Source organism: Somniosus microcephalus, unplaced genomic scaffold, assembly GCF_052327205.1.
Source record: "Somniosus microcephalus isolate GS21.2 unplaced genomic scaffold, FLI_Smic_1.0 unresolved_chr9, whole genome shotgun sequence".
Taxonomy (NCBI): domain Eukaryota; kingdom Metazoa; phylum Chordata; class Chondrichthyes; order Squaliformes; family Somniosidae; genus Somniosus; species Somniosus microcephalus.
Genome location: NW_028225187.1, coordinates 9,716,113 through 9,787,775, shown reverse-complemented (window position 1 = coordinate 9,787,775; position 71,663 = coordinate 9,716,113). Strand labels below are relative to the sequence as shown.

Genomic DNA, 71,663 nt, shown 5'->3' with positions numbered 1-71,663 from the left:
TATTAATCATAGTCTCTATTATTCCATTGCTTCTACCGCGTGACATTTTTACGCTTCTCCCCATATCCCGCAGTTAATCATGTTTGTTGCTTGCTTGACTTATTCCAACTCCTCTATCACCTTGGCCTTCTTCTTATCTACTCTTGTAGCCTGGAGCCACAGTCGTCCATTGTCTCTGCCAGATGGTGCGGCTCAGTAACATGTTTTCATAAGATGACAGTTCTTGTTCAATCGGCCTACTTGTCCAAACCATCACTGCAATGCACAGATTCTGACCTTGTAACCTGCTCATGTTACTTCTGCAGGGCAAGCATATGTGTAATTAGTTCCACCAGACTTTGATGTAAGCCATTTTGTCTTTTAGAGAACCATGTTGTCGCTTCACAAACAAGCGAAGTAACGTGACAGTCGCTGAAGGAAAACGCAATTCTTATGTATGTTATCTTTTATGCGTGCTATCCTGCCTGGCCGAATAGGCAACCTCCCCAATCTTCCCACAAGCCAAACTCTGCAGCTGGCTTCGCAGTTTAATTTCCCATCATCTCGGTATTTGTCTTTAGAGTTTAGGTGGATAAATACATAATACAGACCTATCTACCATTTAACTCAGGGTATGAAGTAATTCACGACGTCCACCCTGTACACTGGTGATACATTTTACATATTCTTACATAAACTAAAGTATGATATTAATTTGGTGACTGCACACTTCTCAAAAAGTCCTGCCCAGGTGTGCTTTTGGACGTAATATTCAAACCACAACATCCAAGATAATACTCCTTCATTTTCGTTAAAGTTTGGAGCTGTTATTTATTTCGCCCTCTCCTTCTTGGACTCGGCCTTTATTGGAGGTGAGAAGTCTCCAATTTCCTTACAGCATACTCCCCCTTTCTATGATACCTGTAAGAGATTGAGGTCTGTATGATTAGAACAGTGATCCTTCAGCGACTGTCACATTGATTCCATGTAACTTGATATCTGCTAAACCCGCTATCAAATTGAATACAACTGACACGTGAGTGTGTTCCTTTTTCCTGAATCCTGCTTCGTTGCGTTGGATTGTTGATGGTTAAAGCAGTCTAGCTCCTACCCCAAAGCTCGTTCATGATTGAGCTTTTGATGGTTGTGGTACGACTTTAGTCGCGTTTCGACATCCTTGGTTTTCAAGCAGCAACAAGATTAGGTCATAATTGCAAAATACTGTGGATGCTGGAAATCTGAAATAACAACAGAAAATGCTGGAAAAACTCAGCAGGCCAGGCAGCATCCGTGGAGAGAGATACAGAGTTAACGTTTCAGGTCTGGGACCCTTCATCAGAACTAGAAAAAGCTGGAGATGTAACAGGTATTAAGCAGGTGCAGAGGCGGGGGGGGTGGTTAGGAGGGGAGGACCGAATAGAATGAACATCCTGTACTTTTGTAAGAGGCAGGAAAGATAAAATGTTGCAAATGGGAATGGCAAACATCATACTGCATGAAAAATGGGGGCAGGGATAATTATCTGAAATTGTTGAACTCAATGTTGAGTCCGGAAGGCTGCAAAGTGACCAATCGAAAGATGGGGTGCTGTTCCTCGAGCTTACATTGAGCTTCATTGGAACAATGCAATAGCCCGAGGACAGAGAGATCAGAGTGGGAGTGAAGCGGTGAATTAAAGTGACAGGTGACCGGAAGCTCAGGGTCACCCATACAGACTGAATGGAGGTGTTCTGCAAAGCGGTCGACCAATCTGCGTTTGGTCTCCCCAATGTAGAGGAGACCGCATCGTGAGCAGCGAATACATTATATTAAATTGCAAGAAATACAAGTAAATCGCTGTTTCACCTGGAAGGGGTGTTTGGGGCCCTGCACAGTGGGAAGGGAGGACGTAAAAGGGCATGTGTTGCATCTCCTGTGCTTGCATGGGAATGTGCCAGGTGAAGAAGCAGGGCTGTTGGGGGTGATTGAGGACTGGACCAGGGTGTCACGGACGGAGCGGTCCCTTTGGAATGCTGAAAGTGGAGGTGAGGGGAAGATGTGTTTGGTAGTGGGATCACGTTGGAGGTGGCGGAAATGGTGGAGGATGATCCGTTGAATGTGGAGGCTGGTGGGGTGAAAGGTGAGGACAAGGGGAACTCTATCGTGGTTCTGGGAGGGAGGGGCAGGGGTGAGAGCAAAAGTGCGGGAAATAGAATGGACATGGTCAAGGGCCATGTCAACCACGGTAGAGGGGAATCCTCGGTTGAGGAAAAAGGAAGACATGTCTGGCAGCCACAGTATATTGCTATTCTTTGTCCATTAAGACATTAGCTACATAACTGGCACCACAATTCATTGTATCATTCAATGTATGAAGTGTTTGGAGATATGTCGAAATAAAAGAGGCTGTATGAATGCAAATTAAAGAAAGTATTGTATTGTGGACCAAGACTTGTCCACCTCTTTCTTGATTTTCCGTGTATATGTTTCTATCCTTCCCCCAACAACAAGTTACATTTATATAGCGCATTTAACGTAGTAAAATGCCCCAAGGAGTTTAACAAGAGCGATTTCAATAAAACAATTTATAACACCGAGTCACAGAAGGAGATATCAGGACAGATGTCCAAAAGCTTGGTGAAAGAGGATGGTTTTAAGAAGCAGAGAGTGCTAGAGATGCAGAGAAGTTTAGGGTGGGTATTCCAATAATTAGGTTCAAGGCAGCTGTCTTTCTGTCGTTCCTTCCTTCTTTCTTTCTTACCTCCCTTTTTTCTTTCTTTCTTTCTTTCTCTCTTTCTCTCACTTTCTGCTACTTTCTCTCTATCCATTTGCTCTTCATGGATGTCGCTGTCTTTTTCTGACTCTACATGTTTCAATCTCTGCTTCTTTGTGCATTTATTAGCTTGTCACGTTATTGTGCCTCTGCCCCTTCTTATTTCTATCTTTACTTCTGCTCCTTTTTGCTATTCAGCTACTGTCTGTCGCTTTTGGTATTTTCTCTGCCTTCCTCTGTCATTCAGTCCGCGGGTGAACAGCAGCTTTTGATATTTTCTCTGCCTTCCTCTGTCATTCTGTCCGCGGGTTAACAGCAGCTTTTGGGATTTTCTCGGCCTTCCTCTGTCATTCTGTCCGCGGGTTAACAGCAGCTTTCTCAGTTGAAGTCCAGCTGAGCTATTTAGCGCCGCCCTTTGGAGAAACAATTCATGTGTCGTCTGCAAAGGTGACCCGCCTCAATAGGTGGGATTTTCAATAAAATCTGACATCAAAATGAGATATAAATCATCTCGGGGCTCGGTGCTGCTAATGTCAAATGGACTGTCTGTCAAGTGTGTAGTGCATGAGATGGGGGATGAAATGTGCTGCAGTTCTGGTGCTGCAAACCCTTCAGCTCTTTCTATGATTTAACTAATTTAACAATTAGTTTGAGTGGGTATTTCAGCGTGTTCTTCAGCTCCTCTCTGAACTTAGTCTGGGTCACAGCGTAAATACACGTGTTGGTGCTGGAACTGAGAACCTGAAGCATTGCTGCTGTGTGGTCTGTGATATAAAGAGGGTCAGTGGCGGAGGAAGGACTAATATCTGTCATTCGCTGATAGATGACAAATACAACCTGGTCACCCATAACAATATAAAACTGCCGGTTATACTGAAGAGTATAACGATGGATTTCTTTCGGTTCTCCATCTCTGGGTCCTTGTGATTCTCTCCAGCGCTGCAGCCCCGGAGTCCCCTGCGGACTCTACTGGCCGCTAAAATACGTCTGACCGTCAGAACATTGAGCATCAAAATCAGAAAGAACGGGATACAAGGGGTTAAAATTCGGTGAAACAAATCAAACGCGGCCCACGAGGGGGAAGTGTCGAAGCTCGCTTTAGTGACACAATGCCAGGGAACATTATCAATTATATAGACAGGTTCATATGTAAAGTACCAGGGGACAGACTCTAAAAAACCCAGCACACTCACTGTTCCGATAACCACAGTCGCCGTTTTCTCGGTGCAATATTTTGTTTTCAGCTTCTCCCAACAAATGGCCACAAATCGATCAAAGGTGAAAGCGACTGTGAGCCAGACAGAAACCTCTGTGGTTGCAAACACCAGGAAGGTAATGAGTCTACACACGGGAGTAATGAAGAGGAATGAACCTGTTAAATAACTCCAACCAATCTGCCTCAATATGGGATCAGTGATGACGACCAGGAGATCGGCCACGGCCATTCCCACCAGGTAGCGAGTGATACATTTGGAGAGACCCCACTTTCCTCGGGACAGGATCACAATCGCCACCAGGTTAAGTGTAAGAGAAATGAAAGGAAGCAGAGAAATTACTGATCAGATTCGAGACAAATTAGCAGTTTGACAGGATCTGAGCTGAAAAATGGCCACCTCCGCCAGGATGTGCCATCATCAAAATGGCAGTTGTGGGTGGGGCTGGGTACCATATGAAAAATGGCCACCACTACCAGGAGGTGACATTATCAATTTGGTCGCTGTGGGGCGGGGAGTGGGGTTCGGGCCTATTGGCCACATGAATAATGATCACTGCCGTCAGGAAGTGACAACAGCAAAATGGCCACAGTTAGGGGCAGGGCTGGTGATCTCTTCAACATAAGAACATAAGAAGTAAAAGCAGGAGTAGGTCTTACGGCCCTCGAGCCTGCTCCGCCATTCATTAACATCACGGCTGATCATTGAAGTCAAGTCCACTTTCCCGCCCGATCTCCATATCCCTTGATTCCCCTAGCGGCCAAAAATCTATCTATCTCAGCCTGGAATATACTCATAAACTCAGCATTCAAAACCCGCTGTGGCAGAGAATTCCAAAGATTCACCACCCTCTGAGTGTAGAAATTCCTCCTCATCTCAGTCTTAAATGGCCGACCCCTTATCCTGAGAATATGCGCCCTGGTTTTAGACACTCCAGCCAGGGGGAACCAACCTCTCAGCATCTACCCTGTCAATCCCCTTCAGAATTTTGTATGTTTCAATGCGATCACCTCTCATTCATCTAAACTCCAGAGAGTATCGGCCCATTCTACACAATCTCCTCATAGGACAGCCCTCTCATCCCAGGAATCAATCTAGTGAACATTCGTTGCACCGCCTCCAAGGAAAGTATATCATTCCTTAGATAAGGAGTCCAGAAGTGTGCACAGTACTCCAGGTGTGGTCTCACCAAGGCCCTGTACAATTGTAGCAAGACTTCCTTACTCCTATACTCCAACCCCCTTGCAATAAAGGACAATATGCCATTACCCTTCCTTATAGCTTGCTCTACCTGTGTGCTAGCTTTCTGTGTTTCTTGCACGAGGAGACCCAAATCTCTCTGAACACCAACACTGGAAAGTTTCTCACCATTTAAAAATATTCTGTTTTTCTATGCTTGCTACCAAAGTGGAAAAACCTCACATTTCCTGACATTATACTCCAACTCCCACCTTACGGCCGACTCACTTTGTCTATCTATATCCCTTGCAGATTCTTTGTATTCTCCTCACAGCTTACTGTCCCACCTAGCTTTGTACCTTCAGAAAACTTGGGTACATTGCACTCGGTCCCTGCATCTAGGCTTCTTTCAATAGGTTGGTGTTCCTACAGATCACCCAAGTCTTCACCTGATCACCTACATTGATCTGCAGTGCATACAATAAGCAGAACCGAATATCTCTTCCAGAAAGAGCTGACAATAATTTAAGTTCCTTCTGCTGTAATTATAAAGTCCAGCGTTAGATGACGCGATTGTTCAATTAACAGAACACCAAAATCACCGCTGCTAATTATAATCTCCATAAGGGCTCCTGATTCCAACAGGTACAGTGCAAACTGTTACAATATAAGCTCAAAACATTTCATTTTGCACTGAAGTCCAGTGTCACCAAGTGAATCCACCCACACTGAAGTAGAGAAGGAGATGTGAAAGCGCCAGCAACAAATGTAATTCAGTCGCCAGACCTCTGAAGCGGCGTCAGATACACACACAGTGAAATAATATTTTACAACAGTGATAATCAATCACACATTTAAATCCAAGATAATCTGAACCATGTTACTGGGAGGGAGGACACCGAGACCGTGAGCTGTCTCATTTTCAATCAATTAAAGCACATTTATGAAAAAATATTCGAGGACAAGTGAGTGCCACAACATAAATTGGACAACAGCTCCTGATGGTCTGATACCTGCTCTGAGCCCAGACTCCTGATAAACCTGATTCCAGTACATTCAGTACAGAAAATGATCCAGTAACAATGTCAGGGTGGATCCACAACGACTATTACAGATATAATAAAACTCCTGCAAGACCACAAGGGCAGAGACTGAGGACATCCCAACAAGCACCTGCTGGAACAGAACAGCCGGCTGTGGAAAACATTCACCGAGTTAAACATTTCCAAGCTCTACAGCACAATTAACAGACATTTATGCTATTGACAGCTGAGATACCCGCTTACCAGTAACTCCAACAGCTGCAATAACAGGAAAGTAAATGTCTTGTATCTGAAAGATTACTGGATTGCCCATTTCTGTGAGAAGCAGCGACTTCTGTTGAAGTGGAACCCAAAGCTCCGGCAGGCACTCTGAGCTGATCCATTCCATTGGGCCCTGATTTATACTGGGGATAAGTCTCCACTGACACTGACAGGTTATACCTCTGAGCATTGCTCTTAGTTCCAGTCACTTGAACAAACACATTACATCAGGACCTTTGACACCGATGTAAATCATGTGTTGAATAAAACACAAATATCTCAAAGTTCAGGACATTATCTTAATCAGAGCTCTTTCGGGAATAAGACTGAAAGCTGGGCTCATACAGGACCGATCCAACGATAATGAACGGCTTCATTTACAGTTTTCATGTATTTGTATCGACCATGATAACACCTGCCAATTGAGTTATACATTTTACCGATTTCTCCGCAGTGTACATTGAATCAAGGAACAGAAACAGCCACGTTTCTCTCTGTCCCTGCAGTTTCCCCGTTGAAATGTGTTGCTTTCTCTGAGACAGGGACAGTTAAAGGGCATGTTTCAGGATAGGATCCCAGAAATTACCGTGGGTGATATTAGGGGGCGATCATTGAACGTGCCCCATTGACATTCCTCTCTCCGCTATTTTACTGCAGATGTTTACCTGTTTATTCTACATAGGTTAACGGTTCCAGTAACATTAGAACTGTCCCACCTCCTGACTCCATTCATCCAGTTCACTCAGGCAGGTCACCCAACCTCCACCTTCCAACAATGTCAACTGATCCTAAACTCTGCTGTCCATGTGCAGCCCTCCCCAAGTTCCTTTCGCCCATCACCTTCGCCCTCACTGAGCCTCCGTGTCTCTCAATCCGCCAAAGTATTAAATTAAAAATTCTTACCCTTGGTTTATATCCCTCCATGGCCTCACCCCTCGCCCTCTCCACCCTCTGCTCCAACATTGCAGTAAACCAACCTGTGATCTCTCCACGCCTCTGTCACTGGCCTCTTTCGGTGGGACTGCCCTCACTTGGTTCCAGTCTTACTGATCTGATGGCAGCCAGAGCATCTCCAGCAATGACTTCTCTTCCCACACCAGCACCGTTCTTTCTCGAGTCTCTGAACTTTCCATTCTTGTCCCTCCTCTTCCTCATCTACATGCTGCCCTTTGTGATATCATCTACAGACATGGGGTCAGCTTCCACATGTCTGCTGACAACACCCAGCTCCAGCTCCCCACCATCTCTCTCCACCCTCCACTACTCCACATGTCTGCTGACAGCACCCAGCTCCAGCTCTCCACCATCTCTCTCCACCCTCCACTACTCCACATGTCTGCTGACAACACCCAGCTCCAGCTCTCCACCATCTCTCTCCACCCTCCACTACTCCACATGTCTGCTGACAACACCCAGCTCCAGCTCTCCACTATCTCTCCCCACCCTCCACTACTCCACATGTCTGCTGACAACACCCAGCTCCAGCTCTCCACTATCTCTCTCCACCCTCCACTACTCCACATGTCTGCTGACAACACCCAGCTCCAGCTCTCCACTATCTCTCTCCATCCTCCACTACTCCACATGTCTGCTGACAACACCCAGCTCCAGCTCTCCACCATCTCTCTCCACCATCCACTACTCCACATGTCTGCTGACAACACCCAGCTCCAGCTCTCCACCATCTCTCCCCTCCCTCCACTACTCCACATGTCCGCTGATATCACCCAGCTCCAGTTCTCCACCATCTCTCTCCACCATCCACTACTCCACATGTCTGCTGACAACACCCAGCTCCAGCTCTCCACCATCTCTCTCCACCCTCCACTACTCCACATGTCTGCTGACAACAACCAGCTCCAGCTCTCCACCATCTCTCTCCACCCTTCACTACTCCACATGTCTGCTGACAACACCCAGCTCCAGCTCTCCGACATCTGTCACCACCCTCCACTACAGCACATGTCTGCTGACAATACCCAGCTCCAGCTCTCCACCCTCTCTCTCCACCCTCCACTACTCCACATTTCTGCTGACAACACCCAGCTCCAGCTCTCCACCATCTCCCTCCATCCTCCACTACTCCACATGTCTGCTGACAACACCCAGCTCCAGCTCTCCACCATCTCTCTCCACCCTCCACTACTCCACATGTCTGCTGACAACGCCCAGCTCCAGCTCTCCACCATCTCTATCCATCCTACACTACTCCACATGTCTGCTGACAACACCCAGCTCCAGCTCTCCACCATCTCTCTCCAACCTCCACTACTCCACATGTCTGCTGACAACACCCAGCTCCAGCTCTCCACCATCTCTCTCCACCCTCCACTACTCCACATGTCTGCTGACAACATTCAGCTCCAGCTCTCCACCATCTCTCTCCACCCTCCACTACTCCACATGTCTGCTGACATCACCCAGCTCCAGCTCTCCACCATCTCTCTCCACCCTCCACAACTCCACATGTCTGCTGAGAACACCCAGCTCCAGCTCTCCACCATCTCTCTCCATCCTACACTACTCCACATGTCTGCTGACAAACACCCAGCTCCAGCTCTCTACCATCTCCCTCCATCCTCCATTACTCCACATGTCTGCTGACAACACCCAGCTCCAGCTCTCCACCATCTCCCTCCATCCTCCATTACTCCACATGTCTGCTGACAACACCCAGCTCCAGCTCTCCACCATCTCTCGCCACCCTCCACTACTCCACATGTCTGCTGACAACACCCAGCTCCAGCTCTCCACCATCTCTCTCCACCCTCCACTACTCCACATGTCTGCTGACAACACCCAGCTCCAGCTCTCCACCATCGCTCTCCACCCTCCACTACTCCACATGTCTGCTGACAACACCCAGATCCAGCTCTCCACCATCTCTCTCCACCCTCCATACTCCCCATGTCTGCTGACAACACCCAGCTCCAGCTCTCCACCATCGCTCTCCACCATACACTACTCCACATGTCTGCTGACAACACCCAGCTTCAGCTCTCCACCATCTCTCTCCACCCTCCACTACTCCACATGTCTGCTGACAACACCCAGCTCCAGCTCTCCACCATCTCTCTCCACCCTCCACTACTCCACATGTCTGCTGACAACACCCAGCTCCAGCTCTCCACCATCTCTCTCCACCCTCCACTACTCCACATGTCTGCTGACAACACCCAGCTCCAGCTCTCCACCATCTCTCTCCACCCTTCACTACTCCACATGTCTGCTGACAACACCCAGCTCCAGCTCTCCACCATCTCTCTCCACCCTCCACTACTCCACATGTCTGCTGACAACACCCAGCTCCAGCTCTCCACCATCTTTCCCCACCCTCCACTACTCCACATGTCTGCTGGCGACACCCAGCTCCAGCTCTCCACCATCTCTCTCCACCCTCCACTACTCCACATGTCTGCTGACAACACCCAGCTCCAGCTCTCCACCATCTCTCTCCACCCTCCACTACTCCACATGTCTGCTGACAACACCCAGCTCCAGCTCTCCACCATCTCTCTCCACCCTCCACTACTCCACATGTCTGCTGACAACACCCAGCTCCAGCTCTCCACCATCTCTCTCCACCCTCCACTACTCCGCATGTCTGCTGACAACACCCAGCTCCAGCTCTCCACCATCTCTCTCCATGCTCCACTGCTCCACCTGTCTGCTGACAACACCCAGCTCCAGCTCTCCACCATCACTCTCCACCCTCCACTACTCCACATGTCTGCTGACAACACCCAGCTCCAGCTCTCCACCATCTCTCTCCACCCTTCACTCCCTCTGCATTATCAGACTCTTTTGCAGGGTCTGCTATTTTCTCCAATTAAACATTGGAAAGACCAAAGCCATTATCTTTGGCTACAACACAATCTCCATACGCAGGTCACCGATTCCATCCGCCTTTCTCGCTGTTATCTCAGGCTGCATATTACGTTTGTGACCTCTGATCCCTATACGTAACTGACATGACAATCCTGCCTCATACCCTCTCCATCATATCTGGCCGTTCTTCCACCACCATAATATCGCCGGCCTCTCTCATTACCTTTGCCCATCTGGCCCTCAAACCCTGAATCAGGCATTTACCAGCTGCAGACACAAGGTCCTCTCCTCCAATCAGTCGCCGCTTCATTCCTCTTGCATTGACCATTTGGTGGGACTTCCGCTTCTCGTATCCATGTTTACCTATCTGATTGGAGCCAGAGAATCTCCAGCAATGGCTTCTCTCCCCTCCCCCACCCTCCGAAGCACTATTCCCTGTGAAGAATCCCAAGGATCTATCCTAGCCCTCATTTATTCCTCTTCTACATGCCTCCCGTTGAAGCTTCCAGCGGCAGATATGGCACCAGCTCTTACATATACGTTAATGACACCAGATTCACCTGTCTGTTCCTTTCTGTCTGATTGTGTCTCCGTCTATCTGTCTGTGTCTCCGTCGAGGTTTTTTTCTTTGTTTCCATCTCTCTCTGTCTCTCTACTGCTGCCTGTCTCTCTGTTTTTTTCCCTGTCTGTATCTCTATCTGACTCTCTCTGTCTCTCTCTTTGTCACTCTCTCTCTGTCCTCACTTTCTCTCTCTCTGTCCTTCTGTGTCTGTATCTCTCCTTCTCCATCTACATCTGTCTCTGTCTCCGGATGCCTGTCTCGGTGTGTCTGTCTCTGGATGCATGTTTCCATGAGTCTGTCTCTTTATGTCTGACACTCTATGTCTCTTTGTTGTCTTTGTATGTCAGTCTCTGTCTGTCCACCATAGTTTGTCTGTCTCTGTCTATCTATCTCCGTCTGTTTTTTTTCTCTGTCTCATTTTGTCTGTCTGTCTCTGTCTGTTATAGTTTGTCTGTATGTCTCTGTCTCATTCAATCTGTTTTTCAATTACACTCTCTGCCTCTCTCCCTCTGTCTCTATCTCTGTTTGTATGTCACTGTATGTCTGTTCATGTCTACCTGCTCTGTCTCTGTTTTTCTCTGTGTCCGTCTCACCCTGTCTGTCCCTCTGTCTCACCCTGTCTGTCTCTCTCTCTGTCTCACCCTGTCTGTCTCTCTCTCTATCTCAACCTGTCTGTCTGTCTCTCTGTCTCACCCTGTCTGTCTCTCTCCCTGTCGCACTCTGTCTCTCTCCCTGTCTCACCCTGTCTCACCCTTTCTCACCCTGTCTCTCTCTGTGTCTTTCTGTCTCTCGCTGTGTCTCTCTGTGTCTCTCTCTGCCTCTTTCTGCCTCTCTCTGTCTCTCTCTGCCTCTCTCTGCCGCTCTATCTCTCTGGCTCTGGATTTCTGGCTCTCTGGCTCTGTCTCTCTGTCTATGTTTCTCTGGCTCTATCTCTCTGTCTCTCTGTCTTTGGCATTGTTTGTCTCCGACTGTCTCTATCCCTATATTCATCTATCTGTGTTTGTATATCGGTCTCTGTCTGTCTGACGTTGGCTGACTGTCTGTTTCTGTCTCTGTCTCCTGCCCCTCTTCTTCCCATCTTCTGCCCATCTGCTGTCGCTCGCTGTCTCTCTCTGACATTCTCTGGCCCTCTCTGGCCCTCGATGGCCCTCGATGGCCCTCGCGGGCCCTCTCTGGCCCTCTCTAACTCTCTCTGGCTCTCTGACTCTCTCTCTGACTCTCTCTCCCTGTCTCACTCTCTGTCTCTCTCTCTCTGTCTCTCTCTCTCACTTTCTGTTGCTGACTGTGCCTCTGTCTGTCTTCGTCATTGTCTTGTCTGTAGGTCTTTGTCTGACTGTCTCTGACTCTCTGTCTACCTATGTCTGACACAGTCAGTCAGAGGATTTTTCTCCCTGGGTCTCTGTATATCCGATGTCTGTCTGTCTCTCTGCCTGCCTGTCTCTCTCTATGTCTGTCTATTTCCATCTGTATGTCTGTCTGATTATCGCTCTTTCTCTCTCTGCTGCCTCTGTCTCTGTGAGACTGTTTCTATCAGTCTCTTCTGTCTGAGTCTGACTCAATTTGTCTCTGTATGACTGTCTCTGTATGTCCTTGTCTGTCTGTCACACTCTGCATGTTCTGTCATTGTCAGTCTCAGTATTGCGTGTATGCCTCTGTCACTATCTGCCAGTCTGTCTCTATCTCTCTGTATATTTCTGTCTGATCTCCCTCTCAATGTCAACCTCTGACTGTTTCTCGGTCTGTCTCACTCTGTTTTTCTGTGTCTCTGTCTGCCCCTCCCTTTAAATCGCTGTTTGCCTCTCAGTCTGTCTTCCACACTTTGTGTGTCTGTCTTCCATCTGTGTGCCTATGTGTCTCTCTATGTCTGTCTCTCTCTCTCAGGCTGCTTCTTTCACTCTGTTTGTGTTTGTCTCTAAGTGTGTCTGTTTCAGTTTCTGTCTGTCAGTCTGTAGGTTTCTAACTGTGTCTGTCTCTGTCTGTCAGCCTGATTTTGTATGACTGTCTGCCTGTCTCTCTGTCTGTTTGTTTATCTCTGTCTCCCTGTATCTGTCTCTCTATATCTGTGTCTCTGTGTCTCTGTTTTTCTCTGTTTCTCTCTGTCTCTCTGTCTCTGTCTGTCTCTGGCTGTCTGTGTCTCTGTGCCTGTCTCTGTCTGTATGTCTCTCTGTCTCTCCATCTCTCTGCCTCTGCATGTCTCTGCCTGCCTGTCTCTCTGTCTGCCTGTCTCTCTGTCTGTCTGCCTGTCTCTCTCTCTCTGCCTGTCTCTCTTTCTGCCTCTCTGTCTGCCTGTCTTACTAGCTCTCTGTCTCTGTCTTTCTTTGTCTCTCTTTCTTTCTCTCTGTCTGTATATCTCTGTCTGCCTGCCTCTGTCTGTCTGTTTGTCTGTCTGTATGTCGCTGTCTCTCTGTCTGCCTGTCTCTCTCTCTGTTTCTGTGTTTCTGTATTTCTGAGCCTCTGTGACTATGTGAATCTGTCTTTGTTTGTCTCTGACTGTCTGTCTGTCGGACTGTTGTCTGTCTCTGTAAGTTTGCCTCTTACACTTTGATTGTATCTGTCTCTAAGTTTGTGTGTCTGTCTCTGTCTACATGTCTGTCTCTCTCTCTCCTTTTCTCTCTCTCCATCTCTCTCTCTCCATCTCTCTCTCTGACCACCTCTCTCTCTCTCCATCTCTCTCTCTCTCTCTGTCTGTCTCTCTCTCTCTCTCAGTCTTCTCTGTCTCTCTCTGTCTCTCTCTGTTTCTCTCTGTCTCTCTCTTTCAGTCTCTCTGTCTGTCTCTGTCTATCTCTGTCTCTCTTCCTGTATCTCTCTATCTATCAGTCTCCTTCTCTCTGTCTCTGCCTTTGTGTATCTTCATGCCTGTCTCTGTCTGTCTCTGAAAGTCTGTCGGTCTCTGTATGTCAGCCTCTTCTTCTCTGGCTGCCACTTTCACTTGTTTGTACCGGTCCCTAGATTTGTCTGTCTCTGTCTGTGTCTCTCTATCTCTCTGTCTCTCTGTTTCTGCCTCTCTGTCTTGCTGTCTCTGTCTCTCTGTCTCTCTTCTGGCTATCGGCTGGCCATTTTCTGACGCTCTCTGGCTGTCACTCTCTTTCACTCTCTGTCACTCTCTGTCACTCTCTGTCACTCTCTGTCTCCCTCTGTCTCCCTCTGTCGCGGTCTCTTTGTCCCTCTGGCTATCTGTCTCTGTCTCCTTCTCTCTGTCACTGTCTTTGTGTCACTGCATGCCTGTCATAGAAGCATAGAAACATAGAGGATAGGAGCAGGAGTGGGCCATTCGGCTCTTCGAGTCTGCTCCGCCATTCATTGAGATCATGGCTAATCATCCAAATTCAGTACCCTGTCCCTGCCTTCTCCCCATATCCCTTGATCCCTTTAGCCTCAAGAAATATATCCAAATCTATCTTGAATATATTTAATGAACTGGCCTCCACCGCCCTCTGTGGCAGAGAATTCCACAGGTTCACGACTCCCTGGGTGAAGAAATTCCTCCTCATTTCTGTCCTAAATGGCTTAACCCTTATCCTTAGACTATGACCCCCGGTGTGGAGATGCCGGAGTTGGACTTGGGTGGACAAATGTAAGAATTCACACAACACCAGGTTATAGTCCAACAGATTTATTTGAAATCACAAGCTTTCGGAGCACTGCTCCTTCGTCAGGTGAAGTGGAGAGATGCATAAAAACACAGCTTACACAACACGGAGAACCTTTACACAACAGGAAACACATTACTCAATATGGGATATCTTTACAAAGCAGACAACATCTCTAAACAACAGGGAAAACCTTTACACAACAGGGAACATCTTTAAACAAAAGGGAACAACTTTATATAACAGGGAACATCTTTACACAACCGGGAATTTCTTTACACAGCAGAAAGCACCTTCATGCAAGTCCCTCTTCATCTCAGTCCCCGTTTCCCTGTCTGCCTACCTCACTCTCTGTTTCTCTCGCAGTCTCGGTTTTCCCTCAGTCTCTGTCTCTCCCTCGTGTTATTCGGTCTGTCTGTCTGTCTCTCTCTCTCTGGTTTCTTCAGTGTCTTTCTCAGTCCCTCCCATTGTGTGGCCAGAAAGACCCTTGCTGGTTTGCTGTGTGTCATTTTGTGACTGTCCCATTGTCGGTGGAGTAATACTGAGTGTCCTTGTGACATTATGCAGCCATGTGAGCCTGCCAACACGGTGTGGCGGGGTCCGGGTCTCTGGGCTGTTTGACGGCTATGCTATATCTTACAACACAGCCTGGATGCTGAAATTTGTCTCGCTAACACACAGCACCGTGAGGCATCGGAACTTAAACACCAGCCGGGATCCTGCACCAGTCGACAGCCGAGCGGCACCGCGGAAGCGTGCTGGGCCCATAACCCAGAAGTCGATGGATCGAAATCCATCCTCTGCTATTTGCATTCTTATTTACACCAACAATAAAAACCTCTATTGCTACACACAATCAAATCACACTTTACTTACACCAACTTCCTGCTTGCAATACACAACAGGGATAAATTATTAATTAAATTTACAATGGGTGTGTTCCAACAAAGATCTATTTATTAGTGTTGCCCTGTGAACAGGTAGCTTCTTCTGATCTAGTGGGTTGCATCAGAAGAGAGTTGACGATCACGAATTTAATTTCCTTTTGTTTCCCCTTTTACTTACAAGACCAAGCCACTTTTCAATCACCAGTCACTAGTTTCAGATTCCGCAGAGTAGTGATGTGGTAGCGTGGCCGTGGTCTAATGCACTGGATTAAACGTCTAGTTTTTTCGGGATGCGAGGGTGCGAGTCCCACCGCTGCCCGATTTTGCAGCATTCGCAAATTTCGTCACTTGGACAACAGCCGTAAACCGTGCAGGTGTGTCGGTTTTGTTCAGTATTATGTCACCTTTTCCTTCAGTTGTTATTGGCAGACAGATCTGATTGCAGAATTTCCTCTGGTCCATAATTGGCCTGAACACCGTCCCGAACACTACAAACACCGCCACTCAATCAACTGAATTCAGCTCGTTCACTCACTCGTCTCCACACCTGCTGCCTCTCACTTATTCAGATATGCACCACTTTTACAATTTTGTTATTTCCATTTTTTGCAATCTGTCGACCGCGCCCCCCATTGCTGTCAATCTCGCACCCACCATCTCTCCGTCATTTCCCCGTTCGCCCTTCCAATCTTGCCGGTTCAACAGCCCCTCCCATTTGCTCCTGTGCTCCAATCCGATTAATGTAACACGAGTATCTTTTGTTCAATCTAACCTATCCAGACAGTGAAAGTTACATTAAGACATGGTTCAGAGAAGATCCATTCTGTAAAAAAAAGGGTGGGTGGGATCTGGACTCTGACTTCAGGATGTGAGTCAGATGTGTTTTTCATACCATTAGTCTGAGGAAGTTGTGATTCGCTGGGCAAACTTTTCCTATTGTTCTCTCCTCTTATAATTGTGATACATTTCAGGCTCAATGCGTCAGGTTTTATTGATCACACTTTACGCTTTACTTACAGCAACTTCCTTCTTCAGTAAACACAAGAACCTTCCACACAACTTTCAAATAACTTTATTCGCGACAATATTAGCTGCAAATGCTGCAAACTTGGAGCAGCCTTGGCCTTCCCCTTTCTCTCAACGCATTCCTGCAGCGCCGCCTCTCCAGCACCAGATGGTGCTCTTGGCCTTTACACAACAAGGAATACCTTCACACAAGACGGAACACCGTTGCACAACACGGAGAACCTTTACACAACAGGAAACACATTACTCAATATCGGACATCTTTACAAAGCAGACAACATCTCTAAACAACAGGGAAAACCTTTACACAACAGAGAACATCTTTACGCAACAGTGAACAACTTTATATAACGGGGAACATCTTTACACAACAGGGAATTTCTTTACACAGCAGAAAGCACCTTCATGCAAGTCTATCTCCTCATCTCAGTCCCCGTTTCCCTGTCTGTCTACAAACCCTCTCTGTTTCTCTCGAAGTCTCGGATTTCCCTCAGTCTCTGTCTCTCCCTTGTGTTATTCGGTCTGTCTCTCTCTCTCTCTCTCTCTCTTGTTTATTCAGTGTATTTCTCTATCCCTCCCTTTGTGTGGTGAGAAAGACCCTTGCTAGTTTTCTGTGTGTCATTTTGTGTCTGTCCCATTGTCGGTGGAGTAATACTGAGTGTCCTTGTGAAATTACGCAGCCATGTGAGCCTGCCAACACGGGTGCTGCGGGGTCCGGGTCTCTGGGCTGTTTGACGGCCATGCTGTAGCTTTCAACATCGCCTGGATGCTGAAATTTGTCTCGCTAACAGACAGCACCGTGGGGCATCGGAAGCTAAGCACCAGCCGGCATTCTGCACCAGCCGATAGCAGAGTGGCGCAGCGGAAGCGTGCTGGGCTCGTAACGCAGAGTATTCGATGGATCAAAACCATCCTCTACGATCAGCATTCTTATTTACACCAACAATAAAAACCTCTTTTGCTACACACAATCAAATCGCACTGATTTTTACACATTTTACTTACAACAACTTCCTGCTTGCAATACACAACAGGGATAAATTATTAATTAAATTTACAAAGGGTGTTTTCCAACAAAGATCTATTTATCAGTGTTGCCCTGTGAACAGGTAGCTTCTTCTGATCTAGTGGGTTGCATCAGAAGAGAGTTTGCCGATCACGAATTTAATTTCCTTTTGTGTCCCCTTTTACTTAGAAGACCAAGCCATATTTCAATCACCAGTCACTAGTTTCAGATTCCACTGAGCATTGCTGTGGTAGCGTGGCCGAGCGGTCTAAGGTGCTGGATTAAAGCTCCAGTTTTTTCGGGGTGCGAGAATTCGAAACCCACCGCTGCCAGATATTGCGGAATTCGTAAATTTCGTCGCTTGCCCAACAGCCGTAAACCGTGACAGGCATGGCGGTTTTGTTCAGTATTATGTGACCTTTTCCTTCAGTTGTTATTGGCAGACAGATCTGATTGCAGAATTTCATCTGGTCCATAATTGCCCTGCTGTCAATGTCGCACCCACCATCTCTCCGTCGTTTCCCAGTTCGCTCTTCCAAACCTGCCGGTTGAACAGCAGCTCCCATTGGCTTCTGTGCTCCAATCAGATTAATATAACACGAAGATGTTTTTTCAATTTTGTACATTAAAAAAAGAACATGGGGGGATCTGGACTCTGTGTTCAGGATGTTAGTCGGATGTGTTTTTCATGCCATTAGTCTGAGGAATTTGTGATGAGGAGGGCAAATATTCCCTACTATTCTCTCCTCTTATAATTATGATAAATTTCAGGCTCAATGCGTATGGTTGCTTTACTTACAACAACTTACTTCTTGCAATAAACACAAGAACCTGCAACACAACTTTCAAATCAGCTTATTCACACCAACATAAGCTGCAAATGATGCAAACTTGCAGCAGCCTTGGACTGTCCCTTTCTCTCAACGCATTCCTGCAGCGCCGCCTCTCCAGCACCAGATGGTGCTCTTGGCCTTTACACAACAGGGAATACCTTCACACAAGACGGAACACCGTTACACAACACGGAGAACCTTTACACAACAGGAAACACATTACTCAATATCGGACATCTTTACAAAGCAGACAAAATCTCTAAACAACAGGGAAAATCTTTACACAACAGAGAGCATCTTTACACAACAGGGAACAACTTTATATAATAGGGAACATCTTTACACAACCGGGAATTTCTTTACACAGCAGAAAGCACCTTCATGCAAGTCTCTCTCTTCATCTCAGTCTCCGTTTCCCTGTCTGTCTACAAACCCTCTCTGTTTCTCTCGCAGTCTCTGTTTTCCCTCCATCTCTGTCTCTCCCTCGTGTTATTCGGTCTGTCTGTCTCTCTCTCTATCTCTCTCTCTGGTTTCTTCATTGTCTTTCTCTGTCCCTCCCTTTGTGTGGCCAGAAAGACACTTGCTAGTTTGCTGTGTGTCACTCTGTGTCTGTCCCATTGTCGGTGGAGTAATACTGAGTGTCCTTGTGACATTATGCAGCCATGTGAGCCTGCCAACACGGGTGCTGCGGGGTCCCGGTCTCTGGGCTGTTTGAAGGCCATGCTGCAGCTTTGAACACAGCTTGGATGCTGAAATTTGTCTCGCTAACAGACAGCACCGTGCGGCATCTGAAACTAAACACCAGCCGGCAGTTTGCACCGGCCGACAGCAAAGCGGCGCAGCGGAAGCGTGCTGGGTCTATAACTCTAGCGGTCGATGACTCGAAACCATCTTCTACTATTTGCATTCTTACTTATACCAACAATAAAAAGCTCCATTGCTGCCCACAATCACATCGCACTTAATTTTTTACCACTGTTTACAATTGACTTACTCCAACGTCCTGCTTGTAATACACAACAGGGATAAATTATGAATTCAATTTACAATAGGTGTGTTTCACAAACATCTATTTATTAGTGTTGCCATGCGAACACGTAGCTTCTTCTGATCCAGTGGGTTGCATCAGAAGTGAGTTTGCCGTCCCGGAATATAATTTCCTTTTGTTTCCACTTTTTATTTTACAAAACCAAGCCACCTTTCAATCACCAGTTACGTGTTTCAGAAATCGCGGTGTGCTGTGGTAGCGGGGCTGAGCGGTCAACGGCGCTGGATTTATTCTCCAATTTCGCCGCGAGCTTGAAGTTCGAATCCCACCGCTGCCACATGTTGCAGCGCTCGTAAATTGCGTCGTAAACAGTGCAGGCTGGCTGGTTTTGTTCACTATCATATCACTTTTTCCTTCAGTTGTTATTGACAGGCAGATACGGTTTGCAGAATTTCGTCTGGTACATAATTGGCCGGAAACCAGCATTGGAAACTGCAACCATCGTTACCCAACCAACTGAATTCAGACCGTTCACTCACATCTCTCACTAATTGCTGCCTCTCACTTATTCAGATATACAGCACTTTTACATTTGTGTTTCTGCCATTTCTTGCAATCTATCGATCGCGCCCCCCATTGCTGTCACTCTCGCACCCACCATCTCTCCGTCGTTTCCCCGTTCGCCGTTCCAAACTTGCCGGTTCAACAGCATCTCCCATTTGCTCCTGTGCTCCAATCCAATTAATGTAACACGAGTATCTTTTGTTCAACCTAACCTATCCAGACAGCGAAAGTTACATTAATACATTGTTAAGAGAAGATCCATTCTGTAATGCAAAAAAAAACTTGGAGGTGATCTGGACTCTATGTTCAGGATGAGAGTCAGATGTGCTTTTCATACCATTAGTCTGAGGAAATGTGATTCGGAGGGCAAATATTTCCTATTATTCCCTCCTCTTATAATTATGGTAAATTTCAGGCTCATTGCGGCAGGTATTTTTATCGCACTTTCCGCTTCACTTACAGCAACTTCCTTCTTGCAATAAACACAAGAACCTGCAACAAAACTTTCAAAACACTTTTCTCGCACCAACATAAGCTGCAAATGCTGCAAACTTGGTGCAGCCTTGGCCTTCCCCTTTCTCTCAACGCATTCCTGCAGCGCCGCCTCTCCAGCACCAGATGGTGGCCTTGGCCTTCACACAACAAGGAATACCTTCACACAAGACGGAACACCATTGCACAACACGGAGATCCTTTACACAACAGGAAACACATTACTCAATATCGGACATCTTTACAAAGCAGAGAACATCTCTAAACAACAGGGAAGACCTTTACACAACAGAGAACATCTTCACACAATAGGGAACATCTTTACACAACAGGGAACATCTTTACCCTGCAGAAAGCTCCTTCATGCAAGTCTCTCTCTCTCTCTTCATCTCAGTCTCCGTTGTCCTGTCTGTCCACAAACCCTCTCTGTTTCTGTCGCTTGCTCGGTTTTCCCTCCGTCTCTATCTCTCCCTCGCTTTATTAGGCCTGTCTCTCTCTCTCTGGTTTCTTCAGTGTCTTTCTCTGTCCCTCCCTTTGTGTGGCCAGAAAGACCCTTGCTAGTTTTCTGTGTGGCATTCTGTGTCTGTCCCATTGTGGGTGGAGTAATACTGAGTGTCCTTGTGACATTGTTCAGCCATGTGAGCTTCCCAGCACGGGTGTTGCGGGGCCCGGGTCTCTGGGCTGTTTGAGGGCCATGCTGCAGTTTTCAACACAGCCTGGATGCTGAAATTGGTCTCGCTAACACACAGCACCCTGCGCCATCGGAACCGAAACACCAGCCGGGATTCGGCACCAACCGACAGCAGAGCGGCGCAGCGGAAGCGTGCTGGGCCCATAAACCGGAGGTCGATAAATCGAAGCCATCCTCTGCTATTAGCAGTCTTATTTACACCAACAATAAAAACCTCTATTGCTGCACACAATCTAATCGCACTTATTCTTATCACACTTTACTTACACCAACTTCCTGCTTGCAATACACAACACGGATAAATTATGAATTAAATTTATATTGGGAGTGTTCCAACAAAGATCTATTAATTAGTGTTGCCCTGTGAACAGGTAGCTTCTTCTGATCTGGTGGGTTGCATCAGAAGAGAGTTGCCGACCACGAATTTAATTTCCTTTTGTTTCCCCTTTTATTTAAAAGACCAAGCCTCATTTCATTCACCAGTTACTATTTTCAGATTCCTCAACCGATTGATGTGGTAGCGTGGCCGAGCGGTCTAAGGCGCTGGATTTAGGTTCCCGTTTCTTCGGAGGCGCGGTTCAGAATCCCACCGCTGCCAGTTATGGTTGAATTTATAAATTTCGTTTCACAGAAAGCGTTATACTATGCAGGCCAGACAGTTTTGCCAATATCTATATCACTTCTTAAACTTTCGATGTTATCATTTCTGTTCACGCACACGTCTCCACGTGCGCTGTATCTCACTTACTCAGATTCCACCACTTCTTACAATTTTGTTGCTCCTTGCTGCCACCATCTCACCGCCGATTCCCTGTTCGCCCATCTAAACTTCCCGGTTGAACAGCACCTCCCCTCTGCTCCTGCGCTCCATTCCGATTATTATATCACGAATATATTCTCAAGCTGACACAGAGGGAGAAATAGACTGGATTTTAGGCGGTTTTATTTTCCAGAGAGCAGTAATACGTTGCACTCCGGTGTTGTGGGAGCTGACTCTCTGATCGCCTTCAAGAAGGATGGGAAAAAACATGGCAGATGGAAGTTAACGCAGAGAAGTGTGACGTAATATATTTTGTTAGGACGAATGAGGAGAGGCAAAATCAACGAAATGGTAGAATTTCAGACGGGTGCATGAACAGAGAGACCCGGCGGTGTATGTGCACAAATCTTTGATGCTGGCAGGACACGGCTGTTAAAAAGCACATGGGAACCTTGGCTTTATCAATAGAGGAATAGAGAAGAAAACTAAAGAAGTTATGCTAAATCTTCCTAAAACACTGGTTACCCTCAGCGGGACTATTGTGTTCAATTATGGCATACACTTTGGGAAGGATGGCTCGGCCTTGGAGAGGGTGCAGGGCAGATTTCTAGAAAGGTACCAAGTTATGTGGAGAGATTGGAGAACCTGGGATTGTTCTCCTTAAAGCAGAAACGGTAGAGATTTTCAAAAACTTGAAGTGGTGTGATAGGTCAAGTAGGAAAACTATTTCCTCTGACAATTGGAAAGGTAACCAGAGATAATAGATGTAATATATACTGGCGCGCAGGCGCTTGTTAAGTGCTGGAACACATTACCTAAAATGGTAGTGGAGTCAGATTCAAAGCAACCTCAAAAGGCAATTGGAAATGTTTTTGAACTGCAATAATCTGCAGGCTTGTGGGAAAAACGCTGGGGTGTGGGATGAAATTTGACAGTTCTTTCGAAGAGCCGGCACAGGCATGACAGTCTATGACTTTAACTCCTCCATAATGTTAAAGGACTACATGCGCTCCACTCTCAGTCTACTATTTTTCCTATAGGGACGAGGCCAAATATTTCCAGAAGACGTCCTTCTCATTTCCCCTTCCACTGTTCCTGACGATGCCAGAATTCTTCTCTTCACCCACAGTTGCTTCAGGCGCTCCTTCTTCAGCACATACTGAGAAAACACAGGGAGATCAGAAAGAAGAGGCTGCCAGGTCTTCTGTACTGCATTACAATATGGTACTAGTTTTTGGGGATATAGCTCAGTGGTAGAGTGCATGCTTCGCATGTATGAACTTCTGGGTTCACTTCCCAGCATCTCCAAATGTTGTTTTCTGCAAAATGTTGTTTTAGGCGTTCCAGAATCTGAGGCCTCGGTTAAACATTTTTTCCAGTCCTTAAAATCTATCGACCGCGCCACTCATGCTGCCACTCTCGCAACCAGCATCTCACAGCCGCTTCCCCGTTTGCCCTGACAGACTTCCCTGTTGAAAAGCGCATCTCATCTGCTCCTGTGCTCCAATCCGTTTAATATAACAAGAATAACAAGAACCAGGGCAGCACGGTGGCATAGTGGTTAACACCTGTTACCTCACAGCGTCAAGTAATCCAGATTCGAATCCGGCTTCACGTGACTGTCTGTGTAGAGTTTGCACATTCTGCCCGTGTTTGTGTGGGTTTGCTCCGGTTTTCTCCCACAGTCCAAAACATGTGCGGGTTAGGTTGATTGACTATGATAAATTGACCCTTAATTTAGGGGGATTAAATACGTGGGGTTACAGGGACAGGGTGGGATATGTGTCGGTGCGGGCTCAATGGGCCGAAATGACCTTTATCTGCAATGTGGGGTTTCTGTGATTCTCTGAATATATTATCAACCTGTCCAATATACACAGGGAACGTTACTTTAAGACAACGATAGGAGAAAATACACAGGTGGCGAGCTGGACTGTCTGTTCAGGGTGAGGGTTAGCTTTGTTTTTCATTCCATTAGTCTGAGGAACTTGTGATTGAGAGCAAATATTTCCTATTATCTATTGTATAAAAATGGAGTTCTTGTTTCCGTGAAATGGACAGTGGTGAGCATACTGCTGCTGCCTTCTTGCTTCCAATGGGAACAATCGCTTCAGCGATCAGTCTCATGCTTGGCACCCTGGATAATCTACTTCCCTTTTACCAATATTCCAAGTGCGGCTTTCTTGCCATTAAAATCCACCTGGAAAATCGGCCACAGTGGATAATCCATTCTGAAAACCCTTTTCTACACTTTCCTCAGGTTTACACATACATGGATTAGAATGGAAAGCTTGCAACTATTACAATTGCCAGAGAACTGCAGCTTCCTTGCATCGCTCTGCACCCTGATCACATGACAACAACCAACCAATCACATAGAGCGGCGCGAGAACACCCCCATTGAATGTGTCCAATCAGGGCCTGAGGATTGAACTGCTCTGTCACATGCAGTTCCAGTACGTTGGAGGACTCAGCTGTGAGCGGATGACTTGTTGCTGTCGCTAGCGCCGCGGCCGAGAAGCGAGCAGCCCCTGCAATCTCTTGTTTTCAGCCAAATGCTAGAGGTATGAATTTCTAATGACAAAATCTTTGACGCTAACTGATTTGGTTGCTGTATTTGAATGCGGTTTAGTGCCTCGCACGGGCCTTGTGATTTTCTTTTTGCGTACGGTTTGCAGTGTGTGATCGCTTAACATTTTGCGACTGAAGTTAAATGCAATATCTGATTCAAATTGTTGCTTCATATGGCGTTCGGTCAAATTGAGGAAATTCGACACTGCGAACGGGATTCAAATCGCCTTTTCTCTTGTGTGCTGCTTTTGTCCCTTTGTATGGCCGCGTGCCTCAGGGAAAGTGGTTGGAGAATACATCTTTGGCTGCATTGTTTTTCCTGCTGGTTGTCCATCCAGCTAAACATAGTTTTCTGTGGTGAAATGAATTCAGCAGACGCTACGAAGGAAGAACATATAAATTCTTTCATGGCTTGACTGGGCGGATTCTGAGAGGTTGTTTACCCTGGCTGTGGAGCCCGAACTAGAGGTCAAAGTTTCAGAATAAGGGGCCGGCCATTTAAGATTGAGATGAGGAGAAATTGCTTCATTGTAAGGGTTGTGTATCTTTGGAGTTTTCTAACGCAGAGGGCTGTGGTGGTTCAATCGTTGAGTACATTCCTAACTGAGATGGATATGTACATTATGGAAATCAAGGTATATGGGGCTAGGTCGGTAATTTTCAGTTGAGGTAGAGGATCAGCCATGATCTTATTGAATGGCGGAGCATGATCGAGGGCCGCATGGCCAAATCCTGCTCCTATTTCTTATGATCTAATGTACCGATTTAGGCCGGCGGTGTTGAGAACTGTGGCTCGTCTGCCTTAGTTCATTAAATAAGCATCGCAGTAGGAAGCAGCATCAACTGGAAGATGGCTGCGCGGAAGACGTGCATTTTCTTCAATGGGTTGCAAAATAAAACATTTTCGACGGTTAAAATTGCTTTGACGGTTTCAAGAGCGTTAAATAACGTAGTATTCTCCTTTGGCTTAGGCCTCTCGTAATGTCATAACGGGGTGAAGTGCTTGTTATACTTTCTGCTTGAAACTTTGTTTGATTGCAGCTTTGAATCTCGGCAGAGGAACCGAAAGTCAGCAGTTCAAATTAAGTAAAAACCGATCATTTGGGACGACGTCCTCGGTGCCGCAGTCGGCAGAGATTGGAACCTGCGCGGGGAAACCCTCAATATATTATCTAATCCATCGCCTTAACCACTCGGCCACGACTACCCTGGCGGTGGTTTGGACCCACGCAGCTTCTCATTTGCTTCGAAATCGGTGCCTCTGCTGTGAACACTCTGGCACATAATCACATGGGTTCATGTGGAATAATTCCAATTGCAAACATTTTCGTGTCTGTCTCTGTGGCGCAATGGGCCAGCGCCTTCGGCTGTTAACTGAAAGGTTGGTGGTTCGAGCCCACCCAGAAACGTGAGTAACTTTTAATGTTTGCAAACTCATCTATTGTTTAAAAATGGAGTCTTTGATTCCGTGAAATGAACAGTGGTGAGCATACTGCTGCTGCCTTCCTGTTTCCAATGGGAACAATCGCTTCATCGATCAGTCTTCTGCCAGGCAGCATGGATATTCTACATCCCTTATACCAATACTCCAAGTGCAGCGTTCTTGCATTAAAATCCAGCAGGAAAATCGGCCACAGTGGATAATCCATTCTGAAAACCCTTTTCTACACTTTCCTCAGGTTTACACATACATGGATTAGAATGGAAAGCTTGCAACTATTACAATTGCCAGAGAACTGCAGCTTCCTTGCATCGCTCTGCACCCTGATCACATGACAACAACCAACCAATCACATAGAGCGGCGCGAGAACACCCCCATTGAATGTGTCCAATCAGGGCCTGAGGATTGAACTGCTCTGTCACATGCAGTTCCAGTACGTTGGAGGACTCAGCTGTGAGCGGATGACTTGTTGCTGTCGCTAGCGCCGCGGCCGAGAAGCGAGCAGCCCCTGCAATCTCTTGTTTTCAGCCAAATGCTAGAGGTATGAATTTCTAATGACAAAATCTTTGACGCTAACTGATTTGGTTGCTGTATTTGAATGCGGTTTAGTGCCTCGCACGGGCCTTGTGATTTTCTTTTTGCGTACGGTTTGCAGTGTGTGATCGCTTAACATTTTGCGACTGAAGTTAAATGCAATATCTGATTCAAATTGTTGCTTCATATGGCGTTCGGTCAAATTGAGGAAATTCGACACTGCGAACGGGATTCAAATCGCCTTTTCTCTTGTGTGCTGCTTTTGTCCCTTTGTATGGCCGCGTGCCTCAGGGAAAGTGGTTGGAGAATACATCTTTGGCTGCATTGTTTTTCCTGCTGGTTGTCCATCCAGCTAAACATAGTTTTCTGTGGTGAAATGAATTCAGCAGACGCTACGAAGGAAGAACATATAAATTCTTTCATGGCTTGACTGGGCGGATTCTGAGAGGTTGTTTACCCTGGCTGTGGAGCCCGAACTAGAGGTCAAAGTTTCAGAATAAGGGGCCGGCCATTTAAGATTGAGATGAGGAGAAATTGCTTCATTGTAAGGGTTGTGTATCTTTGGAGTTTTCTAACGCAGAGGGCTGTGGTGGTTCAGTCGTTGAGTACATTCCTAACTGAGATGGATATGTACATTACGGAAATCAAGGTATATGGGGCTAGGTCGGTAATTTTCAGTTGAGGTAGAGGATCAGCCATGATCTTATTGAATGGCGGAGCATGATCGAGGGCCGCATGGCCAAATCCTGCTCCTATTTCTTATGATCTAATGTACCGATTTAGGCCGGCGGTGTTGAGAACTGTGGCTCGTCTGCCTTAGTTCATTAAATAAGCATCGCAGTAGGAAGCAGCATCAACTGGAAGATGGCTGCGCGGAAGACGTGCATTTTCTTCAATGGGCTGCAAAATAAAACATTTTCGACGGTTAAAATTGCTTTGACGGTTTCAAGAGCGTTAAATAACGTAGTATTCTCCTTTGGCTTAGGCCTCTCGTAATGTCATAACGGGGTGAAGTGCTTGTTATACTTTCTGCTTGAAACTTTGTTTGATTGCAGCTTTGAATCTCGGCAGAGGAACCGAAAGTCAGCAGTTCAAATTAAGTAAAAACCGATCATTTGGGACGACGTCCTCGGTGCCGCAGTCGGCAGAGATTGGAACCTACGCGGGGAAACCCTCAATATATTATCTAATCCATCGCCTTAACCACTCGGCCACGACTACCCTGGCGGTGGTTTGGACCCACGCAGCTTCTCATTTGCTTCGAAATCGGTGCCTCTGCTGTGAACACTCTGGCACATAATCACATGGGTTCATGTGGAATAATTCCAATTGCAAACATTTTCGTGTCTGTCTCTGTGGCGCAATGGGCCAGCGCGTTCGGCTGTTAACTGAAAGGTTGGTGGTTCGAGCCCACCCAGAGACGTGAGTAACTTTTAATGTTTGCAAACTCATCTATTGTTTAAAAATGGAGTCTTTGATTCCGTGAAATGAACAGTGGTGAGCATACTGCTGCTGCCTTCCTGTTTCCAATGGGAACAATCGCTTCATCGATCAGTCTTCTGCCAGGCAGCATGGATATTCTACATCCCTTATACCAATACTCCAAGTGCAGCGTTCTTGCATTAAAATCCAGCAGGAAAATCGGCCACAGTGGATAATCCATTCTGAAAACCCTTTTCTACACTTTCCTCAGGTTTACACATACATGGATTAGAATGGAAAGCTTGCAACTATTACAATTGCCAGAGAACTGCAGCTTCCTTGCATCGCTCTGCACCCTGATCACATGACAACAACCAACCAATCACATAGAGCGGCGCGAGAACACCCCCATTGAATGTGTCCAATCAGGGCCTGAGGATTGAACTGCTCTGTCACATGCAGTTCCAGTACGTTGGAGGACTCAGCTGTGAGCGGATGACTTGTTGCTGTCGCTAGCGCCGCGGCCGAGAAGCGAGCAGCCCCTGCAATCTCTTGTTTTCAGCCAAATGCTAGAGGTATGAATTTCTAATGACAAAATCTTTGACGCTAACTGATTTGGTTGCTGTATTTGAATGCGGTTTAGTGCCTCGCACGGGCCTTGTGATTTTCTTTTTGCGTACGGTTTGCAGTGTGTGATCGCTTAACATTTTGCGACTGAAGTTAAATGCAATATCTGATTCAAATTGTTGCTTCATATGGCGTTCGGTCAAATTGAGGAAATTCGACACTGCGAACGGGATTCAAATCGCCTTTTCTCTTGTGTGCTGCTTTTGTCCCTTTGTATGGCCGCGTGCCTCAGGGAAAGTGGTTGGAGAATACATCTTTGGCTGCATTGTTTTTCCTGCTGGTTGTCCATCCAGCTAAACATAGTTTTCTGTGGTGAAATGAATTCAGCAGACGCTACGAAGGAAGAACATATAAATTCTTTCATGGCTTGACTGGGCGGATTATGAGAGGTTGTTTACCCTGGCTGTGGAGCCCGAACTAGAGGTCAAAGTTTCAGAATAAGGGGCCGGCCATTTAAGATTGAGATGAGGAGAAATTGCTTCATTGTAAGGGTTGTGTATCTTTGGAGTTTTCTAACGCAGAGGGCTGTGGTGGTTCAGTCGTTGAGTACATTCCTAACTGAGATGGATATGTACATTACGGAAATCAAGGTATATGGGGCTAGGTCGGTAATTTTCAGTTGAGGTAGAGGATCAGCCATGATCTTATTGAATGGCGGAGCATGATCGAGGGCCGCATGGCCAAATCCTGCTCCTATTTCTTATGATCTAATGTACCGATTTAGGCCGGCGGTGTTGAGAACTGTGGCTCGTCTGCCTTAGTTCATTAAATAAGCATCGCAGTAGGAAGCAGCATCAACTGGAAGATGGCTGCGCGGAAGACGTGCATTTTCTTCAATGGGTTGCAAAATAAAACATTTTCGACGGTTAAAATTGCTTTGACGGTTTCAAGAGCGTTAAATAACGTAGTATTCTCCTTTGGCTTAGGCCTCTCGTAATGTCATAACGGGGTGAAGTGCTTGTTATACTTTCTGCTTGAAACTTTGTTTGATTGCAGCTTTGAATCTCGGCAGAGGAACCGAAAGTCAGCAGTTCAAATTAAGTAAAAACCGATCATTTGGGACGACGTCCTCGGTGCCGCAGTCGGCAGAGATTGGAACCTACGCGGGGAAACCCTCAATATATTATCTAATCCATCGCCTTAACCACTCGGCCACGACTACCCTGGCGGTGGTTTGGACCCACGCAGCTTCTCATTTGCTTCGAAATCGGTGCCTCTGCTGTGAACACTCTGGCACATAATCACATGGGTTCATGTGGAATAATTCCAATTGCAAACATTTTCGTGTCTGTCTCTGTGGCGCAATGGGCCAGCGCGTTCGGCTGTTAACTGAAAGGTTGGTGGTTCGAGCCCACCCAGAGACGTGAGTAACTTTTAATGTTTGCAAACTCATCTATTGTTTAAAAATGGAGTCTTTGATTCCGTGAAATGAACAGTGGTGAGCATACTGCTGCTGCCTTCCTGTTTCCAATGGGAACAATCGCTTCATCGATCAGTCTTCTGCCAGGCAGCATGGATATTCTACATCCCTTATACCAATACTCCAAGTGCAGCGTTCTTGCATTAAAATCCAGCAGGAAAATCGGCCACAGTGGATAATCCATTCTGAAAACCCTTTTCTACACTTTCCTCAGGTTTACACATACATGGATTAGAATGGAAAGCTTGCAACTATTACAATTGCCAGAGAACTGCAGCTTCCTTGCATCGCTCTGCACCCTGATCACATGACAACAACCAACCAATCACATAGAGCGGCGCGAGAACACCCCCATTGAATGTGTCCAATCAGGGCCTGAGGATTGAACTGCTCTGTCACATGCAGTTCCAGTACGTTGGAGGACTCAGCTGTGAGCGGATGACTTGTTGCTGTCGCTAGCGCCGCGGCCGAGAAGCGAGCAGCCCCTGCAATCTCTTGTTTTCAGCCAAATGCTAGAGGTATGAATTTCTAATGACAAAATCTTTGACGCTAACTGATTTGGTTGCTGTATTTGAATGCGGTTTAGTGCCTCGCACGGGCCTTGTGATTTTCTTTTTGCGTACGGTTTGCAGTGTGTGATCGCTTAACATTTTGCGACTGAAGTTAAATGCAATATCTGATTCAAATTGTTGCTTCATATGGCGTTCGGTCAAATTGAGGAAATTCGACACTGCGAACGGGATTCAAATCGCCTTTTCTCTTGTGTGCTGCTTTTGTCCCTTTGTATGGCCGCGTGCCTCAGGGAAAGTGGTTGGAGAATACATCTTTGGCTGCATTGTTTTTCCTGCTGGTTGTCCATCCAGCTAAACATAGTTTTCTGTGGTGAAATGAATTCAGCAGACGCTACGAAGGAAGAACATATAAATTCTTTCATGGCTTGACTGGGCGGATTCTGAGAGGTTGTTTACCCTGGCTGTGGAGCCCGAACTAGAGGTCAAAGTTTCAGAATAAGGGGCCGGCCATTTAAGATTGAGATGAGGAGAAATTGCTTCATTGTAAGGGTTGTGTATCTTTGGAGTTTTCTAACGCAGAGGGCTGTGGTGGTTCAGTCGTTGAGTACATTCCTAACTGAGATGGATATGTACATTACGGAAATCAAGGTATATGGGGCTAGGTCGGTAATTTTCAGTTGAGGTAGAGGATCAGCCATGATCTTATTGAATGGCGGAGCATGATCGAGGGCCGCATGGCCAAATCCTGCTCCTATTTCTTATGATCTAATGTACCGATTTAGGCCGGCGGTGTTGAGAACTGTGGCTCGTCTGCCTTAGTTCATTAAATAAGCATCGCAGTAGGAAGCAGCATCAACTGGAAGATGGCTGCGCGGAAGAAGTGCATTTTCTTCAATGGGTTGCAAAATAAAACATTTTCGACGGTTAAAATTGCTTTGACGGTTTCAAGAGCGTTAAATAACGTAGTATTCTCCTTTGGCTTAGGCCTCTCGTAATGTCATAACGGGGTGAAGTGCTTGTTATACTTTCTGCTTGAAACTTTGTTTGATTGCAGCTTTGAATCTCGGCAGAGGAACCGAAAGTCAGCAGTTCAAATTAAGTAAAAACCGATCATTTGGGACGACGTCCTCGGTGCCGCAGTCGGCAGAGATTGGAACCTGCGCGGGGAAACCCTCAATATATTATCTAATCCATCGCCTTAACCACTCGGCCACGACTACCCTGGCGGTGGTTTGGACCCACGCAGCTTCTCATTTGCTTCGAAATCGGTGCCTCTGCTGTGAACACTCTGGCACATAATCACATGGGTTCATGTGGAATAATTCCAATTGCAAACATTTTCGTGTCTGTCTCTGTGGCGCAATGGGCCAGCGCGTTCGGCTGTTAACTGAAAGGTTGGTGGTTCGAGCCCACCCAGAGACGTGAGTAACTTTTAATGTTTGCAAACACATCTATTGTTTAAAAATGGAGTCTTTGATTCCGTGAAATGAACAGTGGTGAGCATACTGCTGCTGCCTTCCTGTTTCCAATGGGAACAATCGCTTCATCGATCAGTCTTCTGCCAGGCAGCATGGATATTCTACATCCCTTATACCAATACTCCAAGTGCAGCGTTCTTGCATTAAAATCCAGCAGGAAAATCGGCCACAGTGGATAATGCATTCTGAAAACCCTTTTCTACACTTTCCTCAGGTTTACACATATATGGATTAGAATGGAAAGCTTGCAACTATTACAATTGCCAGAGAACTGCAGCTTCCTTGCATCGCTCTGCACCCTGATCACATGACAACAACCAACCAATCACATAGAGCGGCGCGAGAACACCCCCATTGAATGTGTCCAATCAGGGCCTGAGGATTGAACTGCTCTGTCACATGCAGTTCCAGTAGGTTGGAGGACTCAGCTGTGAGCGGATGACTTGTTGCTGTCGCTAGCGCCGCGGCCGAGAAGCGAGCAGCCCTTCAATCTCTTGTTTTCAGCAAGGAAGCTGCAGTTCTCTGGCAATTGTAATAGTTGCAAGCTTTCCATTCTAATCCATGTATGTGCAAACCTGAGGAAAGTGCAGAAAATGGTTTTCAGAATGGATTATCAACTGTGGCCGATTTTCCTGCTGGATTTTAATGCAAGAACGCTAGAGGTATGAATTTCTAATGACAAATTCTTTGACGCTAACTGATTTGGTTGCTGTATTTGAATGCGGTTTAGTGCCTCGCACGGGCCTTGTGATTTTCTTTTTGCATACGGTTTGCAGTGTGTGATCGCTTAACAATTTGCGACTGAAATTAAATGCAATATCTGATTCAAATTGTTGCTTCATATGGCGTTCGGTCAAATTGAGGAAATTCGACACTGCGAACGGGATTCAAATCGCCTTTTCTCTTGTGTGCTGCTTTTGTCCCTTTGTATGGCCGCGTGCCTCAGGGAATGTGGTTGGAGAATAAATCTTTGGCTGCATTGTTTTTCCTGCTGGTTGTCCATCCAGCTAAACATAGTTTTCTGTGGTGAAATGAATTCAGCAGACGCTACGAAGGAAGAACATATAAATTCTTTCATGGCTTGACTGGGCGGATTCTGAGAGGTTGTTTACCCTGGATGTGGAGCCCGAACTAGGGGTCAAACTTTCAGAATAAGGGGCCGGCCATTTAAGATTGAGATGAGGAGAAATTGCTTCATTGTAAGGGTTGTGTATCTTTGGAGTTTTCTAACACAGAGGGATGTGGTGGTTCAGTCGTTGAGTACATTCCTAACTGAGATGGATATGTACATTACGGAAATCAAGGTATATGGGGCTAGGTCGGTAATTTTCAGTTGAGGTAGAGGATCAGCCATGATCTTATTGAATGGCGGAGCATGATCGAGGGCCGCATGGCCAAATCCTGCTCCTATTTCTTATGATCTAATGTACCGATTTAGGCCGGCGGTGATGAGAACTGTGGCTCGTCTGCCTTTGTTCATTAAATAAGCATCGCAGTAGGAAGCAGCATCAACGGGAAGATGGCTGCGCGGAAGACATGCATTTTCTTCAATGGGTTGCAAAATAAAATATTTTCGACGGTTAAAATTGCTTTGACGGTTTCAAGACCGTTAAATAACGTAGTATTCTCCTTTGGCTTAGGCCTCTCGTAATGTCATAATGGGGTGAAGTGCTTGTTATGCTTTCTGCTTGAAACTTTGTTTGATTGTAGCTTTGAATCTCGGCAGAGGAACCGAAAGGCAGCAGTTCAAATTAAGTAAAAACCGATCATTTGGGACGACGTCTTCGGTGCCGTAGTCGGCAAGATTCGAACCTGCGCGGGGAAACACCCAATGGATTTTTAGTCCATCGCCTTAACCACTCGGCCACGACTACCCTGACGATGGTTTGGACCCACGCAGCTTCTCATTTGCTTCGAAATCGGTGCCTCTGCTGTGAACACTCTGGCACATAATCACATGGGTTCATGTGGAATAATTTCAATTGCAAACATTTTCGTGTCTGTCTCTGTGGCGCAATGGGCCAGCGCATTCGGCTGTTAACTGAAAGGTTGGTGGTTCGAGCCCACACAGAGACGTGAGTAACTTTTAATTTTTGCAAACTCATCTATTGTTTAAAAATGGAGTCTTTGATTCCGTGAAATGAACAGTGGTGAGCATACTGCTGCTGCCTTCCTGTTTCCAATGGGAACAATCGCTTCATCGATCAGTCTTCTGCCAGGCAGCATGGATATTCTACATCCCTTATACCAATACTCCAAGTGCAACGTTCTTGCATTAAAATCCAGCAGGAAAATCGGCCACAGTGGATAATCCATTCTGAAAACACTTTTCTACACTTTCCTCAGGTTTACACATACATGGATTAGAATGGAAAGCTTGCAACTATAACAATTGCCAGAGAACTGCAGCTTCCTTGCATCGCTCTGCACCCTGATCACATGACAACAACCAACCAATCACATAGAGCGGCGCGAGAACACCCCCATTGAATGTGTCCAACTGCTCTGTCACATGCAGTTCCAGTACGTTGGAGGACTCAGCTGTGAGCGGATGACTTGTTGCTGTCGCTCGCACCGCGGCCGAGAAGCGAGCAGCCCCTGCAATCTCTTCTTTTCAGCCAAATTCTAGAGGTTTGAATTTCTAATGACAAAATCTTTGATGCTAACTGATTTGGTTGCTGTGTTTGAATGCGGTTTAGTGCCTCGCACGGGCCTTGTGATTTTCTTTTTGCGTACGGTTTGCAGTGTGTGATCGCTTAACATTTTGCGACTGAAATTAAATGCAATATCTGATTCAAGTTGTTGCTTCATATGGCGTTCGGTCAAATTGAGGAAATTCGACACTACGAACGGGATTCAAGTCGCCTTTTCTCTTGTGTGCTGCTTTTGTCCCTTTGTATGGCCGCGTGCCTTAGGGAATGTGGTTGGAGAATAAATCTTTGGCTGCATTGTTTTTCCTGCTGGTTGTCCATCCAGCTAATCATAGTTTTCTGTGGTGAAATGAATTCAGCAGACGCTACGAAGGAAGAACATATAAATTCTTTCATGGCTTGACTGGGCGGATTCTGAGAGGTTGTTTACCCTGGCTGTGGAGCCCGAACTAGAGGTCAAAGTTTCAGAATAAGGGGCCGGCCATTTAAGATTGAGATGAGGAGAAATTGCTTCATTGTAAGGGTTGTGTATCTTTGGAGTTTTCTAACGCAGAGGGCTGTGGTGGTTCAGTCGTTGAGTACATTCCTAACTGAGATGGATATGTACATTACGGAAATCAAGGTATATGGGGCTAGGTCGGTAATTTTCAGTTGAGGTAGAGGATCAGCCATGATCTTATTGAATGGCGGAGCATGATCGAGGGCCGCATGGCCAAATCCTGCTCCTATTTCTTATGATCTAATGTACCGATTTAGGCCGGCGGTGTTGAGAACTGTGGCTCGTCTGCCTTAGTTCATTAAATAAGCATCGCAGTAGGAAGCAGCATCAACTGGAAGATGGCTGCGCGGAAGAAGTGCATTTTCTTCAATGGGTTGCAAAATAAAACATTTTCGACGGTTAAAATTGCTTTGACGGTTTCAAGAGCGTTAAATAACGTAGTATTCTCCTTTGGCTTAGGCCTCTCGTAATGTCATAACGGGGTGAAGTGCTTGTTATACTTTCTGCTTGAAACTTTGTTTGATTGCAGCTTTGAATCTCGGCAGAGGAACCGAAAGTCAGCAGTTCAAATTAAGTAAAAACCGATCATTTGGGACGACGTCCTCGGTGCCGCAGTCGGCAGAGATTGGAACCTGCGCGGGGAAACCCTCAATATATTATCTAATCCATCGCCTTAACCACTCGGCCACGACTACCCTGGCGGTGGTTTGGACCCACGCAGCTTCTCATTTGCTTCGAAATCGGTGCCTCTGCTGTGAACACTCTGGCACATAATCACATGGGTTCATGTGGAATAATTCCAATTGCAAACATTTTCGTGTCTGTCTCTGTGGCGCAATGGGCCAGCGCGTTCGGCTGTTAACTGAAAGGTTGGTGGTTCGAGCCCACCCAGAGACGTGAGTAACTTTTAATGTTTGCAAACACATCTATTGTTTAAAAATGGAGTCTTTGATTCCGTGAAATGAACAGTGGTGAGCATACTGCTGCTGCCTTCCTGTTTCCAATGGGAACAATCGCTTCATCGATCAGTCTTCTGCCAGGCAGCATGGATATTCTACATCCCTTATACCAATACTCCAAGTGCAGCGTTCTTGCATTAAAATCCAGCAGGAAAATCGGCCACAGTGGATAATGCATTCTGAAAACCCTTTTCTACACTTTCCTCAGGTTTACACATATATGGATTAGAATGGAAAGCTTGCAACTATTACAATTGCCAGAGAACTGCAGCTTCCTTGCATCGCTCTGCACCCTGATCACATGACAACAACCAACCAATCACATAGAGCGGCGCGAGAACACCCCCATTGAATGTGTCCAATCAGGGCCTGAGGATTGAACTGCTCTGTCACATGCAGTTCCAGTAGGTTGGAGGACTCAGCTGTGAGCGGATGACTTGTTGCTGTCGCTAGCGCCGCGGCCGAGAAGCGAGCAGCCCTTCAATCTCTTGTTTTCAGCAAGGAAGCTGCAGTTCTCTGGCAATTGTAATAGTTGCAAGCTTTCCATTCTAATCCATGTATGTGCAAACCTGAGGAAAGTGCAGAAAATGGTTTTCAGAATGGATTATCAACTGTGGCCGATTTTCCTGCTGGATTTTAATGCAAGAACGCTAGAGGTATGAATTTCTAATGACAAATTCTTTGACGCTAACTGATTTGGTTGCTGTATTTGAATGCGGTTTAGTGCCTCGCACGGGCCTTGTGATTTTCTTTTTGCGTACGGTTTGCAGTGTGTGATCGCTTAACAATTTGCGACTGAAATTAAATGCAATATCTGATTCAAATTGTTGCTTCATATGGCGTTCGGTCAAATTGAGGAAATTCGACACTGCGAACGGGATTCAAATCGCCTTTTCTCTTGTGTGCTGCTTTTGTCCCTTTGTATGGCCGCGTGCCTCAGGGAATGTGGTTGGAGAATAAATCTTTGGCTGCATTGTTTTTCCTGCTGGTTGTCCATCCAGCTAAACATAGTTTTCTGTGGTGAAATGAATTCAGCAGACGCTACGAAGGAAGAACATATAAATTCTTTCATGGCTTGACTGGGCGGATTCTGAGAGGTTGTTTACCCTGGATGTGGAGCCCGAACTAGGGGTCAAACTTTCAGAATAAGGGGCCGGCCATTTAAGATTGAGATGAGGAGAAATTGCTTCATTGTAAGGGTTGTGTATCTTTGGAGTTTTCTAACACAGAGGGATGTGGTGGTTCAGTCGTTGAGTACATTCCTAACTGAGATGGATATGTACATTACGGAAATCAAGGTATATGGGGCTAGGTCGGTAATTTTCAGTTGAGGTAGAGGATCAGCCATGATCTTATTGAATGGCGGAGCATGATCGAGGGCCGCATGGCCAAATCCTGCTCCTATTTCTTATGATCTAATGTACCGATTTAGGCCGGCGGTGATGAGAACTGTGGCTCGTCTGCCTTTGTTCATTAAATAAGCATCGCAGTAGGAAGCAGCATCAACTGGAAGATGGCTGCGCGGAAGACATGCATTTTCTTCAATGGGTTGCAAAATAAAATATTTTCGACGGTTAAAATTGCTTTGACGGTTTCAAGACCGTTAAATAACGTAGTATTCTCCTTTGGCTTAGGCCTCTCGTAATGTCATAATGGGGTGAAGTGCTTGTTATGCTTTCTGCTTGAAACTTTGTTTGATTGTAGCTTTGAATCTCGGCAGAGGAACCGAAAGGCAGCAGTTCAAATTAAGTAAAAACCGATCATTTGGGACGACGTCTTCGGTGCCGTAGTCGGCAAGATTCGAACCTGCGCGGGGAAACACCCAATGGATTTTTAGTCCATCGCCTTAACCACTCGGCCACGACTACCCTGACGATGGTTTGGACCCACGCAGCTTCTCATTTGCTTCGAAATCGGTGCCTCTGCTGTGAACACTCTGGCACATAATCACATGGGTTCATGTGGAATAATTCCAATTGCAAACATTTTCGTGTCTGTCTCTGTGGCGCAATGGGCCAGCGCATTCGGCTGTTAACTGAAAGGTTGGTGGTTCGAGCCCACACAGAGACGTGAGTAACTTTTAATTTTTGCAAACTCATCTATTGTTTAAAAATGGAGTCTTTGATTCCGTGAAATGAACAGTGGTGAGCATACTGCTGCTGCCTTCCTGTTTCCAATGGGAACAATCGCTTCATCGATCAGTCTTCTGCCAGGCAGCATGGATATTCTACATCCCTTATACCAATACTCCAAGTGCAACGTTCTTGCATTAAAATCCAGCAGGAAAATCGGCCACAGTGGATAATCCATTCTGAAAACACTTTTCTACACTTTCCTCAGGTTTACACATACATGGATTAGAATGGAAAGCTTGCAACTATAACAATTGCCAGAGAACTGCAGCTTCCTTGCATCGCTCTGCACCCTGATCACATGACAACAACCAACCAATCACATAGAGCGGCGCGAGAACACCCCCATTGAATGTGTCCAACTGCTCTGTCACATGCAGTTCCAGTACGTTGGAGGACTCAGCTGTGAGCGGATGACTTGTTGCTGTCGCTCGCACCGCGGCCGAGAAGCGAGCAGCCCCTGCAATCTCTTCTTTTCAGCCAAATTCTAGAGGTTTGAATTTCTAATGACAAAATCTTTGATGCTAACTGATTTGGTTGCTGTGTTTGAATGCGGTTTAGTGCCTCGCACGGGCCTTGTGATTTTCTTTTTGCGTACGGTTTGCAGTGTGTGATCGCTTAACATTTTGCGACTGAAATTAAATGCAATATCTGATTCAAGTTGTTGCTTCATATGGCGTTCGGTCAAATTGAGGAAATTCGACACTACGAACGGGATTCAAGTCGCCTTTTCTCTTGTGTGCTGCTTTTGTCCCTTTGTATGGCCGCGTGCCTTAGGGAATGTGGTTGGAGAATAAATCTTTGGCTGCATTGTTTTTCCTGCTGGTTGTCCATCCAGCTAATCATAGTTTTCTGTGGTGAAATGAATTCAGCAGACGCTACGAAGGAAGAACATATAAATTCTTTCATGGCATGACTGAGCGGATTCGGAGAGGTTGTTTACCCTGGCTGTGGAGCCCGAACTAGGGGTCAAAGTTTCAGAATAAGGGGCCGGCCATTTAAGATTGAGATGAGGAGAAATTGCTTCATTGTAAGGGTTGTGTATCTTTGGAGTTTTCTAACGCAGAGGGCTGTGATGGTTCAGTCGTTGAGTACATTCCTAACTGAGATGGATATGTACATTACGGAAATCAAGATATATGGGGCTAGGTCGGTAATTTTCAGTTGAGGTAGAGGATCAGCCATGATCTTATTGAATGGCGGAGCATCATCGAGGGCCGCATGGCCAAATCCTGCTCCTATTTCTTATGATCTAATGTACCGATTTAGGCCGGCGGTGTTGAGAACTGTGGCTCGTCTGGCTTAGTTCTTTAAATAAGCATCGCAGTAGGAAGCAGCATCAACTGGAAGATGTCTGCGCGGAAGACGTGCATTTTCTTCAATGGGTTGCAAAATAAAATATTTCGACGGTTAAAATTGCTTTGACGGTTTCAAGAACGTTAAATAACGTAGTATTCTCCTTTGGCGAAAGCCACTCGTAACGTCATAATGGGGTGAAGTGCTTGTTATGCTTTCTGCTTGAAACTTTGTTTGATTGTCGCTTTGAATCTCGGCAGAGGAACCGAAAGGCAGCAGTTCAAATTAAGTAAAAACCAATCTTTTGGGACGACGTCTTCGGTGCCGTAGTCGGCAAGATTCGAACCTGCGCGGGGAAACCCCAATGGATTTTTAGTCCATCGCCTTAACCACTCGGCCACGACTACCCTGACGATGGTTTGGACCCACGCAGCTTCTCATTTGCTTCGAAATCGGTGCCTCTGCTGTGAACACTCTGGCACATAATCACATGGGTTCATGTGGAATAATTCCAATTGCAAACATTTTCGTGTCTGTCTCTGTGGCGCAATGGGCCAGCGCGTTCGGCTGTTAACTGAAAGGTTGGTGGTTCGAGCCCACCCAGAAACGTGAGTAACTTTTAATTTTTGCAAACTCATCTATTGTTTAAAAATGGAGTCTTTGATTCCGTGAAATGAACAGTGGTGAGCATACTGCTGCTGCCTTCCTGTTTCCAATGGGAACAATCGCTTCATCGATCAGTCTTCTGCCAGGCAGCATGGATATTCTACATCCCTTATACCAATACTCCAAGTGCAGCGTTCTTGCATTAAAATCCAGCAGGAAAATCGGCCACAGTGGATAATCCATTCTGAAAACACTTTTCTACACTTTCCTCAGGTTTACACATACATGGATTAGAATGGAAAGCTTGCAACTATTACAATTGCCAGAGAACTGCAGCTTCCTTGCATCGCTCTGCACCCTGATCACATGACAACAACCAACCAATCACATAGAGCGGCGCGAGAACACCCCCATTGAATGTGTCCAATCAGGGCCTGAGGATTGAACTGCTCTGTCACATGCAGTTCCAGTACATTGGAGGACTCAGCTGTGAGCGGATGACTTGTTGCTGTCGCTAGCGCCGCGGCCGAGAAGCGAGCAGCCCCTGCAATCTCTTGTTTTCAGCCAAATGCTAGAGGTATGAATTTCCAATGCCAAAATCTTTGACGCTAACTGATTTGGTTGCTGTATTTGAATGCGGTTTAGTGCCTCGCACGGGCCTTGTGATTGTCTTTTTGCGTACGGTTTGCAGTGTGTGATCGCTTAACATTTTGCGACTGAAATTAAATGCAATATCTGATTCAAATTGTTGCTTCATATGGCGTTCGGTCAAATTGAGGAAATTCGACACTACGAACGGGATTCAAATCGCCTTTTCTCTTGTGTGCTGCTTTTGTCCCTTTGTATGGCCGCGTGCCTCAGGGAATGTGGTTGGAGAATAAATCTTTGGCTGCATTGTTTTTCCTGCTGGTTGTCCATCCAGCTAAACATAGTTTTCTGTGGTGAAATGAATTCAGCAGACGCTACGAAGGAAGAACATATAAATTCTTTCATGGCTTGACTGGGCGGATTCTGAGAGGTTGTTTACCCTGGCTGTGGAGCCCGAACTAGGGGTCAAAGTTTCAGAATAAGGGGCCGGCCATTTAAGATTGAGATGAGGAGAAATTGCTTCATTGTAAGGGTTGTGTATCTTTGGAGTTTTCTAACGCAGAGGGCTGTGGTGGTTCAGTCGTTGAGTACATTATTAACTGAGATGGATATGTACATTACGGAAATCAAGGTATATGGGGCTAGGTCGGTAATTTTCAGTTGAGGTAGAGGATCAGCCATGATCTTATTGAATGGCGGAGCATGATCGAGGGCCGCATGGCCAAATCCTGCTCCTATTTCTTATGATCTATTGTACCGATTTAGGCCGGCGGTGTTGAGAACTGTGGCTCGTCTGGCTTAGTTCATTAAATAAGCATCGCAGTAGGAAGCAGCATCAACTGGAAGATGGCTGCGCAGAAGACGTGCATTTTCTTCAATGGGTTGCAAAATAAAATATTTTCGACGGTTAAAATTGCTTTGACGGTTCCAAGAGCGTTAAATAACGTAGTATTCTCCTTTGGCTTAGGCCTCTCGTAATGTCATAATGGGGTGAAGTGCTTGTTATACTTTCTGCTTGAAACTTTGTTTGATTGCAGCTTTGAATCTCGGCAGAGGAACCGAAAGGCAGCAGTTCAAATTAAGTAAAAATCGATCATTTGGGACGACGTCCTCGGTGCCGTAGTCGGCAGGATTCGAACCTGCGCGGGGAAACACCCAATGGATTTCTAGTCCATCGCCTTAACCACTCGGCCACGACTACCCTGACAGTGGTTTGGACCCACGCAGCTTCTCATTTGCATCGAAATCGGTGCCTCTGCTGTGAACACTCTGGCACATAATCACATGGGTTCATGTGGAATAATTCCAATTGCAAACATTTTCGTGTCTGTCTCTGTGGCGCAATGGGCCAGCGCGTTCGGCTGTTAACTGAAAGGTTGGTGGTTCGAGCCCACCCAGAGACGTGAGTAACTTTTAATTTTTGCAAACTCATCTATTGTTTAAAAATGGAGTCTTTGATTCCGTGAAATGAACAGTGGTGAGCATACTGCTGCTGCCTTCCTGTTTCCAATGGGAACAATCGCTTCATCGATCAGTCTTCTGCCAGGCAGCATGGATATTCTACATCCCTTATACCAATACTCCAAGTGCAGCGTTCTTGCATTAAAATCCAGCAGGAAAATCGGCCACAGTGGATAATCCATTCTGAAAACCCTTTTCTACACTTTCCTCAGGTTTACACATACATGGATTAGAATGGAAAGCTTGCAACTATTACAATTGCCAGAGAACTGCAGCTTCCTTGCATCGCTCTGCACCCTGATCACATGACAACAACCAACCAATCACATAGAGCGGCGCGAGAACACCCCCATTGAATGTGTCCAATCAGGGCCTGAGGATTGAACTGCTCTGTCACATGCAGTTCCAGTACGTTGGAGGACTCAGCTGTGAGCGGATGACTTGTTGCTGTCGCTAGCGCCGCGGCCGAGAAGCGAGCAGCCCCTGCAATCTCTTGTTTTCAGCCAAATGCTAGAGGTATGAATTTCTAATGCCAAAATCTTTGACGCTAACTGATTTGGTTGCTGTATTTGAATGCGGTTTAGTGCCTCGCACGGGCCTTGTGATTTTCTTTTTGCGTACGGTTTGCAGTGTGTGATCGCTTAACATTTTGCGACTGAAATTAAATGCAATATCTGATTCAAATTGTTGCTTCATATGGCGTTCGGTCAAATTGAGGAAATTCGACACTACGAACGGGATTCAAATCGCCTTTTCTCTTGTGTGCTGCTTTTGTCCCTTTGTATGGCCGCGTGCCTCAGGGAATGTGGTTGGAGAATAAATCTTTGGCTGCATTGTTTTTCCTGCTGGTTGTCCATCCAGCTAAACATAGTTTTCTGTGGTGAAATGAATTCAGCAGACGCTACGAAGGAACAACATATAAATTCTTTCATGGCTTGACTGGGCGGATTCTGAGAGGTTGTTTACCCTGGCTGTGGAGCCCGAACTAGGGGTCAAAGTTTCAGAATAAGGGGCCGGCCATTTAAGATTGAGATGAGGAGAAATTGCTTCATTGTAAGGGTTGTGTATCTTTGGAGTTTTCTAACGCAGAGGGCTGTGGTGGTTCAGTCGTTGAGTACATTATTAACTGAGATGGATATGTACATTACGGAAATCAAGGTATATGGGGCGAGGTCGGTAATTTTCAGTTGAGGTAGAGGATCAGCCATGATCTTATTGAATGGCGGAGCATGATCGAGGGCCGCATGGCCAAATCCTGCTCCTATTTCTTATGATCTAATGTACCGATTTAGGCCGGCGGTGTTGAGAACTGTGGCTCGTCTGCCTTAGTTCATTAAATAAGCATCGCAGTAGGAAGCAGCATCAACTGGAAGATGGCTGCGCGGAAGACGTGCATTTTCTTCAATGGGTTGCAAAATAAAATATTTTCGACGGTTAAAATTGCTTTGACGGTTCCAAGAGCGTTAAATAACGTAGTATTCTCCTTTGGCTTAGGCCTCTCGTAATGTCATAATGGGGTGAAGTGCTTGTTATACTTTCTGCTTGAAACTTTGTTTGATTGTAGCTTTGAATCTCGGCAGAGGAACCGAAAGGCAGCAGTTCAAATTAAGTAAAAATCGATCATTTGGGACGACGTCCTCGGTGCCATAGTCGGCAGGATTCGAACCTGCGCGGGGAAACACCCAATGGATTTCTAATCCATCGCCTTAACCACTCGGCCACGACTACCCTGACAGTGGTTTGGACCCACGCAGCTTCTCATTTGCATCGAAATCGGTGCCTCTGCTGTGAACACTCTGGCACATAATCACATGGGTTCATGTGGAATAATTCCAATAGCAAACATTTTCGTGTCTGTTTTTGTGGCGCAATGGGCCAGCGAGTTCGGCTGTTAACTGAAAGGTTGGTGGTTCGAGCCCACCCAGAGACGTGAGTAACTTTTAATTTTTGCAAACTCATCTATTGTTTAAAAATGGAGTCTTTTATTCCGTGAAATGAACAGTGGTGAGCATACTGCTGCTGCCTTCCTGTTTCCAATGGGAACAATCGCTTCATCGATCAGTCTTCTGCCAGGCAGCATGGATATTCTACATCCCTTATACCAATACTCCAAGTGCAGCGTTCTTGCATTAAAATCCAGCAGGAAAATCGGCCACAGTGGATAATCCATTCTGAAAACCCTTTCTGCACTTTCCTCAGATTTACACATACATGGTTTAGAATGGAAAGCTTGCAACTATTAACATTGCCAGAGAACTGCAGCTTCCTTGCATCGCTCTGCACCCTGATCACATGACAACAACCAACCAATCACATAGAGCGGCGCGAGAACACCCCCATTGAATGTGTCCAATCAGGGCCTGAGGATTGAACTGCTCTGTCACATGCAGTTCCAGTACGTTGGAGGACTCAGCTGTGAGCGGATGACTTGTTGCTGTCGCTCGCGCCGCGGCCGAGAAGCGAGCAGCCCCTGCAATCTCTTGTTTTCAGCCAAATGCTAGAGGTATGAATTTCTAATGCCAAAATCTTTGACGCTAACTGATTTGGTTGCTGTATTTGAATGCGGTTTAGTGCCTCGCACGGGCCTTGTGATTTTCTTTTTGCGTACGGTTTGCAGTGTGTGATCGCTTAACATTTTGCGACTGAAATTAAATGCAATATCTGATTCAAATTGTTGCTTCATATGGCGTTCGGTCAAATTGAGGAAATTCGACACTACGAACGGGATTCAAATCGCCTTTTCTCTTGTGTGCTGTTTTTGTCCCTTTGTATGGCCGCGTGCCTCAGGGAATGTGGTTGGAGAATAAATCTTTGGCTGCATTGTTTTTCCTGCTGGTTGTCCATCCAGCTAAAGATAGTTTTCTGTGGTGAAATGAATTCAGCAGACGCTACGAAGGAAGAACATATAAATTCTTTCATGGCTTGACTGGGCGGATTCTGAGAGGTTTTTTACCCTGGCTGTGGAGCCCGAACTAGGGGTCAAAGTTTCAGAATAAGGGGCCGGCCATTTAAGATTGAGATGAGGAGAAATTGCTTCATTGTAAGGGTTGTGTATCTTTGGAGTTTTCTAACGCAGAGGGCTGTGGTGGTTCAGTCGTTGAGTACATTATTAACTGAGATGGATATGTACATTACGGAAATCAAGGTATATGGGGCTAGGTCGGTAATTTTCAGTTGAGGTAGAGGATCAGCCATGATCTTATTGAATGGCGGAGCATGATCGAGGGCCGCATGGCCAAATCCTGCTCCTATTTCTTATGATCTAATGTACCGATTTAGGCCGGCGGTGTTGAGAACTGTGGCTCGTCTGCCTTAGTTCATTAAATAAGCATCGCAGTAGGAAGCAGCATCAACTGGAAGATGGCTGCGCGGAAGACGTGCATTTTCTTCAATGGGTTGCAAAATAAAATATTTTCGACGGTTAAAATTGCTTTGACGGTTCCAAGAGCGTTAAATAACGTAGTATTCTCCTTTGGCTTAGGCCTCTCGTAATGTCATAATGGGGTGAAGTGCTTGTTATACTTTCTGCTTGAAACTTTGTTTGATTGCAGCTTTGAATCTCGGCAGAGGAACCGAAAGGCAGCAGGTCAAATTAAGTAAAAATCGATCATTTGGGACGACGTCCTCGCTGCCGTAGTCGGCAGGATTCGAACCTGCGCGGGGAAACACCCAATGGATTTCTAGTCCATCGCCTTAACCACTCGGCCACGACTACCCTGACAGTGGTTTGGATCCACGCAGCTTCTCATTTGCATCGAAATCGGTGCCTCTGCTGTGAACACTCTGGCACATAATCACATGGGTTCATGTGGAATAATTCCAATTGCAAACATTTTCGTGTCTGTCTCTGTGGCGCAATGGGCCAGCGCGTTCGGCTGTTAACTGAAAGGTTGGTGGTTCGAGCCCACCCAGAGACGTGAGTAACTTTTAATTTTTGCAAACTCATCTATTGTTTAAAAATGGAGTCTTTGATTCCGTGAAATGAACAGTGGTGAGCATACTGCTGCTGCCTTCCTGTTTCCAATGGGAACAATCGCTTCATCGATCAGTCTTCTGCCAGGCAGCATGGATATTCTACATCCCTTATACCAATACTCCAAGTGCAGCGTTCTTGCATTAAAATCCAGCAGGAAAATCGGCCACAGTGGATAATCCATTCTGAAAACCCTTTTCTACACTTTCCTCAGGTTTACACATACATGGATTAGAATGGAAAGCTTGCAACTATTACAATTGCCAGAGAACTGCAGCTTCCTTGCATCGCCCTGCACCCTGATCACATGACAACAACCAACCAATCACATAGAGCGGCGCGAGAACACCCCCATTGAATGTGTCCAATCAGGGCCTGAGGATTGAACTGCTCTGTCACATGCAGTTCCAGTAAGTTGGAGGACTCAGCTGTGAGCGCATGACTTGTTGCTGTCGCTAGCGCCGCGGCCGACAAGCGAGCAGCCCCTGCAATCTCTTGTTTTCAGCCAAATGCTGGAGGTATGAATTTCTAATGACAAAATCTTTGACGCTAACTGATTTGGTTGCTGTATTTGAATGCGGTTTAGTGCCTCGCACGGGCCTTGTGATTTTCTTTTTGCGTACGGTTTGCAGTGTGTGATCGCTTAACATTTTGCGACTGAAATTAAATGCAATATCTGATTCAAATTGTTGCTTCATATGGCGTTCGGTCAAATTGAGGAAATTCGACACTACGAACGGGATTCAAATCTCCTTTTCTCTTGTGTGCTGCTTTTGTCCCTTTGTATGGCCGCGTGCCTCAGGGAATGTGGTTGGAGAATAAATCTTTGGCTGCATTGTTTTTCCTGCTGGTTGTCCATCCAGCTCAACATAGTTTTCTGTGGTGAAATGAATTCAGCAGACGCTACGAAGGAAGAACATATAAATTCTTTCATGGCTTGACTGGGCGGATTCTGAGAGGTTGTTTACCCTGGCTGTGGAGCCCGACCTAGGGGTCAAAGTTTCAGAATAAGGGGCCGGCCATTTAAGATTGAGATGAGGAGAAATTGCTTCATTGTAAGGGTTGTGTATCTTTGCAGTTTTCTAACGCAGAGGGCTGTGGTGGTTCAGTCGTTGAGTACATTCCTCCCTGAGATGGATATGTACATTACGGAAATCAAGGTATATGGGGCTAGGTCGGTAATTTTCAGTTGAGGTAGAGGATCAGCCATGATCTTATTGAATGGGCGAGAATGATCGAGGGCCGCATGGCCAAATCCTGCTCCTATTTCTTATGATCTAATGTACCGATTTAGGCCAGCGGTGTTGAGAACAGTGGCTCGTCTGGCTTAGTTCATTAAATAAGCATCGCAGTAGGAAGCAGCATCAACTGGAAGATGGCTGCGCGGAAGACGTGCATTTTCCTCAACGGGTTGCAAAATAAAATATTTTCGACGGTTAAAATTGCTTTGACGGTTTCAAGAGCGTTAAATCACGTAGTTTTCTCCTGTGGCCTCGGCCTCTCGTAATGTCGTGATTTAATAATGGGATGAAGTGTTTGTTATACTTTCTGCTTGAATTGTTGTTTGATTGCAGCTGAATCTCGGCAAAGCAACCGAAAGGCAGCAGTTCAAATTAATAAAGACGGATCATTTGGGACGACGTCCTCGTTACCGTCGTCGGCCGGATTCAAACCTGCGGGTAAAAACTACAATAGATTTTTAGTCCATCACCTTAACCACTCAGCCACGACTACCTGGATGGTAGGTTGAACCCACGCAGCTTCTCATTTGCTGCGAAATCGGTGCCTCTGCTGTGAACGCCCTGGCACATAATCACATGGGTTCATGTGGAATAATTGCAATTGCAACCATTTTCGTGTTTGTCTTCGTGGCGCAATGGGCCAGCACGTTCGGTTGTTTAATTGAACTGTTGAGTGGTTCGAGCCCATCCAGGAACGTGAGTAGCTTTTAATTTTTGCAAACTTATCTATTGTTTAAAAATGGAGTCTTTGATTCTGTGAAATGAACAGTGGTGAGCATACTGCTGCAGCCTTCCTGCTTCCAATGGGAACAATCGCTTCATCGATCAGTCTTCTGCCAGGCAGCCTGGATTTTCTGCTTCCCTTATATACCAATATACCAAGTGCAGCGTTCTTGCATTAAAATCTAGCAGGAAAATCGGCCACAGTGGATAATCCATTCTGAATACCCTTTTCTACACTTTCCTCAGTTTTACACATACATGGATTAGAATGGAAAGCTTGAAACTATAACAATTGCCAGAGAACTTCAGCTTCCTTGCATCGCTCTGCACCCTGATCACGTGACAACAACCAACCAATCACATAGAGCGGCGCGAGAACACCCCCATTGAATGTGTCCAATCAGGGCCTGAGGATTGAACTGTTCCGTCACAAACAGTTCCAGTACGTTGGAGGACTCAGCTGTGAGCGGATGACTTGTTCCTGTCGCTGGCGCCACGGCCGAGAAGCGAGCAGCCCCTGCAATCTCTTGTTTTCAGCCAAATGCTAGAGCTATGAATTTCTAATGACAAAATCTTTGACGCTAACTGATTTGTTTGCTGTATTTGAATGCGGTTTAGTGCCTCGCACGGGCCTTGTGATTTTCTTTTTGTGTACGGTTTGCAGTGTGTGATTTCTTAACATTTTGAGACTGAAATTAAATGCAATCTCTGATTCAAATTGTTGTTTCATATGGCTTTCGGTCAAATTGAGGAAATTCGACACTACGAATGGGATTCAAATCGCCTTTTCTCTCTTGTGCTGCTTTTGTCCTTTTGTACGGCCCCGTGCTTGTCACAAAATCTTGGACGCGAGCTGGTTTGGTTACTGTGTTTGAACATTAATAAATAGATACAAAAGGAAAATACTGTGGATGATGGAAATCTGAAATAAAAAAAGAAAATGCTGGAAATACTCAGCAGTTCAGGCAGAATCTGTGGAGAGAGAAACAGTGTTAACGTTTCAGGTTGAAGACCCTTCGTCAAAACTGCAATAAGCTGGAGACCGATGTTTCTTGGAACACACCGATTGTAAATTTAATTAATAATTTATCCCAAAATCAACAGCACGAATAAAACAGATCATTAACACATTGTTGCTTGTGGGACATTTTATGCGCAACTAGGCTGCAGCCTTTCCAACATTTCAACAATAACTTCGCTTCAAAATGCTTCATTGGTTGTAAAGCGCTCTGGGACATCTTGAGGAGCTGAAAGGCACTAAGGCAATGCAAGTCTGATCAGAGCGTGCGAGCATGAGGGGAAACATTGCAAGTTGACAACAAATAATATCATGACAACCGTCGGTAGAAAGTCAGTGAGAGGAAAGATATCGTGTTTGAGGGAAGAAATAAAAAATGGTAGAAAGAAAGATAATCATTTCCATAGGGACATATTGCAGAATGTTGCCAATTGTTATAATAAAATTCAGAGCATAGCCGGCACATTTGATCTTCCTTCTACTGCTCTCACAACTGAACTATTCCTGCCGCATTGAGATTGAAATTTACCATTAGTATAAGAGGAGAGAATATTAGGGGATATTTGCCCTCCTAATCAAAAGTTCCTCAGACTAATGGAATTTAAACAACATCTGACCCTCATCCTGATCATGGAGACCAGCTCACCACCTGTTTATAGAGAATGAATATTCCCTTAACCTTGTCTTAATGTAAAGTTCACTGTCTTGCTAGGTCAGGTTGAGAATATATTCTTGTAATATTGAACCGATTGGAGCGCAGGAGCAGATGGGATCCGCTGTTCAACCGGGAAGTTTGGTAGGGCGAACGGGGAAGCGGCTGAGAGATGGTGGGTTTGAGAGTGGCAGCAAGCATGGCGCGGTCAATAGATTGTAAATAATGGAAGAAATGTTTAACCGAGGCCTGAGACGCTGGAACTCATAAAATAACGTTTTGCTGAAAATGACGGTGTTAAAAACAATATTTGGAAATGCGGGGTATTGAACCCAAGAATTCATACATGCATGCACTCTATCACTGAGTTACAGCCTCAGCAGATGTTTTGCTGTGATGTAGGACAGAAGGACCGGCAGTATTATTTTTCTAATCTCCCTTTGTGTTCCAAGTCTGTGCTGAAGTAGGTGAAGAGAAGAATTCTGGCCTCATCACTCCAGGAACAGAGAAAGGGGAAATGAGAAGGATGACTTGCGGCATTAATGTGCATCTTCCCTCGAGGAAAAAGTAGACTGAGAGGAGACCTCATATAGGCCTTTAACATTATGGAGGGGTTAAAGTATTACATCACAACAGGGGCCATTCGGCCTGTCGTGCCTGTGCCAGCTCTTTGAAAGAGCTGTCCAATTTCATCCAATAACCCAGCGTTCTTCCCACCACCCTGCGAGTTATCTTCAAGTAAATGTCCAATTGCCTTTTGAAGTATCTGTCGAATCTGACTCCACTGCCATTTTAGGTAAAGTGGTCCTGCTCTTAACAACCGCCTGTGCGCCAATATATATTACACCCTTTACCTCTGGTTACCATTCCACTTGTCAGAGTATCCCCACATGCTCTATCATACCCCCTCATGTTATTGAATATCTCTATTAAGCCTCCACTTAAACGTCTCTGCTCCAGGAGAACAATCCGAGGTTCTCCAATCTCTCCACATAACTGAAATCCCTTAACCCTGGTACCATCCTAGTAAATCTTCTCTGCGCTCCCTTCAAGGCCTTGCAATTCTGGCCAAAGTGTATGTCCATAATTGAAAACAATACTCCAGCTGAGACTAACTAGTGTTTTAAGAAGGTTTAGCATAACTTCTTTACTTTTCTTCTCTGTTGCTCTATTGAAAAAGCCAAGCATCCCATATGCTTTTTCACAGTCCTCTAATCGTATCCTGCCACCAGCAAAGATTTGTGCACATGCACATCCAGGTCTCTCTGTTCATGCACCCGTTTAAAATTGTACTATTTCTTTCATATTTCCTCTCCATATTCGTCCTTCCAAAATATATCACGTCACACTTCTTTGCATTAACTTCCATCTGCCATGTGTTTTCCCATCCTTCTTGAAGGCGATCAGAGATTCAGCACCCACAACACCGACTGGCAAAGCATTCCTGAGGCTCAACGCTCTCTGGGAACAGTAACACCGCCTAAAATCCAGTCTATTCCTCCCTCTGTGTCACGCTGAGAATATATTCTTGTTATATTGATTGGATTCGAGTGCAGGCGCAAGTGGGAGGTGCTGTTCCACCGGTAAGTTTGGAAGGGTGAACGGGGGAGTGGCGGTGAGATGGTGGGCGTGAGAGTGGCAGCAAGGAGGGTGTGGTCGATGGGTTTTAAGAAATGTAAGCAACAAAATTGTACAAGTGGTGGAATCTCTGAGGACGTGAGACACAGCGTGTGTGGAGATGTGTGAGTGAATTGAAATGTCAGCATTGAAAGTTAAAGAGTGGCATAAACACTGTCAAAGCTGGCCAGCCTGCACAGTTTAATGCTTTTAGCGACGAAATTTACAAAAGCCACAATATCTGGCAGCGGTAGGATTAACCACATAACATAAATCCAATAACCCTGGTACCATTCTAGTAGATCTCCTCTGCACCCACGCCAGGGCCTTGCCATCATTCCCAAGGTGTACACCCATAATTGAACAGTCATACATTTCGTCGCTTCACCAACAGCAGTAAACCGTGCAGGGTGAGCGGTTCTGCAAATTATCATGTCACTTCTTCACCATTTGCTCGTGGATGTCCATGCTATCCTTTCCATTCAGTTGTTACTGACAGGCTGAAAAGATTTGCAGAATTCCCTCTGGTCCATAATTGGCCTGAATCCAGCACCGGACACTACAAACACCGTCATCCAACCAACTAAATTCAGACCGTTCACTCACTCGTCTCCACAGCCGCTGTGGCTCACATATTCAGATATCCAACACTTATACATTATCGTTTCTTCCATTTCTTACAACCACGACGTGCGTGGATTCTTTAGCGCAGTCAAGACCACTTATGGCCCAAGCACACAAGGTCCTATCCCACTGCGGGCCAAGAATAGAGAGGGACTCATCAAAGGCAGGGATGCTGTCAGTGCCCGCTGGAAGGAACACTTCGAAGATCTCCTTAACCGAGACACTTTTTGACGTGAGTGTGCTCAACTCCGCCCTGCAGCATGCTACCTGCCAACATTTCCGCTCAACCCCAGACCGGCATGTGATTGAAAAGGCCATCTGACAACTGAAGAACAGCAAGGCCTCAGGAGCAGATGGAATCCCTGCCGAGGCACTAACGCATGGCAGAGAAGCACTACTGGCTCGAATTCATGAACTAAATTCTCTTATCTGGAAGTGGCCCAAAGCGCTGTACAGCCAATGCAGTTCTTTAAAGTGTAGTTCCCGTTGTGATGTTGGAAATGCCGCAGTCATTATGTGCACAGCAAGCTCCCATAAGCAGCAATGTGATAATGACCAGATATCTCTCTTTTCCTTCATAATGTTACTTTAGGGATAAATAATGAATTAAATTTGCAATTGGTGTGTTCAAACATTCATCTATTTATTGACTCACACATCTCCTCGCGCGCTCTATCTCACTAACTCTGATTCCACCACTTTTACAATTTTGTTGCTCCTTGCTGCCACCATCTCACCGCGGCCTCCCTGTTTGCCCTTCCAAACTTACCGGTTGAACAGCACCTCCCATCTGCTCCTGTGCTCCATTCCGAGTAATGCGTTGCACTCCAGTTTTGTGGGTGCTGACTCTCTGATCGCCTTCAAGAAGGATGGGAAAACACATGGCAGATGGAAGTTAATGCAGAGATGTGTGACCTGATATATTTTGTTAGGGTGAATGAGGAGAGGCAATATGAAGGAAATAGTAGAATTTCAAAGGGTGCATGAACAGAAAGACCTGGAGGTGTATGTGCACAAACCTTTGAAGATGGCAGGACACGGCTGTTAAAAAGCACACAGGATGCTTGGCTTTATCAATAGAGAAATAGAGAAGAAAAGTAAAGAAGTTATGCTAAATCTTCCTAAAACACTGGTTAGCCTCAGCGGGAGTATTATGCTCAATTATGGGCATACACATTGGGAAGGATGGCAAGACCTTGGCGATAGTGCAGAGGAGATTTATTAGAATGGTACCAGGGTTAAGATATTTAGTTTGTGGAGAGTTTGGCGAACCTGGGATTGTTCTCCTTAAAGCAGAGACGGTAAAGGGGAGGCTGAATAGATATATTCAAAAACTTGAGGTGGTTTGATAGGTCAAGTAGGAAAACTATTTCCTGACAATTAGAATGGTAACCAGAGGTCAAAGATGTAATATATATTGGCGCACAGACGGTTGTTATGTGCAGGAATGCATTACCTCAAAAGGTATTCAGATTCGAAGCAACTTCAAAAGGCAATTGGACATGTTTTTGAAGAGAACAAGTCTGCAGGCTTGTGGGGAAAACGTTGGGGTGTGGGACGAAATGGGACAGCTCTTTCAAAGAGCCGGCACAGACACGACAGGCCAAAGGGCCCCTGTTGTAATGTAACATTCTATGACTTTAACTCCTCCAAAATGTTAAAGGCCTACGTCAGCTCTCCTCTCAGTCTACTTTTTTCCTAGAGCGAAGAGGCCAAATAGTTCCCGAAGATTTCCTTCTCATTTCTCCTTCCTCTGTTCCTGGAGTGACGAGGCCAAAAAATTCTTCTCTTCACCCACAGTTGCATCAGGTGCTCCTTCTTCAGCACAGACTTAGAAAGCAAAGGGTGATTAGAAAGAAAAGGCTGCCAGGTCTTCTGTACTACATTACAGCAAAGCATCAGTTGTGGATGTAGCTCAGTGGTAGATGACATGCATCGTCCTTCTGATCGTCTGTCCTTCCTAGGGTCCTACCATTCTTTCTGTGTTACATTGCCTTCTTAGTCCTCCAAAAATGCATCACCTCGCAATTTTCAGGCTTAAGTTCAATTTGCCACTGTTCTGCCCACCTAAACATCCCGTTTATATCGTTCTGCAGCCAGCGGCTTCCCTCCTCGCTATGTACCACTCCAACAAGTTTCGTCTCATCTGTAAACTTAATGATCACACCTGCTACCTTCATATCTAAATCATTAATGTACACTACAACAGCAAAGCAACTTACACAGATCCCTGCGGTACACCAATGGACACAGACTTCCAGTCACAAAAGCAATTTTCGGCCATCATACTCTGCCTGCTGCCACTAAGCCAATTTTGGATCCAATGTGCCAAATTGCCCTGGATCATAGGGGCTCTTACCTTCTTGACCAGTCTCCCATGTGGGACTTTGTTAAAAGCCTTACTGAAGTCCATGTAGACTATATCAACTACACTACACTCATCCACACACCTAGTCACCCCCTCGAAAAATTATATCAAATTGGTTAGATATGGTCTCCCCCTGACAAAGCCATGCTGACTACCCTTGATTAATCGTTGCCTCTTCAAGTGGAGACTAATTCTGTCCCTCAGAATGTTTTCAAATATTTTCCCTACCACTGGTGTTAGACTCACTGGCCTCTAATTCCCTGGTTTAACCCTACTACCCTTCTTGAATAATGGTACAATGTTAGCTGTCCCGCAGTCCTCTGGCACCTGCCTTGTGGCCAGAGAGTTTCTGAAAATTGGTTTCCGAACCCATGCAATCTGCTCACTAGCCTCAAACAGCAAACTGGGATACTACTCGTCTGGGACTGGGGATTAACCACATTGAAGCCGGATAAAACTGCGAGTACCTCCTCCTTCTCAATACTAATTTGTTCAAGTATATCAAAATACCTCTGCCTGATTTCCATCCCTATATCGTCCTTCTCCATATTTAACACAGATGCCAAATATTCATTTAAATCCTCACCTGCATCTTCAGATAATCCATTCTGAAAACCCTTTCCTACACTCTCATTAGTTTTACACTTACATGGATAAGAACGGAAACATAGAAACATAGAAGATAGGAGCAGCAGTAGGCCATTCGGCCACTCGAGCCTGCTTTGCCATTCAATGCGATCATGGCTGATCATCCAAATTCAGTACTCGATCCCTGCTTTCTCCGCATACCCCTTGATCACTTTAGCCTTAAGAAATATATCCAACTCCTTCTTGAATATATTTAATGTATTGGCCTCTACTGCCTTCTGTGGTAGAGAATTCCACAGGTTCACCACTCTCTGGGTGAAGAAATTCCTCCTCATTTCTGTCCTAAATGGCTTACCCCTTATCCTTAGACTGTGACACCTGGTTCTGGACTCCCCGACCAGCTTGAAGCAATAACAATTGCCAGACAATTTTAGCTTCCTGGCATCGCCCGCACCCTGATCACGTGGCAACAACCAACCAATCACATGCAGTGGCGCCAGAATGCCCCCATTGAATGTGTCCAATCAGGGCCTGAGGATTGAGCTGCTCCGTCACAAGCAGCTCCAGTACGTTGGAGGACTCGGCTGTGAGCGGATGACTTGTTCCTGTCGCTGGCGCCGCGGCCGAGAAGCGAGCAGCCCCTGCAATCTCTTGTTTTCAGCCAAATGCAAGAGATATGAATTTCTAATCACAAAATCTTTGTCGCGAGATGATTTGGTTGCTGTATTTGAATGCGGTTTACTGACTCGCATGGGCCGTGTGCTTTTGTTTTTCCGTGCAGTTTTCAGTGAGTGATCGCTTAAAGTTTTGAGACTGAAACGAAGTGCAATGTCTGATTCAAGTTGCTGCTTCATATGGTGTTCGGCCAAATTGAGGCAATTCGACACTACGAAAGGGATTGAAATCGCCTCTTCTCTCGTGTGCTGCTTTTTTCGCTTTATACGGCCACCTGCGTGCCAGAAAAAGTGGTTGGAGAATAAATCTGCAGCTGCATTCTATTTCCTGCTGCGTGTCCATCCAGTTAAACATTGTTTTCTGTGGTGAAATGAAATCAGCAGATTGTACGAAGGAAGAACATATAAATTCTTTCAGGGCTTGACTGGGCGGATAATGAGAGCCATTTTGCCCTGGCTCTGGAGCCCAGAGCTAGCATTCAGTGTTTCAGAATAAGGGGCCGGCCAATTTGGATAGAGATAATGAGAAATTTCTTCATTCTAAGGGTTGTGTATATTTGGAATTCTCTACTGCAGAGGGCAGTGGCTGTTTAATCATTGAGTACATTCCTAACTGAGATGGATTTGGACATTACGGGTATCAAGGTATATGGGGCTAGGTCTGGAAGCTTCAGTTGAGGTAGAGGATCAGCCGTGATCTTAATGAATGGTGGAGCAGGCTCGAGGGCCGAATGGCCAAATTCTGCTCCTATTTCTTAAGTTCTCTGTGGTGTATTTGCCTTTAAGAGCCCCTGTGTACTGTAATGCCGGTAGTGGCCACTCGGGCTATATAAGCCTGTATAGTGTCTGGTATCTGTTAGTTCACCTCCAGAGTTTGTCCAGTAAACACCTGTAAACCAACTCCTGCATTCCGTGTCTCCATTAACACACAGATACAACAGTGGCGACGAATTGGAAACGGACTTACCTGCAATTCGGCAGCACCTCAAGGAGATCGATTCCTCAGACGAAGGAAGAAGAATAAAAGAAAAAAAAAAGAAAAAACTGTGGTATCACCAGCTAGCCGGGCTGGTGGCAGGTACTGGAATAATCCTTCCTGCGCGGCGGGCTGGGGCTCGATCGGCTGGCTCTACAGCGGGGCCAAGCAGTCAAGGCGCAGGCAAACAGAGACGAAGGGTGGAGCACTCGGGAGAAGGCCAGCTCTGCAAAGCAGGTCGGCGTTCGTACCATGCAGAGGGAGGGGAAAGTCCCAGAGAGTCCGGCGGGAACAAGTCTCCGACTATAAAAAATATTTGTATAAATAAAAACCGCGGAGAACAGCGTTGTCAGCAGCAACAGCGGCGGGAAAGCGTGGGAGGCGCCATTTTTCTTTTCTCAGCAAGGAAGAAAGGAAAGCGCGGGAGGCGCCATTTTTTTTCAGGATGCCTAAGACTGGCAATATTATTATTTTCGATAGTGATGTAGAGGATTGGACCACATATGTGGAAAGAGTGGAGATATATTGCACAGCAAATGAAATAGAGGATGATAAAAAGGCATCGATACTCCTAAATCTAATGGGCGCAAAGGAATATGGGCTGTTACGAAACTTAATCACTCCAGCCAAACCAATGGACAAGAATTTTAAGGAAATTGTTGATACCCTACAGGAACACTTAAACCCAACACCGCTGCTGATAGCAGAATGGTTCAAATTCTTCAGGAGGAATCAGCACAAGAATGAAAGTAATGCTGATTACCTCACCGAATTAAGGAAGCTATCAAAGCACTGCCAATTCGGAGCAGGACTGGCAGATTCTCTTCGAGACAAATTCGTCTGCGGTCTCCTAAGTGAAGGAACACAGAAAAGGCTACTTTCTGAGAAAGATTTAACACTGGACAAGGCTTTCAGTATGGCTGTATCATACGAAGCAGCAGCGAGATGAGCTGCAGAGATACAGCAAAAGCCACAGGATTTCGGCACCCATGAAATGACACAGGGTTTCGAGAGATGTTATCGGTGCAGCAGATCCACCCATGACCAGAGGGACTGCTGGTTCAAGGACAGAGCATGCAGGCAATTAAATAATGCAATTACCAAAGAAGATTACCAGACCATTTGGGTTACCCTCACGATAGCAGGGTCCCCAGTTAAAATGGAGCTGGATACAGGATCAGCTCTGACCATCATAAGTCGACAGGATTACGAGCGACTGTTTCCGCATATACCCTTGAAAGACACATCCATTATCTTAAAAACATATATGGGGCAGAAAGTATACCCCAGAGGGAAAATAAGGGTGCCTGTTGTATACAACGGCAAGGAAATACAGAAGTTGTATTTATACGTTCTGCAAAATGGTGGTCCACCGCTGTTGGGACGTGAATGGATCAGAAAGATACGTTTAGACTGGCACTCCATTCAGGCACTGACGGTGACCAGTAAGAAAAAAAATGATGATGACATCATACCTGAACGATTGAAAGACAACTTGGCCAACGCCAAAGAAGTGTTCCAACAGGAACTAGGAACCTTGAAAGGCGTCACTGCCTCAATAAAGGTGGAAGATGCGGCAATTCCCAAGTTTTTTAAAGCAAGGCCGGTGCCATACGCAATTCGCCCAGCAGTCGAGGCAGAGCTGGAGAATTTGGAAAGGACAGGCGTGTTATCCAATATAGATTGGAGTGAGTGGGCAACACCCATCGTCCCGGTCATGAAGAAAACTTTGAATAATGATAAATCTGAAGAAGAAAGAAAAATTCGCATCTGTGGGGACTTCAAGGTGACTGTAAACCTGGTCCTTCACACGGTACAGTAACCTCTACCGAGGATAGAAGATATTTTCACCTCACTATCCGGAGGGAAACGTTTCACAAAAATTGACTTGGCACAGGCATATCAACAGATGGAGGTTGAGGAGGCCTCTAAAAAGCATCTCACAATAAACACACACAAAGGCCTGTACCACTACAATCGACTGGTTTTCGGAGTAGCATCAGCTTCAGCTATCTGGCAAAGAGCTATGGAACAAGTCCTGCAAAGGGAATCCTCGGACTCAATGCTACCTAGACGACATCCTTGTAACAGGAGAAAACGACAACGAGAACCTTGCCAATTTGGAGCAGGTGCTCACTAGGCTGAGAGAACGGGGCCTACGAGCAAACCGCCCGAAGTGCGAATTTTTCCAGAAACAAATATCATATTGTGGCCACATAATTAACGAAGAAGGGTTGCATAAGTCACCTGAAAAAATTGAAGCGGTCATAAAAGCCCCAGCACTTGAAAATGTCTCAAAATTAAGGTCGTTCCTGGGATTGATAAATTACTATCATAAATTATTACCGAACTTGTCAACTGTTCTGCACCCTCTTAACGAACTGCTACTAACGGGAGTAATTTGGGAATGGAACGAGGACTGTAAACGTGCCTTCCATAAATGTAAAGGATTGATCACGTCCAAGGAAGTTTTGGCTCATTAAAACCCATCACTGCTAATCAGACTGGCGTGCGATGCATCCCCTTACTGCGTAGGAGTGGTATTATCGCATAGATTCCCTGATGGCTCAGAGCGGCCGATAGCTTTTGCATCACGCTCATTGAACTCAGCTGAGCGTAACTATGCCCAGATCGACAGGGAAGCACTCAGCCTGGTATGGGGAGTGAAGAAATTCAACCATTACCTACACGGACAAAAAGTTACCTTGTTGACTGACCATCAACCCCTCGTCTCCATAGTCAACCCTAAAAAGGGCGTTCCCATTTTGACGGCACAAAGGCAACAGAGGTGGTCCCTTTTCCTAGGGGCACACCGATATGACATAGAATACAAAGGATCAAAACAGCATTGAAATGCAGATGGTTTATCGCGTCTACCGTTGCCAATGGTAGAAGAAGCACCTACAGTGGACCCAGTGGAAATGTTCCACTCTACCATAGTAGATTGTCTACCAGTAACAAATTCTGCCATTGAAAAGGAAATGAGAAATGACCCGACTCTCTCACGAGTCTACGATTTAACGGTAAAGGGATGGCCAGCACATGGCGAACCACTGTTGCCAGCATTCTCACAAACAAGGGAACAGCTGTCAGTGTGCCGAGGAACCTAGATGTGTGGATCCAGAGTGGTGATTCCACCCAAACTCCAGGATAAAGTGCTAAAGGAGCTTCACGAGGGGCATCTGTGTGGAGTGAAAATGAAGAACCTAGCCAGAGCGTTTGTGTGGTGGCCAGGTTTCGATGGAGACAATGACCAAGGGCTGTCTAGGATGCCAGAAGGTCCAAAACGCCCCACCACAAGCCCCTCTACATCCATGGGAGTGGTCCTCAACTCCATGGCAAAGGGTACACATCGACTTTGCTGGTCCATTTATGGACTCAATGTTCTTAATCGCGGTTGACGCACACTCCAAGTGGCTGGAGGTAATAAAGATGTCCTCCCCCACCACGGAAAAAAACATCACAGTATTAAGGACCATTTTTGCCAGGAATGGGCTGCCTGAACAGATCTGTTCTGATAATGGACCACAATTTGTGTCCGAAGAATTCAGAAAGTTCTTAAAAAACAATGGGGTTAAGCACTATACATCCGCCCCATACCATCCCGCCACCAATGGATTGGCTGAAAGGTTTGTCCAGACCTTCAAGAAGGCCATAAAGGCTATGGGTAATGAAGGCATTAATCTACAGCATAAGGTAGATAACTTCTTGTTTGCCTACAGGAATGCAACACATATGGTTACAAACCAAACTCCCGCCATGATGTTTTTCAACAGTAGACTAAGATGCCGGCTGGATTTGATCAAGCCAAACATCAGAAGGGACGTAGAGAACCGGCAATTTCAAGGCATGAATGAAAGGCCAACTAGAACCTTCCAGATAGGTCAACACGTTTTGTCCCGGGACTACCGTACCGAGAAATGGCAGCCTGGAAATATTTGCACACGACTAGGATCACTGATGTATACCGTGGACATTGGAGAAAGCGTAATAAGGCGCCATGCTGACCAGATCATGGAGTCATCCAAAAAGGGGCAACCTACACCACAACTCTATACACCTAATGATGAAGCAGAGATAGCCATAGTATCTACCTCCGATCCGGTGATACTGGAACCAGATGAACCCGACACTGGCATTCAAGCAGAATCGACCTTGCCAAAGGAACCTACTACACCACCGAAAACTACTACACCACCGAGGCGTTATCCGGACTGAGTCAGGAAGCCTCCAGAGAGACTGACTTATAATTGATTAACTGCAGCAAATGTTTAGATTATTGTTCTTGTACACATGTTAATAACAATTACTTAAAATGTTATGTACTCGTTGTCTGAAATGGGAGGAATTGTGGTGTATGTGCCTTTAAGTGCCCCTGTGTACTGTAATGCCGGTAGTGGCCCATCGGGCTATATAAGCCTGTATAGTGTCTTGTATCTATTAGTTCACCTCCAGACTTTGTCCAGTAAACACCTGTTAAACCAACTCCTGCATTCCGTGTCTCCATTAACACACGGATACAACATTCTCATGTACCGATCTTGGCCAGCAGGGTTGAGAACTGTGGCTCATCTGGCTTAGTTCATTAAATAAGCATCGCAGCAGGAAGCAGCATCAACTGGAAGATGGTTGCACAGACGACGTGCATTTTCTTCAATGGGTTGCAAAATAAATATTTCCAATGGTTAAAATTGCTTTCACGGTTTCAAGAGCATTAAATAATGTAGTATTTCTCCAGTGGCCTAGGCCTCTCGTGATGCTGTGATGTAATAATGGGGTGAAGAGCTTGTTTTATTTTCTGCTTGAATCGCCAAGGGTGTCTAGTACTCATACTTCCACAATCCTAAACACATTTTTCATAATCATTCTTCTCACGCCCTACCACTTGTTTGTTGGTGGTTAGCAACAATCTTTCTTTCCCTCCTTCCTTCATTATTTGTTAGATTATGGCTTGTGCTAAGTTTCGGTTCTTTTGCACTGGCAATATCCACAAATTAATAACAAAAGGATCATTAATACGGCGCCTTGCACAACTACTAATACGTATGATATGATCCTTATCCAGGGGTGTATATCAACATTTAGCCCCCAGTTCCAGATCTTATTGTACCAAGGAGTCTCTGCTAACGTTTTACTAATGTCTTTTTGTTGTTTCTTTACGTCTTCTTCTATTTAATGATAATAATTTAAAATTTCCTTCGTTTCCTGCTCTAATTTCTTCCAAGCTTTTTCTTCCTCTAACTTAGGAATTGCCTTGGGCTCTGATATGACATAAGTTTCAACCTTTTTATTAAGTTCCATATTATCAAGCGACCAGGTTTTCCCTTGCTGTGGTCATGGTGGGTGCATATATTGGTGCCCTATCTGTGTAGATATCTTTGGATAGAAACAAAAGTTTGGTTGGGGAATGCGACAAGTCAGATCTTGATATTCATATTTCTGTTCAGTTGTGGTGACACAAAATGGCCCATTGTTCCTCGTTGCTACCGTTGTCCGGTGTATCCCTCGTGGGTGTAGCTCAAGGGTGCAATTGGTGGTTTTCGTAAATCCGCACTCGGCTGTGTCTCCTTCGGTGGGGGTGTGTGTACGCACCCATGTCCTTCCATTATGGTGGCACCCGTCCATTAACACCCCCTTAAGGTTCCATTCTTCTGGTTATTATCTTCATCCCTTTTCCAAATTGCCTTGGTAGGGACATCATGATATTTAACCAAACTCTCCCTTTGAATCTCTCCTATGTTAATCACGTCGCATAGGGGCTGTCCCTCTTCTGGGAGTTGTGGGATGGCTAGTACAAAGCCAATCACCTTAGTCCATTGGGTCAGACAATTGCCTGCCCTGTATACTTGTCCCATTTTACGCCCTTTGCATAGGCTTTTATTTGTGTCAATCCAAGTTTCCAGATCCTCATTAGTAATCCAGTCAGGGATTTGTCCATTATTTATTTGCTTCATGTTATGCTGAGCATTCGACCATAGCCATGAGCCATACTTTGCACATATCAATTCCTTATGGGTTTTGCGTGATGTATTGCTGATCTGATCAATAAATCTATTAATTGTTTTTTCACAGTAGGCTACTATCCCTTCCACCCGAACAATTTTGTTGTCGTTTGTTTTCCTTCCAGTGCCTTTGCTGGCTATTTCCGGTGGCTTGTTTTCGTAACTTGTCCATTTTTGCTTCTGGTTCCTCTACTCCTTCGTTTACTCCTTCTAAGTCAAAACTATTAACTGTTGCTAACCTGGCCGCATACCCAGCTCCAGCCATTTCAAATATTCCCCGTTTCTTACGTCTTTGTAAGATAGATTTTCCCTGTGGACCCCCTGATTGTTTTACCCACAGGGAGTTCCATAATTCTTTTGTATGCTTGTTACACATCACGGGCATCTCAAAAGTACACATATTAATGGCAAGCTAAATAACTCTATGTGTTACACTAAAATACACCTCATCTTGTGTTTTTCTCATGATTGAGCCCCCTCATGCTACTTTTTCCATTGACGGGCAAGGTAGTGGGGTTGTGGATGATGGTGGGATGTTTTTCACACAGAAAGTGCCATTTAAACATGTGCCCCATTGTCCGGTGCTCATCTTAACCAAACACTCCGGTGGTAGCCTGTATCCTCCGTCACCATATCTGGTCCTCCTACAACTCTGATTTTATGTACAGATTTCGTTACTTCATACTGTAAATCCTGCTGGACAGCGCCTCTCTCCCTCTTTATTCCCAACAGACTCAGCGCTTATAATTAGCCATAAAATCCCTATGAGCGCGCAAATGATGTTCCACTTCATCTTTCTACGAGTTTATCGTTCCTGTAATGATAGACAAAGGGGCCAGTCATCATAAGCTGGTTAGAATTATTCTATTCTTAATTGCTTTGTCAGTTCGAGATGTTGTACATCTTGTTCATTTATTGGTCTGTGGCTCTGTTTCCAGATATACTTGAAGATGCAAACCACGGTGTATAATATTAAAATCATGCACAGCCCTATCATTGATATATGAAGTTAATCCCCTTCCATTCTTTATACATTCTAGCATATTCCTCACTCTCCTCAAAAGGCACCATCTCTGGCTTAATCATTGTCCTTGTTATATACCTGTAACTGAGTCCAGTGCTTCCAGTAGGTCACTTGCAGTCAGAATCAGGGGAATTTATAATGGGGAACAAAGAAATGGTACAAATTAAAAACATATTTTGGTTCTGTCTTCACAAAGAAGGACAAAAATAACATCCCAGAGATGTCGGGAACATAGGGTCTGATGAAAGGGAGGAACTGAAAGAAATCAGTATTTGTAGGGAAATGGCGTAAGGGAAATTGACGGGATTGAATGCCGATAAATCCCCAGGGCCTGATAACCTACTTCCTAGGGTACTTAAGGAAGTGGCCCTAGAAATAGTCGATGCATTGCTGATCATCTTCCAACATTCGATAGCTTCTGGAACAGAACACATGGATTGGAGGGTAGCTAATTTTACAATTATTCAATTATTCAAAAAAGTGGTAGGGAGAAAACGGGGAATTACAGACTGGGAAGCCTGACATCGGTAGTGGGGAAAATGCTAGAGTCCATTATAAAAGATGTAATAGAAGAGCACTTGGAAAAGAGTGACAGGATCGGACAAAGTCAACATGGATTTACAAAAGGATAATCGAGCTTGACTAATCTATTGGAATTTTTTGAGGATGCAACTGGTAAAACAAATAAGCGAGAACCAGCGGATGTTGTGTATTTGGACATTCAGAAGGCTTTGGATAAGGTCCCGCATAAGAGATTAGCGTGTAAAGATAAGGCACATGGGATTGGGGGCAAGGTATTGACTTGGATAGAGAACTGGTTGGCAGACAGAAAGCAAAGAGTTGGAATAAACGGGTCTTTTTCTGAGTGGCAGGCAGTGACTAGTGGGGTACTGCAGGGATCGGTCCGTGGACCCCAGCTATTCACAATATATATTAATGATCTATACAAGGGCACTAGATGTAATATCTCGAAGTTTGCAGATGACACAAAGCTGGTTGGGCGTGTGTGCTGTGAGGAGGATGCAGAGAAGCTCCAGGATGATTTGGACAGGGTCGGTGATTGGGCAGAATCATGGCAGATGCAATATAACGTGGATAAATGTGAGGTTATCCACTTTGGGTTGCAAAAACAGGAAGGCAGATTATTATCTGAATGGCAATAGATTGGGAGAAGGGGAAGTGCAACGAGACCTAGGTGTCCTTGTGCACTAATCGCTGAAGGTAAGCATGCAGGTGCAGCAGGTGGTTAAGGAGGCAAATGGTATGTTGGCCTGTGTAGCGAGAGGTTTTGAGAACAGTAACAAGGATGTCTTGCTGCAGTTGTACAGGGCCTTGGTGAGACCACATCTTGAGTATTGTGTGCAGTTTTGGTCGCCTTATCTGAGGAAGGATGTTCTTGCCATGGAAGGAGTTCAGCGAAGATTCACCAGGCTGGTACCTCGGATGGCAGGAATGACGTATGAGGAGAGATTTGGTCGATTGGGTTTATACTCGCTGGAGTTTAGAAGAATGAGAGGCGATCTCATTGAAAGTTATAAAATTCGAACAGGACTAGGCAAACTAGATACTGGAAGGATGTTCCCGATGGTCGGGGAGTTCAGAACCAGGGGTCACAGTCTAACGATAAGGAGTAAGCCATTTACGACAGAAATGAGGAGGAATTTCTTCACCCAGAGAGTGATGAACCTGTGGAATTCTCTACCACAGAAGGCAGTAGAGGCCAATTCATTAAATATATTCAAGAAGGAGTTAGATATATTTCTTAAGGCTAAAGGGATCAAGGGTTATGGGGAGAAAGCAGGGATTTGGATGATCAGCCATGATCGCATTGAATGGTGGAGCAGGCTCGAGGGGCCGAATGGCCTACTCCTGCTTCTATCTTCTATGTTTCTATGTTTCTAAGTTTCCACCTTCCTTTACCTGTTCCAGACTCGTATATACAAGCGCATGTGTCACTGTTCATCAATACCTCGTAGGATCCTGACCATCTAGGTGCTAACCCTGGTTTGTCAGGGATTAGTTTTGCCATTACCTTGCTACCTATTACTGGAACCTCCTTCTGGTCGTCCCGTGTATGCTGTTCTAGATCTCATATAATCTGTTGGTCTCTGGCCTCATTTCTGAGAGCGTGTAATTTCGTACACAATTTTTAATTAAATCTCCTAGTTCTATCCTTCAGGGGCCCTGCATCCTCACACCCGGTAGTGTCTCCTTCCGGCAGTGTCATTGTTCGTCCGGTCATTAGTTCAAAAGATGTCAGCCCCGTAGTTCTATTCGGGGTTGCCCTAAGCCTCACCAGTATACTCGGGATTAACTCCGCCCATCCCTTTCCTGTGTCTTCTATTGCTTTATCTAAGGATAATTTGAAAGTTCGATTCATCCTTTCCACCATCCTTGAACTCTGAGGGTGGTATGGTGTGTGGAACCTTTGTCTGATACCTAATAATGCGCATGTTTCCTTTATAACCTTCCCTGTAAAGTGTGTTCCCTGGTCTGAATCAATCTGCAGCGGGACCCCCCATCGTGGTACTACCTGCTCTGCCATTATTCGTGCTATTGTTGTTTCTGTACAATCTCTAGTGGCGAATGATTCAACCCATCTACTAAATTGATCTATTATTACCAAGCAGTATATTTTTCCCTTTGATTTTGGTAGAGGTCCAGTAAAGTCCATCTGCAACTTCCCCCATGGGCCTCCTGGTCTTGGCTGATGTGCACACTTTACATTGACAGGTTACCCTATGTTATGCTGTGCACATATGGGGCAGTGTCTAAAGAATCTGTCCACAGCTTGTTTCATCGCTGGAGGTTGTTTAACATATTGGATATATCTGTGTGTTGTCTAGCATGGTACATTTTCATTCATTCTTGTTGTATACAACTTGGTGTACATATTTGCTGCTCTTTCCTCCATATTCCCCCCGCCCTTTCTCTTGCACCCCTTCGTTCCCACAGCTGCTTCTCCTCCTCGGAGACTTCCTTATGTAATTATGTCTATATCCTCTGGTAATGCAATAATAGCGGCTATGTCTATTTGCATTTCTGGTTCTGTTTCACTCTTGTTTACCGCTGCAATCTGTTGCTGTACCACATTTCTGGCTGCAGGATCGGCGGCTCTGTTTCCCTTCTCTGTGGGGGAATTCCCCCGCTGGTGGTATTTTACCTTCACTACCGCCGTTTCCGTGGTTAGCCCCGAGGTGGCAACCAATCTCTTTACTAAGCCCTCATGCAGTAAGTGTTTGCCCCCCAGGCGATGTACCCCATCTACTCCAGGCAGCCATATAAGCATGTACTATGCCATTAACATAGCGACTATTGATATATATATTCACCCGTTTTCCTGCTGCTAATTTTAATGCCTCTGTCAATGCCGTTAACTCGGCACCTTGTGCTGAACTATCCCCTGGTAGTCTTCCTTCCCTCTGGATGGTGCCGTTTCCCATCACCACAGCCCAACCTGTTTGTTGTGTTCCGTTAACATATTTAGGAGACCCATCCACATATAGCTGTAAGTCTGTTTCCGTCAAAGGTAATTCCTTGATCCTGTCTGCATACTCTTGTTCCTCTTCACAGGTGCAACAGTGTTCCTCTCCTTCCATTCCCATCATAGATGTGGGGTTCTGGCTCATGTCTAACTATCTGTATAGATTTATCTTTGGCTAACAGGACAGCCTCCCAAGCAGCCTTCCTGCCGTTTGAGGTGTTGCAGCAATAAGTTTACAAGATAACTTCCATATAACAAAAGAAAGAAGATAATCCATTGTGACTCTTCTTAGAGCCTAAGGGGTTAATTTATCAGATCATAATTTTCCTTCTGTCACTGGGGCAATACCAGCATAAAATTAAGAAACTTAAATTTAATAATGTCCAATATCTTTAAAGTTCATACTAAAGTTGTTGCTTGGTGAACTTAAACAGCTGTCTGTGGAAAGGGTTAACTCCTTTGCAGATTTTTAAGAAGCTGGAGCGAAACATTTCCAGCTGCACGCAATTGCGTCACTTCACATAAATTAAAGAAAACTTTCCTGATCGAAATAGACAGTTGTGTTTTCACACTTTAACTAAACACGAACACTTGGGCTTCATTGGTCAGATTCCCTTTCTCAGCTGCCCGCTTGACTGCCCTGGCTGCCCATGCATTGCCCTGTTGGTGTTGGTCAGTAATCTTCTTGTGTGTTTTAATTTATTATACTTTGTATCCTAGGTAGATTACTCCATCCTTCCCTACCTGTACCTTTCCAGAGTTCACCTTTAGTCCCACATTCTGTAGGGTTTCCAGTACCGTAGTCAATTAAGTATTGTAGCGGGACCTGCCAATATCGGATGTTCTTGCAAACTGGAGTTATCTTATTCAATTCGGACTACACCAATTTATACCAATTAGAATTTCACCCTGGCCACAATGAAAGTCTGGTATTAATAGTTTAATTATCCTCATAACTCCAATTTGATCCAGATCAATTTTATTTTACCAATCAGTATCATTTGGAAAAGAAAGAAAGAAACCATTTTTAACAAAGAAGCAATCACGTATGCATTGTAAATATTCAAATTCATTTTCTTCCAGGCACATTGACAACTGTAACTTCAAGGCTGAAGCTTATCTTTTGTAAAACAGTGAACAGATAAAACAAAACAAAATAGCACATTCTTGCAGAAAACAGTAAATTACGTCATATTTCTTATTGTCCTTTCTTCAGATGTCTTTCCAAAATACTGTAAAAAGAACATTGAATATAACTGGAGAAAAATTAGTTTTTCACATTTAAGCAAATCAAACTGCTTTAGAAGTTTTCACCATAGCAACCGCAACTCCAAGGTTAAATCTTCGACTGAAATTTAATCTTTTGTTAATCAAACTTTTTTTGTTCTTCTCAGTTTTTTACACACCAGCTTAACTTAAATTGTAGTAGTTTTTTTCAATTCTGGGGGCACAATCTTATTCACGCAGTCTTAAAACTTCCAAAATCCAAGACAAGACAAAAGTTTTAAACGTTTTTAATAGAGAAGTGGGTGGAGCTAAAACACTCATAACAGAATCTTTCATTTAAAGACAGACTTTCAGACAATGAAATACAGTAACTTCTAAAAAGTTCAGTCAGGAAAAATGTCACACTTTAACACACACTTGCATACAAACTGAAATTCCAGCATTTGTTTAAGGTTCCTTTCACTCAGCAATCTTGGGTTTTATTTGTCTCGGCACAGACGTTAATAACTTCCATGTCGGTAAAAATTTAAGTCGCTCTTTTTTTTCCCTCTTTTTAAATCAGTGGCTCAGCAGCTTTGCCTGGCTTTCCAAATCCGTGTTTTTTCCTTTTCCTTTGCTGAGTTTTCAGATTCGTTACCCTGCAAATTATATCTTTTTACTTCTTTATCTCTTCCTTCTGTTTCAATTCCTTATGTTGTTTCTGGTAACAAACTAAGATTCCCCATTCACCCTTTTCCCTCTTTATCTTTGGTTTGTCCTCTCCACCAAGCCCTTTGGCTCTCTGCACTGTCTTCGGGATCCCACCCTTTTTTTTCATAGTTTCGATAAGTTTTTGATCTTTGTCCGCTAAATAGTGAGTGATGGAGTCAGGATCTCCCCAAGGGGATAGTCCCTCCTCCTCTATCTCTGCATCCTTTTGAGGCATTCTATATAACTTCTGACCTACTTCTCAATGGTTCTTATGTCACTCTATCATTCACCCACACACAATTAATTTGCGCACTCACTCATCACGGGATCACGATTCTGTTGTGTGTTTAGTTCCCTACATCTACATGATCCTGGCCATCACGTGGGACTATGTCCTCTTAATTCGGGCTCAGGCTGGATGTTTGGGATAGGCAGCCATCCTTGTCCATGTCGATCACCCCATGACTCCCAAGGATTCAATATTCATAGGACTTTACCGGCCATTTAGCCACCTATCCGACCTAAAGGATTTTGCCCCCTCCGCGGCTTAGAGGATTTTGCTGCCTCCCCGGCTTAGTGGATTTTGCACCTTCCCAGCTTATCAGACTGCACCCCTTTCTCGAGTCTGTCTACCTATGTGCTTTTAATCGCAGACCTACCGATTCTCACAGGACGTTGTGAGCTTTCGAATTTATGGGTGGTAATTTAAATGTACTCATCCTTTCTAGCTCAACTTTCGTGTGGGATCGGCCAGTGTCTACAATCCTGCCGACTATGCCGATTGATGTAAGCTACAAGTGGACCAAGTGATATACAAGGTCGACGCTTAGCTATAGTATAACTGACAGAATTCGATCCGTGGTTCAAAACGGTCTTTATTCACAGGCCTGGCGAGAACCTTCTGAGACCCTTCTCAGATCCGATAGTTTAGTGAGTTACATTCTTATACATAATCTTATCAGTCACATCCTGCCCTAGGGGCAGGTACAAATCTATTAATCATAGTCTCTATTATTCCATTGCTTCTACATAGATACATAGATACATAGATACATAGAAGATAGGAGCAGGAGTAGGCCATTCGGCCCTTCGTGCCTGCTCCGCCATTCGATGAGATCATGGCTGATCCTTTAATTCAGTATCCCGTCCCCGCCTTCTCTCCGTAACCCTTAACCCCTTTTGCCCGTAGAAATATATCTAATTCCCTCTTAAATATATTTAATGAGCTGGCGTACACTGCCCTCTGTGGCAATGAGTTCCACAGGTTCACCACTCTCTGAGTGAAGAAATTCCCCCTCATCTCTGTCCTAAATGGTTTAGCCCTTATCCTTAAATTATGTCCTCTAGTTCTGTTCTCACCCGCCAAGGGAAACATTCCTTCTGCATCCAGTCTGTCTAGACCTGTCAGAATTTTATACACTTCTATGAGGTCCCCTCTCAATCTTCTAAACTCCAGTGTGTACATCACTAAACTACATAGTCTCTCCTCATAGGTCATTCCCGCCATTCCTGGTATCAGCCTGGTGAATCGCCGCTGCACCCCCTCCATGGCAAGAACATCCTTCCTCAGATGAGGCGACCAAAACTGTACACAGTACTCGAGGTGTGGTCTCACCAGTGCCCTGTACAGCTGCAGCAAGGTATCCCTGTTCCTGTATTCTAACCCTTTTGCTATGAAGGCCAGCATACCGTTTGCCTTCTTGACCGCCTGTTGCACCTGCATGCTCGCCTTCAGTGACTGGTGTACAAGAACACCCAGGTCTCTCTGTACTTCCCCCTCTCCCAATCTATTGCCATTTAAATAATACCGCGTGACATTTTTATGCTTCTCCCCATATCCCGCAGTTAATCATGTTTGTTGCTTGCTTGACTTATTCCAACTCCTCTATCACCGTGGCCTTCTTCTTATCTACTCTTGTAGCCTGGAGCCACAGTCGTCCATTGTCTCTGCCAGATGGTGCGGCTCAGTAACATGTTTTCATAAGATGACAGTTCTTGTTCAATCGGCCTACTTGTCCAAACCATCACTGCAATGCACAGATTCTGACCTTGTAACCTGCTCATGTTACTTCTGCAGGGCAAGCATATGTGTAATTAGTTCCACCAGACTTTGATGTAAGCCATTTTGTCTTTTAGAGAACCATGTTGTAGCTTCACAAACAAGCGAAGTAACGTGACAGTCGCTGAAGGAAAACGCAATTCTTATGTATGTTATCTTTTATGCATGCTATCCTGCCTGGCCGAATAGGCAACCTCCCCAATCTTCCCACAAGCCAAACTCTGCAGCTGGCTTCGCAGTTTAATTTCCCATCATCTCGGTATTTGTCTTTAGAGTTTAGCTGGATAAATACATAATACAGATCTATCTACCATTTAACTCAGGGTATGAAGTAATTCACTACGTCCACCCTGTACACTGGTGATACATTTTACATATTCTTACATAAACTAAAGTATGATATTAATTTGGTGACTGCACACTTCTCAAAAAGTCCTGCCCAGGTGTGCTTTTGGACGTAATATTCAAACCACAACATCCAAGATAATACTCCTTCATTTTCGTTAAAGTTTGGAGCTGTTATTTATTTCGCCCTCTTCTTCTTGGACTCGGCCTTTATTGGAGGTGAGAAGTCTCCAACTTCCTTACAGCAAACTCCCCCTTTCTATGATACATGTAAGAGATTGAGGACTGTATGATTAGAACAATGATCCTTCAGCGACTGTCACATTGATTCCATGCAACTTGATATCTGCTAAACCCGCTATCAAATTGAATACAACTGACACGTGTGTGTGTTCCTTTTTCCTGAATCCTGCTGTGTTGCCTTGGATTGTTGATGGTTAAAGCAGTCTAGCTCCTACCCCAAAGCTCGTTCATGATTGAGCTTTTGATGGTTGTGGTACGACTTTAGTCGCGTTTCGACATCCT

General features: G+C 45.3%; 12 non-coding genes across 12 annotated transcripts; 6 read left to right on the top strand and 6 right to left on the bottom strand.

Moving 5' to 3' along the window:
- Positions 1-27,551: 27,551 nt before the first annotated feature.
- trnan-guu (transfer RNA asparagine (anticodon GUU)) lies at positions 27,552-27,625 on the top strand. Its single transcript has one exon. It is a non-coding gene; the product is annotated as a tRNA-Asn (tRNA).
- A 1,916-nt stretch (positions 27,626-29,541) lies between these two features.
- trnan-guu (transfer RNA asparagine (anticodon GUU)) lies at positions 29,542-29,615 on the top strand. Its single transcript has one exon. It is a non-coding gene; the product is annotated as a tRNA-Asn (tRNA).
- A 1,916-nt stretch (positions 29,616-31,531) lies between these two features.
- trnan-guu (transfer RNA asparagine (anticodon GUU)) lies at positions 31,532-31,605 on the top strand. The gene has a single exon. It is a non-coding gene; the product is annotated as a tRNA-Asn (tRNA).
- Positions 31,606-33,452: 1,847 nt separating this feature from the next.
- trnaf-aaa (transfer RNA phenylalanine (anticodon AAA)) lies at positions 33,453-33,535 on the bottom strand. The gene has a single exon. It is a non-coding gene; the product is annotated as a tRNA-Phe (tRNA).
- A 2,099-nt stretch (positions 33,536-35,634) lies between these two features.
- trnan-guu (transfer RNA asparagine (anticodon GUU)) lies at positions 35,635-35,708 on the top strand. Its single transcript has one exon. It is a non-coding gene; the product is annotated as a tRNA-Asn (tRNA).
- A 1,847-nt stretch (positions 35,709-37,555) lies between these two features.
- trnaf-aaa (transfer RNA phenylalanine (anticodon AAA)) lies at positions 37,556-37,638 on the bottom strand. Its single transcript has one exon. It is a non-coding gene; the product is annotated as a tRNA-Phe (tRNA).
- Positions 37,639-39,523: 1,885 nt separating this feature from the next.
- trnaf-aaa (transfer RNA phenylalanine (anticodon AAA)) lies at positions 39,524-39,605 on the bottom strand. Its single transcript has one exon. It is a non-coding gene; the product is annotated as a tRNA-Phe (tRNA).
- Positions 39,606-41,510: 1,905 nt separating this feature from the next.
- On the bottom strand, positions 41,511-41,593 carry trnas-aga (transfer RNA serine (anticodon AGA)). Its single transcript has one exon. It is a non-coding gene; the product is annotated as a tRNA-Ser (tRNA).
- A 128-nt stretch (positions 41,594-41,721) lies between these two features.
- trnan-guu (transfer RNA asparagine (anticodon GUU)) lies at positions 41,722-41,795 on the top strand. Its single transcript has one exon. It is a non-coding gene; the product is annotated as a tRNA-Asn (tRNA).
- A 1,703-nt stretch (positions 41,796-43,498) lies between these two features.
- On the bottom strand, positions 43,499-43,581 carry trnas-aga (transfer RNA serine (anticodon AGA)). Its single transcript has one exon. It is a non-coding gene; the product is annotated as a tRNA-Ser (tRNA).
- A 1,904-nt stretch (positions 43,582-45,485) lies between these two features.
- Positions 45,486-45,568, bottom strand: trnas-aga (transfer RNA serine (anticodon AGA)). Its single transcript has one exon. It is a non-coding gene; the product is annotated as a tRNA-Ser (tRNA).
- Positions 45,569-45,696: 128 nt separating this feature from the next.
- Positions 45,697-45,770, top strand: trnan-guu (transfer RNA asparagine (anticodon GUU)). The gene has a single exon. It is a non-coding gene; the product is annotated as a tRNA-Asn (tRNA).
- The last annotated feature ends 25,893 nt before the right edge of the window (positions 45,771-71,663 follow it).